Source organism: Chiloscyllium plagiosum, unplaced genomic scaffold, assembly GCF_037043375.1.
Source record: "Chiloscyllium plagiosum isolate Xiang-an unplaced genomic scaffold, Cpla_swu_hap1 HiC_scaffold_45, whole genome shotgun sequence".
In the NCBI taxonomy this organism is placed as follows: Eukaryota; Metazoa; Chordata; class Chondrichthyes; order Orectolobiformes; family Hemiscylliidae; genus Chiloscyllium; species Chiloscyllium plagiosum.
The window spans coordinates 100,287,983-100,360,071 of NW_028270183.1; the positions used below are offsets into that span (position 1 = coordinate 100,287,983).

Sequence of the window (72,089 nt, forward strand, 5' to 3'; positions counted from 1 at the left end):
TTCCCGGACTATGAGGTTGGAAGCTGTGGGTGGGAGATATGCCTTTGTTTAATTCTTATTAAATATGCTGTCTCTGTGAGCAAGGCAGAGATTCGTGAAGATGAATTTGTACAAGTAGACACTCGGCTACTTTAGAGATGCTTTGAAATTCTTGTCCGATAATAAAGCTACTGCTGTTGTACAGAAAACTTGTGCCATCTGGATTTGTGGAACAAAACAGACATTAACAAGGAAGGATATGAGTGATCTTCAGGGTGGGGAGTACAGACTTACTGGAGTGGTTCACTGATGAAGAAAATGCAGTCACTGCATTGATTTGAAGAGATTGCTATTTTCTTTGAAATAAACAAGTTAAATATATTTTTGATAAAGCTGTATAAGATTATAACAGACCTAGATATAGCAGACAAAAATATCTGTATTTGTTCGGTGATGGCTCAAGAATTAAGACCAGATGTGAGGTTTTGAGACAGTGGGAAATGAGTAAGTGTCTCTGCTGTATTGGCTGGAAATATTGCAGAACATGCTGCCTATTGCGGTGGTGCAAGCAGAGAAGATGAATGATTGATAAAAACAATTAGATCAGATCTGAGGGAAATAAAAACGCAGAGTTTGGAAGACGGATGGGGAATGAGAACGTTGGATTCTGCTACAGAGATCCAGCTTGGATTTGATGGGCCTCTTTCTGTGCATTTTATTTGGACCTACTTAACTTGCTCTGGTCACCAATTAAATTGTCATTTAGATAAATCTGCTCAGTGTTCCTACTCAGTCCAACACTGGCTGTCCCTCCACCGCAGGAGATAATGTTTACTGCTTTATACTGGGTTCTGGGGTGGGGGAGAGGGGGCGGGCTAACGGTGTGTGTAACAGTCTGCTAGCTTTTATCTGAAATGGCAAAACACCAGTGCAGCCAGACTAGGGACAGACTCTGGAAATGTGGGGAATGCCAGAAGGGAATTCTTTACCAATCCCACCTGGAAACTGGCCAAACCAGTCAGACTGGGGAGTAGCTGTTCACCTGCTCTGTGTGTGTGTGGATTAGAGGGGGGGGGGGGGCAAGAAGGGGGGAAGGGGAGAGGGATTCACTCAGGCATCTATCCTGCTGAGACACGAGTGAATTTACTCATAACCGCAAGTTGATTCTTTTTCTCTTGTTCGCACTAAGTAATGAACAATAGTTTTGGCAGTTCATAAAGTTTTGCACATAGGGAACTTAGCTTTGGAAATGTTCACAACATCGTTGAACATGTACAGATTCAAACTGAGTAGAGACTTTTATTTTCCTTTATTCATTCACAGGATGAGGGTATCGCTGGCCAGGCAGCATTTACTGCCCATCCCTAATTACCCAGGGGGCAGGTAAGAGTCGATCACATTGCTGTGGGTCTGAAGTCACAATGTAGGACAGATCAGGTAAGGATGGCAGCTTCCTTCCTGAAAGGGCATTACTGAACCAGATGGGTTTTTCTGACAATCGATTAATGGTATTCATTAGATTCTTAAATTCCAGAATTTTTTAAAATTGAAATCAAATTCCCCCAAGTGCTGCAGCAGGCCTTGAACCCAGGTCTTCAGAACTTTATCTGGGGCTTTGGAGTAACTGTCTAGCGACAATACCATTCGGCCAATACTTCCCCACATCGCAGTCCATCTGCACAGAGTGAACAGCGGTTTTCTGGTTCATCAGGACTGGGTAATCAGACATACGTTTGCTGAATAATTGCAGGAGTTTAATGTGGATGGACTATTGACATCCATGTCTGAACTATGGATTCTGGGGTTTGTTTCTATTGTCTTGTTATCTATTGGGGATAAAAACAGTTTCAATTAACTTTCTATTAAATGCATGGCAATCAAGTCGATCCCATAACTCTCAGGCAGATTAGTTTCTTTTGAAGGGCTCTCCTTCTCCCAACCTCCTCCATCCTCACCTCCAACAGTACAATAATCTCACAGAGTCTATGACTCTGAATGTGACTATGAATGAGACAATCTGATCAGCTGCTTCTTTCCCTACTCCTAGGTCACGTTGGATCTTAATCTCCCCTTGCTGCAGTTGTGATCCTACATCATTGTACAGTGATGCTCGCATTTCATTTCTTGGCCTATCAGTGTTCATGATACTGCATGTAGATTCTTGCATATACGGCTAACAGTGCAAGAGTTTAGCTCTTTCCTTCCACCAACAGCAGTAGAATTGTACTCCAACAAAACTAACGGAATCACGGCCCAGTATATTCCCCAACTTGCCTCTTACCATCAAACCAGAGAATCAATCCTCATTCAACTGAGAGAATTCAGGAGGACATGTCAGTAACAGCAGCATGAATACCTAAAAATGAGGTGTTAACCTGATGAAGTTACCAAAGAGGACTACTTGTGTGCCAAACAGCATAAGCAGCAAGTGATAGACAGAGTGAAGCAATCCGGGAAACAACAGAACAGATCTAAGATCTGCAGTCCAACCACATCCAGTTGTGAATGAAGTCAGAGCACAGCTGGAGTTCTGAGGACAGTTCTCTTCAAGATATTAACCAACAAGAATGTCAGACTGGATTAATTATCATAAAACTCAAGTCCGTTTGATATTCATATATTTACAATCAGTGTTCAATTCACCAAATGTAGCTGAAGGTAAAGATAACCTTCGAGTGATTGTAACAGTGGAGACATCTGAATACTTTATCAGCAAATTAAAGTCTGTTGTGTTTAGATAGTAATAATTTTAAAGAGATTTTAAAAAGTAAGGTGGCTTGAGTATAATGGAAGTTGATTGGTGGGTAGCTGATAATCTTGTTTTAATCTAAAGTTAATTTATTATTAGTTAACAAATAAACACATGGTAGGGAATTCCAGCCCCATGGAGTGCACATCCAGTTCCATGTGGGAAAGCCAGGACACTTCTTGTCTGAGCGACAACCACAAGAACACGGAGGTGACATGGAAAATGTCAGGAACACTCGTTTGACCACAGCTAAAGTACAGTACACATTTCTGATCTCCACATTCCAGGGTTGATGTGATCACACCAAAGAGGGTACAGAAGAGATTGATCAGAATGTTTCTACAATTGGAACATTTCTGCTCTGTGGAAAGGTTGGATAGGCTGGGGATGTTTTCTGAGGAAGATGAGCTGAGATATAATTGAAGTGATAAAATGCTGAGGAATCCAGATCGAGTGGATAGGAAGGAGCTATTTATAACAGAGAGGTCGGTAACTGGAGGCTTTAGATTGAAACTAATTCTCAGAAAGGTCGGGGGAAGAATTCATTTCACTCGGAGATGGTGGGAGAGAGGTGGCAGAGGCAATAACCAGCATCACATTAGAATAAAAGGACATGGATGTAACTGAAATGCTGGAACATGCAGGGCAATAGACTAAAGTCTGCAGAATGGGATCAATGTGATTTATTTGACATTTCCCTAGAATATTAACCTCCAGTCAAATTTCAGAATTTATGAGCATCATCAGATTTGAACTCTAAATGTCGGAATAAATTTATCAGAAATTTGCAGCACAGATCTAGGCCACTTGGCCCATCCGGTATGTGTTGGCTGTAATAGAATTACCCAGGCTTTACAGCGTTCTGTCCTCATCATTCAGAGCAATAACTTCAGACTGCGTATTCTGCCCTCTATGTTGTTATAGTCTGTTTTTTCAATGTATTTCTTTGACAGCTGCTCACCTTGTTTCCTGGTTTCTTTCCCAGCCCTAACTCCATTCCCCATGGCCTTGAGGGACTACCATTTCTGCAATTTAATCTCTCCTGCCTTCCCCCATGTGTCAGACTGTCTTTTTGTCCTTGTCTCATCCCCACCTTACTCACAACCTGTTACATTTCTGATGGTTCCCAGACCGCTGTAACTTTCACTGTGTCCCCTTGGGTCAATGGCACGAGTTTTGAATTCTCTTCCTCCATAGATAATTGGAAATAGTTCTGGTTGCAGTTTCCCCCAGATTTTATTTTTAAAAAGAGCATTTATGTCAGATTGATGTATTCGTGAGCCTTCATCCACAATTCCGACCATTTGGATGTAATCTGTGACCCTCCCACAGATGTGCAGGTTTGCTCTATTGGTCGTGCTAACATGGCCTGTAGTGTGCAGGTTCAGCGGGTTGGGTTAGCCATGGTAAATGTGGGGTTATGGAGGTAGGGTGGGAAAGCAGGTCATTGCAGGCTCGATAGATAGAATAGCCACTTTCTGCACCTACGGGATTCTGTGACTCTAACTAGTTGTCATTGTCATCATGTTTTCCTAACGGCAGGTTCATTCAGCTCAGGTAGACATGCTGCCTTTGTGTTTCTGTTGGTTCTCACTCAATCCTTTCCTTCGTTTTACTGCAATTTCACACTGTACGTGAGGGTGAGAATGATTTTGTAAATACAAATACACCAACCGAAACCCACATAGGTCAGGTACTGTTTCTGCTGCTGGCATCACTCACAAGGAACAGAAAAATAATAAAGGATTCATCACAAATTTTACAGGAACATAGAGGTTATAATCTCGAGGAAAGGCTTAACAGCTCAAAATGTTTTTCTCAAGAAACGAGGAGGCTGAGGGACAACCTGGCATAAGTAGGAAGCTTTGTTTTTGAGGGTTCAGAGATTTGAGTTTGGGTCTGAAGCATGGTTCATTGCCCCAAGTCAAAGTTGCTATCTAAATGTGTATCTTTCTTTTGTATTTCTGTCTGTGTTAACAATCAGATGGGTAGGTCACTGTCTGAGTGTTTTCCCAAATCCCTGATTGAATTGGCCTCCTCAACAATCTCAGGTGCCTCACCACTCACTGGGTCATGGAGAAACTCTGCCGTTACAATGAGAATGGTCTTTGCTGTCACCTCTGCTCGTGCTTCCGCCTAATCCCAACTTCCCTTCATTAAATCCCAGCTGCCTCTAGCCCACCCACATGGACATGTTGAAGAGCATGACAGGAGAATGGATTGAAACCGAGGGTTCAATAGCCAGAATGAAAGAGGAAGAAGGAAATAAACTGGGTTTCTGGATCCCAGGGGATACAGACTCCAGGCTGAGTCCTTTGTGGGCATTCCTGCAGTAATACGAGACAGCATTCCATGATGAGAGCTAAACCCGGGTGGCAAGACAGGGAGCCACTGAACATTAGCAAGTTTAGCTCAAACACAGGAAGTTTGTTTAGTCAGTAACAGTGTGTTAGACATGGAGTTGAAGTGAACAGTGAGGGGAAATGTTGCCAAAAGCTGCAGGTGGACAACTTTCATTGGAACAGGAGGAGGCCATTCAGCCCTTCAACCCTGTTCTGCCATTCAATGGATCATGGCTAATTTGTGGCCTAACTTGCAATTTTCAAAACCCTCCAAACTCATCAATAAAATCCTCTGTAACAGACAAGATGAATATGAAAATCTAACCATCTGCAAATGCTGGGAAATCAGAAACAAAAACAGACATTACTGGAAAAATTCAACAGATCTGGCAGTAGCTGTGGAGAGTGGAACAGGTTCTGGTGTGAGGGGAATGAGATTGTCAATAGCAACTGAGAAAACAGGAGGACATGCTCAATCAGAATAAAACCCATTTTGGTCTTGCACTTTTAATTCAACTGCAAAAAATATTCATTATTATTTCCGAAATAGGATAATAGACCGGAAATCAACTCTTCATGTTATTGGGCCTGGGAAACTATTAATTCTGACCCTGACCAGCCAACATGTGAATCCAGACCCTGAATAATGTGGTTGACTCTGAACCATTTCCTGGGCAGTCAGAATGGATGACAAATGCTGCCCCAGTAAGTGATGCTGTGATCCCATGAACAAACAAAACAAATCCAATCGCTATGGTTCCTTGTGAACTCGCTGGTATCAAGCTGGATATCTGAGTGAATTGCTTCCCACACTCAGAGCAGGTGAATGGCCTCTCCCCAGTGTGTATTTGCTGGAGTTCAGTGAGGCTGGATGGTGTACTGAACCCACTCCTACAGTGAGAGCACCTGAATGGTCTCACAATGGTCTCCTGTGACAGGAAGAGATGATATTCACCATCCCGAGGGATACTGGGTCAAGATACCTCCAAGAGGGATCCAGTGAGAGTTGATTGGGACAAACTTTTCGCATGCATGGTAGAATCAATAATGAGGAGGCACCGATGTAAAAGGGATTGACAAAGGAAGCACATGTGACATGAGACAAAACAATTTCATGCAGAGAAAGTTTATGGTCAGGAATGCACTGCCAAAGAGTGCGGTGGAGTCAGGTACAATGAAGAGAATCGAATTGAACAGTTATTGGAAGAGGGCGGATGGGAAGCTTTATGCGGTGAAGGTAGGTGATGAGCCAATCGGCCTCCTTTTGTCCTTCTGTGAACATTTCATTCTGAGCCCTCTAAGGAAATATCAGAGCAAGGATTGTGAAGGGGTCAGATTGAATGATGGTCTCGGTGAACAAAAGTAAGACACAGACACAGAGGGGTGTTGGGATGGATTGAATCAAATGTTATCAATTTTCATGGCCCCCAACACTACAGCAGTTACAAACGGGAGTGATCAAGAGAGTGGAATGAGAGCAGCAAATACATCTTAAACATTTATACAGCTAAAGAGGATGCTGGGTAAAGATATTACAGTTAGTGCTGACTTCATTCCAGATACACCAGCCAGGGAGCACATCCTTCCTGTATCTGTCCTATCGAGCTCATGAAGAATTTTGTTCATTTTAAGTGTTTCTTAGATACTCCAGAGAAGACAGTTTCATGCTCTTCAATCTCTCCAGCCAGGGCAATGATGTCGTCATAATTCAAGTCACTGGTGCATGTAACTGGCTGCTTCATGGACTGGAAATGGCAATTGAGACTGTAAGGTTACTGTATAAAATATCTTCAACTGTATTGCCAGATTGCCAGACACATGAGGGGCTTTAAGAAAAAAACACAACTCAAGGGCATTGAGTGTCAGAGCACTTCCTGTTGTGGGACATCCTGTTCAGGTACAATTTATTGATAACTGTTAGAATTGACCTGCACTGGCTCCGTAGAAGTGGTCAGAGCATTATAACTGTCATTGGAGCAGGTAATAAATTTCTCATGGGTTAAAACGTTTAAATAATAGAATAGGTGTGGGTTCTTCTGGTAAAGTGTGCAAAGTTATTCAAAATGGTCCTAATTTACTTTCAGAAACAAATGAGAGAAAGGCACATTACTGAGGTCATTGCATTAGTCCAAATTTAGAAGTTCAGGAGAACTGAAGGGAGAGCTGGTGTTGGGAGGTGTCATAATGAGAGGGAAAAATTGTTTTACAGAGAGAGAGAGTTCCCAGATGGGAAACTCAGCTTTAACATCACATCAACTGCAGAGCCATCCAATGCCGCAGGTCCTGATCCTTATTGTTAATAAGGAAGGGGAAAGCGGCATTCCCAGCCCAGAGAAATCATTCCCATGTTTCGCATGTGGTCGAATATTTAACTGGTCATGTGATCTGGGAAGACACCATTATGACGGGACCAGGGCGTGGGTATGCAAACATGAGGATTGGGGGAAGGAAATTACCTACCCCTCCCAGTAGACACTCACCGACACACTCACACTGTGGAGAGGCCACTCACCTGCCTCATGTACGGGAAAGGGTTTACTTTATCTTACAATCTGCTGAGGCACCAGAGATGGCACAGTGGATTTAGATCCTTCACCTGCTCAATGTGTGAGAAAGTATTCATTCAAATCTCCCATCTGCGGAGGCATCAGTGCATTCCCATCGGGGAGAGGTCATTCACCTGCTCAGTGTGTGGGAAAGGATTCACTCAGTGACCTGCTGAAACACCAGCGAGCTCATTCTGGAGAAAGGCCATTCACTTGCTCCCAGTGTGTGGGGAGAGATTCACTCAAATGTATCACCTGCTGAGTCCCCAGTGAGCCCACACAGGGGAGAGGCCATTCAGATGGTCAGTGTGTGAGAGAGGATTCAGTGATTCATCCTGCCCCACTGAGACCCCAGCAAGCCCATACAGGGGTAGAGGCCATTCAGATGCTCAGTGTATGAGAAGGGATTCAGTGATTTATCCCACCCCCGAGACCCCAGTGAGCCCACACAGGGGGAGAGGCCATTCAGATGGATGTGTGTGAGAGAGGATTCAGTGATTCATCCTGCCCCCTGAGACTCCAGTGAGCCCACACAGGTGGACAGGCCATTCAAATGCTCAGTGTGTGGCAAGGGATTCAGTGATTCATTCCACTCCCTGAGACCCCAGCGGGTTCACACTGGGTATAAAGTGTTCACCTCTTTGTGTGACAAGGGATTTGTTGAGTCTTCAAGACAACTGAAAGTCCAGTAAGTGGACATCCACCTGCTCCGTGTGGGGTAGAGTTCACACATCACTGCAGGACTCTGATTCTGACGTTACTGTTCATCAGAGTCAGGACTGGACCTTGTTCATGATGACACTGCTGGAGTATTGATGTTGTTAATCACATTAACTGGGCTGGGTTATATTGCCACTTTCTGAACCTCAGGGTATCTCTCTGGGCAGTACGTCTCCACAAACACCAATGTGACAATAAGCAATGATCATCTGTTTTGATTTAAATTATGATCGTAACACTGCTGCTTCACAGAACCACGTCCAAGGTTGGAGACCGGTCTTGGTCAATGTGGAGTTCCCACATTCTCCCCATGATAATGTGCTCCTCTCCAGGTGCTCTGGTTTCCTCCCACAGCCCAAAGACAGCACCCGAGCTACAAATCTTCTCACAAACTTTGAATTCTATTCTACGATTGAGGATAAAGGCTACACAGCAGGGTGTCCTTGGAAAAAGGAGCATGTGGTGTGTATCAATGCTCTCGATGCCTTCATATAGAGGTGGGCACCGGAGGGGATACAGTGCTTTATCTCCACCGCTGCCCCCTCACCCCCAACGCTACTTTGATTTAGTCCCTTCTCACTCTGTCACTTGTAATGGTTTGCTTTGCCAGTCATGGGCCTTGTTTATAAATATTCAATTGGTTACACGGGTGGTTTACTGCGGGTGATTAACCAAAAGCAAAAAGGGGTAATGATGATTTTGATGGTGGGAAGGTTGCTCAGCTGTGTGTGATAACATGTTTGGGTAGGAGAAAGGGGGGAAAAAGAACGCTTCACACCTCACAGAATGAGAACTGAAAAGCGGTTAAATCAAACCAAAGGTTCAGACAGGGAGAGAATATTTCCCCGGAGCCTGAGTAACTGGAAAGTGATGGTGTCCGGGAATAGACATGATTTTGTTCTCCAGGGCACTTGAAATTTTAAAAACTGTTATGTTCAGATAGTTTCAATTCTTTTACTTTTATTTATTGTGGAATAATCTTTAACACAAGGCTTGCAAATTTGTTTTTTTTTTAATGTAAAAGACAATAGTTAAATTAAAATCCATCAAACCATCCCTCACTGAAAACTGTTGTGGAAGTGCAATCTCCTGGAGAATCCCTGCCGACTTCTTCCTACCCGGGCTCCATGGCTATATACATACCTGGGAGATAGCAGCAGGAGGAGACCATTCAGCCTTTCAATCCTGCTCCACCATTCAGTGGGAAACAGCTGACCATCCAGATCAGGCTCCTGTTCCTGCTGTGTTCCAATCCCCTTTCATGACTTTACCTCGAAGAACTATATCGAAGTCCTCCTTTGGTTTCACTACCTTTTGTTCCAGTGACGTTGCTGTGTTACTGTGCAGGTGTAGGCAGGGGTAATGTGATGGTACTGCCTCCTGGAGGATGCACTCAGCGTCCCTCATCATCCTGCAGTAACATCAACTGGATTTCAGCAACTCGAGAAATAAACCGTTTCCAGGATATGGGCATCACTAGCTCAGCCAGCATTTATTCCCCATCTCTAGTTACCCTTGAGAAGATGGTCGTGAGCTGCTGTCTTGTACAATTCACAGTCCATTTGGTGCAGAGAGATCGAAAATGCTGTGAGGGAGAGTGTTGCAGGATTTTGGCCGAGTGACTCTCTATCTTTGCTTCTTCAAATTCTGGTTAACTTAATCCCAATCTGCAAATGATTTTGAGATTTCAGTCTTCAAATCTTCACCATCTAGCACCCTGTATAAAGGAATATGTACAGATTAGAAATTCAGAACAGACAATTCCTGTTTCTCTGGAATATCTTTTTCCCCTTTCTTCCCTCAAAGCTGTAACCCTCCAGCCCGCTTACTCTCTCCGACCATTCTGATTCTGCTGCCCCCTAATGTACACCCTCCCCATTCTCATGGAGTTGTTGATAAACAGATCCATGCCACCACTTCCCGTCCCTGGTTAGACTCTGCACCGTTTCTGGGTTCACTTCCTTTCCTTTCAGTTGCTGCAAGTCAATAATGTAACAGCAGAATGAAACAAAAGGAAACAGAAAGGGAGGTGGCAGATCCTGGACAGAAGAGAAACCTTCAGTCTGGGAGAATGGGTCAGATCCTTCTTTGTTTCCCATTAGTTGATTCCCACTATTACAATGAGTTGGGGATGGAGAGTGGTCCTACATGGGAGTAGTGACACTTTGACCCCCTCCTCCAACAGATCAATACTATGAGCAGATACATTCCTCCTCCAGCCAATCGCAGTGTGAAAAACTTTCCGCAAAGTATATTTACCCAAAGCACATGCTCCAAAACCCGCCCACATTCTGTACATGTACAGTGCTAGGTTTCCCCACACACGTGTGGGCCCTGCCTCAGGGATTGTGGAGTTGTAGTCCCCATGAAGCCACTGGAGCCCTGTCTCTGGAAAGTTAATGAATAGTGTGGACTGGAGGGTGTTGTGTATAGGATACCCATTCAGACACACAGAACATATGGACTGTCGCTGGGTTTTACTGAGACATCTGCTTCCACAACCTGATTTTCTGATGTAAGGAATGTAGGTTCAGCCAAGTGGGGTGTGGTGAGGTTAATAGGAGGAGCAGATTTTAAGCAGAGGTGGCTCAATGGTTAGCATTGCTGAATCACAGCGTCAGGGACCTGGATTTGATTCCAGCCTTAGGCGACTGTGTGGAGTTCACACGTTCTCCCCGTGTCTGTGCGGGTTTCCTCTGGGTGCTCCAGTTTCATCCCACAGTCCAAAGATGTGCAGGTTAAGTGGATTGGTTATGCGAAATTCCCAGTGTCCATGCCTGTGCAGGTTAAGCCATTAACCATGGGAAATACAGGGAATGGGTGAGTCTGAATGGGATGCTCATCATAGGGTTGGTGGACTCCATGGACGATTACCCTGCTTCTGCACTGAAGGGATTCTATTCCATTCTCATGAAGAAGAATGTACCTATCTCAATGTGCTGTGAATCTGTAGAAATCCCTATTCAAAATGCGGTGGATGCCAGGACAATAAGCAAATTTACTGAAGAGATACAGATGTTGAATTTGCAGTGAGATGAAGGGTGAGAGAGAGCAGGTGGGAAATTCCAGCTGAGACCGATGTGAGCTCAATCATCATGGTATTAAATGGTGGAGCTGGTTCGAAGGGCTGCATTGCCTCTCCTGTGCCCAGTGCTTATCTTCTTACGGTAATAACTGGAAAGCTGAATTCAAAAATCACCACCTTCACCAAAGGAGATTTTTGGAAAAAGCAGGATGGTCAGGTGGATTAGCGTTTCAAACGTAGATAGTGAGGAAGCATGTGGGAGATAATGATTTTTCAATTTTAAACTGAGGTGAGTTAAATAGGTTATAGTCCAACAGGTTTAATTGGATGATGATGAAGGAGCAACGCTCCGAAATCTAGTGTGCTTCCAATTAAACCTGAGGGACTGTAACCTCGTGTTGTGAGTTTTTAAACTTTGTACACCCCAGTCCAACACCGGCATCTCCAAATCATGTAAACTGAGGGGAGACAGTGATTTATGGTTTTGGATTGTGTAGTACACTCACACCGTCCAGAATACTCTGTTTTGAATATCTATCCTGTACTTTAATCCAAAGCCAAGGTCTCTGACGATGAAAACCAAAACACCCAGGTAACATCGCCTCACCTCGTAATCTGATAAAAGACTTGTGATAAGTCTGGTTGAATTTAGAATACAGTTGGAAAGCGGGAAGATTAAATCCAATTCCAAGATTCTGTGCTTAAACAAAGGAGACTACAATAGGATGAGGCAGGAGTTGGCTAATGTAGACTGGAAGCAAAGACTTTAGGGTGGGACAGTTGACAGACAGTGGAGGAATATCAAAGAATTTTTCAAACTGCTCAGCAAAAGTATATATCAGTGAAAAGGAAGGACTGTAGGAAAAGGAGTAATCTGCCATGGGAGGCAAAGGAAATAAGGGAGTCTATCAAATTGAAATTGAAAGCATACAAATTGGCAAAGACCAAGGAGAAACTAGATTAGAAAAAGTTTAAAGATCAACAGAAAGCTAGATGGGATTGGGGGAGAAAAGTGATGAGCAGCTATCCCCAGGGCCAGAATAGCAGTTTACACGGCTAGAGGGGAACCTATTGTGTGGGGAACATATGGCCTCTGTAATTGTTGACTGTTACCATAGAGATAATCCTGATCAAGTTACAAATCACAGCACACTCCAAAAGCTTGTACTTCCAAATAATCCTGTTGGACTATAACCTGGTGATGTGTGGTTTTTAACTTTGCCCACCCCGCTCCAACACCGGCTCCTCCACATCAGAATCCTGACAGACAACCGCACTGAAACTGAAGTGCCTGTCAGATACCTGACTGAGCCACAGGGCCGTGGGGGAGGGGTATGTGGTTTAACCACTAAGGGCTGAACTGAACTAGACTTTTTAATTGCCGTTGCATGGAGATAATATTGAGAGACAGCGTCCATTCAAAACTACAAACCACAAAGGTATAAGAATGGGAGCGGCACATCGGACAGGCGGGGAGTTACCTGATGCTGCCTGGAGGTGTTCTGCATGTACACTATCCAGGTAACTGCCATGTCTCATCAATAAAGACTCAAAGAAGACCTCTCAGAGTTCTGTGCCCAGTTATTCCTATCCAGCAGGGTTTAGGAATATGAGTACACAGCAGTCTTCACAGTGGAGGATACGAAGAACATGCCAGTAATTGACAAGGAGACTGAGGAAGGTGAGGACCAAGAAACAACCATTGTCACGAGAGAGTTAGAGCTGGGCAAGCTAATGGATCTAAACGTAGACAAGTCTATTTGCCCTAATGGAATACATCCCGGGGTACTACCAGAGATAGCGGGAGAAATAGTAAATATACTTGGAGTCAGAGTCCTACAGCAGAGACAGGCTCTTTGGCCCAAACTGGCCCATGCCGATTAGAATGTCCATCCACGTGAACCCCATTTTCCTGCACTTGGCCCATCTGCTTCTGACGGAGAAAGTGAGGTCTGCAGATGCTGGAGATCAGAGATTGGGATTAGATTACATTACAGTGTGGAAACAGGCCCTTCGTCCCAACAAGTCCACACCGACCCGCCGAAGCGAAACCCACCCATACCCCTGCATTTACCCCTTACCTAACACTACGGGCAATTTAGTATGGCCAATTCACCTGACCCTGCACATCTTTGTGATGTGGGAGGAAACCGGAGCACCCGGAGGAAACCCACGCAGACACGGGGAGAACGTGCAAACTCCACACAGTCAGTCGCCTGAGGCGGGAATTGAACCCGGGTCTCTGGCGCTGTGAGGCAGCAGTGCTAACCACTGTGCCACCGTGCCGCCCACTAAAGGAAATGTGTTGCTGGAAAAGCGCAGCAGGTCAGGCAGCATCTAGGGAACAGGAGAATCGACGTTTCGGGCATTAGCCCTTCTTCAGGAATGAGGAAAGTTGGTCCAGCAGGCTAAGATAAAAGATAGGGAGGAGGGACTTGGGGGAGGGGCGTCGGAAATGTGATAGGTGGAAAGAGGTCAAGGTGAGGGTGATAGGTCAGACTGGGGTGGGGGCGGAGAGGTCGGGAAGAAGATTGCAGGTTAGGAAGGCGGTGCTGAATTTGATGGATTTGACTGAGACAGGATGGGGGGAGGGGAAATGAGGAAACTGGTGAAATCCGAGTTCATCCCTTGTGGTTGGAGGGTTCCTAGCCGGAAGATGAGGCGTTCTTCCTCCAACCGTCGTTTCGCTGTGGTCTGACGATGGAGGAGTCCAAAGACCTGCATATCCTTTGTGGAGTGGGAGGGGGAGTTGAAATGTTGAGCTACAGGGTGGTTGTGTTGGTTGGTCCGGGTGTCCCAGAGGTGTTCTCTGAAACGCTCCGCAAGTAGGCGGCCTGTCTCCCCAATATAAAGGAGGCCACATCGGGTGCAAAGGATGCAATAGGTGATATGTGTGGAGGTACAAGTGAATCTGTGGCGGATATGGAAGTTTCCTTTGGAGCCTTGGAAGGAGGTGAGGGGGGAGGTGTGGGCGCAAGTCTTGCACCTCCTGCGATTGCAGGGGAAGGTGCCTGGAGTGGAGGTTGGGTTGGTGGGGGGGTGTGGATCTGACGAGGGAGTCACGGAGGGAGTGGTCTTTACGGAATGCTGATAGGGGAGGGAAGGGAAATATATCCTTGGTGGTGGGGTCCGTTTGGAGGTGGCAGAAATGACGGCAGATGATGCGCTGTACATGGAGATTGGTGGGGTGGTAGGTGAGGACCAGTGGGGTTCTGTCCTGGTGGCGGTTGGAGGGGCGGGGTTCAAGGGCGGAGGATCGGGAAGTGGAAGAGATGCAGTGGAGGGCATAGTCTACCACGTCGGGGGGGAAATTGCGCTCCTTGAAGAAGGAGGCCATCTGGGATGTGCGTTTTTGGAACTGGTCCTCCTGGGAGCAGATGCGGCGGAGTCGAAGGAATTGGGAGAATGGGATGGCGTTTTTACAGGGGGCAAGATGGGAGGAGGTGTAGTCCAGGTAGCTGTGGGAGTCGGTCGGTTTGTAGTAGATGTCCGTGTTGATTCGGTCGCCTGAGATAGAAATAGAAAGGTCGAGGAAGGGGAGGGAGGAAACTGAGACTGTCCAGGTGAATTTGAGGTCGGGGTGGAAGGTGTTGGTGAAGTGGATGAACTGTTCAACCTCCTCGTGGGAGCACGAGGCAGCGCCGATACAGTCATCGATGTAGCGGAGGAAAAGGTGGGGGGTGGGGCCAGTGTAGTTGCGGAAGATGGATTGTTCCACATATCCTACGAAGAGGCAGGCATAGCTGGGGCCCATGCGGGTGCCCATGGCTACTCCTTTTGTTTGGAGAAAGTGGGAGGATTGGAAAGAAAAGTTGTTCAGGGTGAGGATCAGTTCAGTCAGTCGAAGGAGGGTGTCAGTGGAAGGGTACTGGTCGGTACGGCGGGAAAGAAAGAAGCGGAGGGCTTTGAGTCCTTCGTGATGGGGGATGGAAGTGTACAGGGACTGGATGTCCATGGTGAAAATAAGGCGTTGGGGACCGGGGAAGCGAAAATCATGGAGCAGATGGAGGGAATGGGTGGTGTCCCGAACGTAGGTGGGGAGTTCTTGGACTAAGGGGAACAGGACGGTGTCAAGGTATGCGGAGATGAGTTCGGTGGGGCAGGAGTAGGCGGAGACAATGGGTCGGCCGGGGCAGTCAGGTTTGTGGATTTTGGGCAGGAGGTAGAAGCGGGAGGTGCGGGGTTGTGGGACTATGAGGTTGGAGGCGGTGGATGGGAGATCCCCCGAGGTGATGAGGTTATGGACGGTCTGGGAGATGATGGTTTGGTGGTGGGGGGTGGGGTCATGCTCAAGGGGGCAGTAGGAGGAGGTATCTGCGAGCTGGCGTTTGGCCTCAGCGGTGTAGAGGTCGGTGCGCCAAACTACTACCGCGCCTCCTTCTGACCCCTTGCTATCCATGTATTTGTCTAAATGTCTTTTACATGTTGTTAATGTACCCACCTCAACCACTTCCACTGGCACCTCATTCCATATACATACCATCCTCTGTGTAAAACAGTTGCCCCTCACGTTCCCTTTTATAATTTCTCCTCTAAACGTAAACTGATGCCCTCCACTCCTTGATTCCCTGGGAAAAAGACGGAGTGCATTCCCCTTACCCAGGCCTCTCATGGTTTTATACACTTCCAGAAAACATTCCCCCCTCTCTGTTTCCACTGCTCGAAACAAAAAAAAAATCCTCGCTTGTCCAACCTCTCCCTATAACTCAGACCCCGAGCCCTGGCATCATCCTTGTAAATGTCATCTGCACCTTTTTACAGTTTAATAACTGAAACCTACATTACATTCATCACATTTCCAGTGTTTCCCCACAGCATTGGAACTGACTTGACAACGCCAATGGATTACAAGCCATGATCGATAATTAACTCCTTTACAACAATCCCGTTTTCATCGTTTGTTCCATGGTGCAGGTATCCTGGTCTCTTTCTGGTTGCATGATTAATTAAAACCTTGTCCTCATACAAAACAAATCTGTAGCTTAATTGTTCCTGGGAAATGTGCCATGTGTTTTCAGACTTTTAACAACAAATGAACTCTCTCTCCACACTAACATGGACTTGGCTGTGTCTCAGTACTTTTTCCAGACACACTGACATTTGAAATATTCGCCCACGGACAGAATACACACCTTTCCTTCCACATGAAAAGGCCAATGATATTCAGATCGGCACGGATCAAGTAACCATCAAAACCGAACAGGAAGTTCAATTTGAATTACTCATCCACAAATCCGCCCTTTCAGAACCCTACAACAGAGAAAACAGGTCACCACCGTTAACACAGTATGGAAATTCATAAGACAGTGATAGTATTAAATTGTAGTTTCTTTGTTCCCCCAAAGCTTTAAATCTCAGTCTCACAATTGCTGTCTTCTGTGAACTGAAATCCAAACCAATCTCCTCACCATTTTTCCTCCACACCCAGTTCTCACAGACTCTCTCTTCTCTTTGAAATCAGCTTCCTCGCTCCTGCCTGCAGACTAAGAACCAAAAAAAGGTTTCCTCCCACAATCCAAATATGCGTAGGTCAGGTGAATTGGCCATGCTAAATTGCCCATAGGTGCATTAGTCAGAGGGAAATGGGTCTGGGTGGGTTAGACCTCCGACGGTCGGTATGGACTGGCTGGGCGGAAGGGCCTGTTTCCACACTGTAGGAAATCTAATCTATTCAAATCAATGAGTCTGACTCGGAGCCTCCTGGATGTTGGTGAATCCTTCCCCCACTTCCCAGGTTTCCTTCCTGGTCAGAACCAATCTGATTTTTTTCCCCAATCTGGAACATTTTATTTATTTCCCCCACACGGACCCTCTGATGAGAACCATCCTGCAAACCATATCTGATTGAACTAAGATGAACCAAATTAGAACGTTAATTGCACGCCCATCTGTGTTCCTTTCCATAACATTCCTGAATCTTCACACGAGTTCTGATAACTTTCTACGAAATGCTACCCCCACTGATCGTCGACCACTTGTCACGAAATCATGGCAGGGGCCATTTCCCTGGGTCCTGTTCCGAGAGGGAGGAAACTGCGAATGACAGATTAATCCCATACACGCACAGCCTCCCTGGTACTGACCCACCCTGCACATACACCAACAATTGGACAGCACTGCGCCCATGCACTGGTCTCCCCTCCTACAGCACATGCTCCAGATCACACACGAAGCTGGGTGATTGACAGCAGCTGCTGCCCAATAGGGTGGAGGGGGCAGGGCTGGAGATTGTAAACAATGAATGAATGTGGAGGACACTGGGGGATGGACAGGTCAGTGAGGGACAGGATCAGTGCAGCAGCAGGAGAGGATCCTGAACAAAGTGAGCAATGGGAGAGTCTGACAGAGAGAAACTACAGGAAGGTTCTGTTTGGAGGCTCAGGCAGGGACAGCTGGGAGACAGTGTGGCCTGGTGGCTTGGGCATGTTTTCCAATCAGCCTTTTCAAAGATGCTGTTACTCAACTCTGAGCTCGATCCTCCTGGTCCAGAGGTAAGGACACTACCACAATTTCCTGGTGGGCTAGTGGAAAGAAGGGAAGATTTTCTCAATCTCTCTCACATGGAAACTCCATGAGCTCCTCCCACTTACAGTCTATGGTGGGGATGGAGTCAGAGCAGATGGGAGCGGGGTTCGGGATATAGGGACTGCCTTTCAAATGGAACTTACCTGTGTGGGTGATATTAACAAGACTCAATACACAGTCACTAACACAAACCTGATGTACTTGAACTTTATCCAGAATATTAACACCCCATAACTGGGTGACGCAGACCCCAATGTACAGAGTTAAGTCCTGGATATTAATAATGGCTTTGTGTATGAGAAATCTCGTCTCATGAACTTGAGTCAATTTTTTTTGAAGTAACAAAGAGGATTCATGAGGGCAAAGCAGTGGAAATGATCTACGTGGACTTCAGTAAGGCATTCAACAAGGGTCCCCATGGGAGACTGGTTATCAAGGTTGATCTCATGGAATACTGAGAGAACTAGCCATTTGGATACAGAACTGGCTGAAAGGTAGAAGACAGAGGGTGGTGGTGGAAAGTTGCTTTTCGGATTGGAGACCTGTGACCAGTGGAGTGTCACAAAGGATCGGCGCTGTATCCACTAATTTTCAAAATTTATATCAATGATTTGGATGTGAATATAGGAAGTAATGTGTGGAAGATGACACCAAAATTGGAGGTGTATTGGACAGTGAAGAGGATTACCTCAGATTACAACAGGATCTTGATCAGATGGCTGAATGTGCTGAGGACTGGCAGATGAAGTTTAATTTAGATAAATGTGAGGTGCTGCATTTTGGGAAATCAAATATTAGCAGGATGCATACGCTTAATGGTAAGGTCTTCGGGAGTACTGCGGAACAAAGTGACCTTGGAGTGCAGATCATAGCTCCTTGAAAACAGAATCGCAGGTAGATAGGATAGTAAATAACGTGTTTAGTACGCTTTCCTTTATTGGTCAGAGCACTGAGTATAGGAGTTGGGAGGTCATATTGCTGCTCTACAGGACATTGGTTAGGTCACGCTTGGAATATTGCGTGCAATTCTGGTCTCCTTCCTATCAAAACAATATTGCGAAACTTGAAAGGGGTCAGAATAGTATTACAAGCATGTTGCCAGAGTTGGAGGATTTGAGCTATGGAGAGAGGATAAATACACTGTTTTCCCTGGAGCGTCAGAGGTTGATGGGTGACCTTATAGAGGTTTATAAAATCAGTAGGGGCATGCATAGGGTAAATACACAAGATCTTTTCCTTGTGGTGGGGAGGAGGCACGATGGGGAGTGAGAGACAGAGGGGAGAGACCGAGAGGGGAGGGTGACCGTTATTTTGTAGATCTACAACACAACCCTGTTCCTGTTCTCTCCCCATCCCCTTCAATCCCTCTGAAGGGCTTAGAACAAGTGCACAGTCTCTGGAAAGTAGAGCTTCAGGGTGACCAAGTGCTGAAGGTTGCATTTGGGACGCTGACATTTATTGGTCTGTGCACTTATCAATAAATGGACCTGGATTCAATTCCACTGTCTTGGATTCATGTCTGTGGCCACAGACGCGCCTGTCTCTATCCCTGACTACTGGATCCCCTGTCACTACAGCTCTGTCATTCTCCTTCCTCCAGGTCTGTGCAGCGGAGCTATCTGTGGTGTCATGAACCTGGCTGTTGCTGATTTCCCCTGAGAGTCCACCCCACCTGTTCCCCCCCCCCCCCCCCCCCCCCCCCCGTTATAGAATCCCAAGCGGTGGACAATATCTGTTTGAGAAGGGGAATGATCACTGGTGAGTCCTGCACTTCCTTCCTGATCCTTTTACTTAATCTGACGGTCACCCATTCCCTTTCTGCCTGTGTAACCCTCACCTGCAGTGTGACTAACTCACTAAAAGTGCTGTCTATAACATTCTCAGTATTGCTGCACAGTGAGTCCACTCTCAACTCCAGGTCTGAAAAGCAGTTTCCCAGTAGTTGCAGATGGACACAGTTCCTGCACACATAGCCGTCAGGGAGACTGGAAGCGTCCCCTATTTCCCACATTATACAAGAGGAGCACACCACAGGTCTGAGGGCGCCTGTCACAATGTCTCTCTAGTTTCAGCTCGTTACTCTCATTAAGAGAATTTAAATGAGCTAGAAACCTTTCTTCACTTCAAACATTTCCATTATAATCTAAAGCCCCGATCTTTACTTAAGCTGACATTTTATACTTTTAAAAACTGTTAAAAAAAAAACTCAGCAGGATTCACTTACAAACTGGCTGTTCCCATTGGGACCGTGTGAATTTCTGAATGGCCTGAACTAAAACTGAAGCTGAGGTTCACCTTCTCCCTGTCTCACCTCCGTCTGTTTACACCCAACTCCGAAACACTCTCATTGAGCCAAGCAGCCCTCACACTGCAGCCCTGTCATTTTTATTGTCTGTTCATACCGACAGTGCCCTCAGCCTCCTGTACTGTTCCAATGCATCTTAATGGGAGCTCAGGAACTGCATCTCATCTTTCAATTCAGCCCTTTGTAACACCAGAGTCAACATAGACTTCAGCAGTTTCTGAATGAACAGGCAGTTGTCAGAATCTGGAACATTCCACCTGAAATGGTGCTGGAATTTGAGTCCATAAGGAATTTTAATGAGAAGTTTCCAGTGAATTGAAAATAAGGAGTTTACAGGTTAACATCATGAAGTGGGTAACTAGGACCAAATCTGACAGTTCCTACAAAGAGACGAGGTGTAATTTGGATAAATCTGTGCTCCCTCTCAGGGCAATATCTCCTTCCTCAGCTGCAGGGCCCAGAATAGAGCACAAACCCCCAAGGGTGATCCAACCACTAATTTGAACATCTTTCTGCTTTTTGCTTGAAAAAAAAATAGATACTTTCCCACAGACAGTACAGACACACATTTCTCCTTCCACAGTTAAATGTCAATGGTATTCAGATCCTCATGACCCTGCTGACGACAGAAAATTGTTTTGAGATCCCGGTCTCAATTATTCTCAATTAATATCCTATAAAATGAATTCAAAAAACAAAGCTCACAGTCAATGCAAGATGAATAGTGAAGGCAAACACTTCTCTTGGTATGTGTTTGGTGTGTAAATGCTCCTCTTCAAATCACCCCTTCCCCACCCAGGAAGAGGATATGTCCATGTGCCTCGCTGTACCTTGCCCCAAATAAAGATGGCGGCGATAACCCAGGACCTATCACCGTCTGAGGGCCACAGCCATTTTCCCATTTGCTGTAAACGTCGGACCAAGAGTTTCTAATTCAGGCCTAACTACCTGTACAGGGTGTAATTAAACCCTCCCAGTATATGATTTGGAGATGCCGGTTAACAGACAATTAATTTTTCAATGTATAATTTCAGTTACATCACACTGTAAATTTTTGCTATAAATTCTGTGTTACAATTGAGCCCTCCACGCTCACCTGAAGGAGCGTTGCTCTGAAAGCTAGTGTGCTTCCAATTAAACCTGTTGGACTATAACCTGGTGTTGTGTGATTCTTAACTTTGTACCTCCCAATCTAAACTGGATCCAACTCCCCTTTCCCGTTTCCTCCTTCTGCACACACCCAGGGTCATTCTTGGTCCAGTGACCCTTCCTCAGAACCGAGGCAGCTGGGAAAATTAGAATCCCTACAGTGTGCTAACAGGCCATTCTGCCCAACAAGTCACACTCACCCTCTGAAGAGTTTCTCAACCAAACCCATTCCCCGACCCTATTATTCTACATTTCTCCTGACTAATGCACCTAACCTATACATCCCTGAGCACTACGGGAATTTTAGCTGGGCCAATTCACCTAACCTGCATATCTTTGGACTGCAGGAGATAGGGGTTAAAGAGTAAATAATAGGTGGGGACAGAGCTCAAAGAGAGACAGGAACCTTTGGAAAGACAAAGGATTGGATAACTATCTGGCTGGGAGGGTGCATAGCTGTTAATGGAGGGGACAGGAACCTGTGTCTGGCAGAATCTCAGTGGAGGTGTTGGAAATGGCAGCTGATGATCTACGTTCTGTTGCAAAACAGATCCTGAGCTTCCAGTTGCCTGTCACTGTAACACATGAGTCTATTCCCTGGCCAACATCTCTGTCTCATGCTTACTGCAGTGTTCCAGTGAAGCTTGATGCAAGCTGGCAGAACACTCCAGAACATGCCAAAACGCCCCGTATTTCAAGGACTGCAATTTCCCCTCCCATGTGGTCAACAATACTCTCCAGTGCATCTCCACCACTTCCCACACCTCCATTCCTTTCAGAATTCCAGAGACCATTCCCTGTGAATTCCTCGTCAGATCCATGCTCTCATCAAACCCACATTCCACTCCCAGCACCTTCACATGTCAATGCAAGAGGTATAAAATATGTGCCCACACCTCCCCCCTCGCCTCCAGAGGACCCTTCCACATCCAGCAGAGATTTTCCCGCACATCCAAACACCTCACCTATTATGGCCTTTGCTTTCGACGTGGTCTCCTCTCCACTGGGGAGTCAGGATATCAACTTGCAGAATGTTTCAGGGAACATTTCTGGGACACATGCACCAACCAACCCCACCAACCTGTGGCCGACCACTTCAACTTCCCCACCCACTCCGCCATGGACATGCAAGTCCTGGGCCACCTCCACCACCAAATCCCAGCCAGCCGACGCCTGGAGGAAGAAAACCTCATCTTCCACATTGGGACCCTTTAACCACAGAATCAAGGTTTCCTCAGCTCCCCTCCCTTACCTTATTCCAGATCCAACCCTCCAACTCGACACCACCCTCTTGAACTGTCCCACCTGTTCATTTTCCTTTCCAATAATCCACTCCACCCTCTCTCTCCATTACCCTCCACCTACATCTACCTATTGCCTTCCTAGCTCCCTTCCCACCATCCCTACACATCCCTCTTATTTAACTCTCAGCCCTCTTACTACCGCCCACCCCCCCCCCCCCCCAATCCCAGCATTCCTGATGAAAGGAATATGCCCAAAACGTCGATTCTCCTGCTTCTGGGATGCTACCTGACCTGCTGTGCTTTTGCAGTGCCACGTGTTAACGCAAGCTGGAAGAACAACACCTCATCTTCTACTTGGGGACCCTGCACCTCTCGAGCCCCAGTATCAAATTCAATAATTTTAGGTCCTGAACTCTCCAATGTCCTAGCGCCCTCTCCTCTTAACCCACACACGGGTTATCAAATAGCCTGCCATTACACACTACCTATATTTAGCCACTAACAGTGGCCATAAACAGCTATTCACCCTCCCCCAGTCAGATCGTTATCCACTCCTTTGTCCAACTGCTCCCATTTCTTTCTTTGGACTCTATCACGACCTATCATTTACTCCTTAACCCCTACCTTCTGCATATAAACCGACATTTCTTTTCAGTAACATCAGTTCTGAGGAAGGGTCAGCGGATCCAAAATATTAACTCTGATTTCTCTTCACAGATGCTGCCAGACCTGCTGAGCTTTACCAGTACCTTTTGGTTGTTGTGAGAGATTTACATCATCTGCAGTTCTTTTGGTTCTTATTTACCAGAAATTTCTAATTCAGGTCTAGCAGCCTAAAACCATGTGTTTATAAGCACTCCCAGTCCACACAAACTCCACTTCTCTCCCAGTCTCTGCTGTCTCTCCCACTCCCTTCACACTCACTGAGTGCACCCCCACCACAGTGACACTGCACCTGCACAGTTCATTGTCACGTGTTGGCCCACTGGACCCACCCCTCATTCACTCCCATTGTCTGGAGGATCACACCAACTCTCCTGTTGGTCTGAAGCTGCCGTCAATCACCTGGGTCCCATTATGACACGAGTAGTGCGCTCCTCCCAGGAGTATTGGAGGCTGAAGGGTGACCTTATAGAGGTTTATAAAATCATGAGGGGCATGGGTAGGATAAATAGGCAAGGTCTTTTCCCTGGGGTGGGGGAATCCAGAACTAGAGGGCATAGGTTTAAAGTGAGCGGGGAAAGATTTGAAAGGGATCAGAGGGTCAAGTTTTTTCACAGGTGGTGCATGTATGGAATCTTCTGTCAGGGGAAGTGGTGGAGGTTGGTACAATTTGACCATTTGGCATCTGGATGGGTATATGATTGGAAGGGTGTAGTGGGATGTGCGCCAAGTGTTGGCAAATGGGACGAGGTGAGGTTAGGATATCTGGTCAGCATGGACTAGTTTGACCAAAGGGGTTGTTTTCATGCTGTACGCCTCAGGCGACTGACTGTGTGGAGTTTGCACATTCTCCCCGTGTCTGCGTGGGTTTCCTCCGGGTGCTCCGGTTTCCTCCCACAGTCCAAAAATGTGCAGGTCAGGTGAATTGGCCATGCTAAATTGTCCGTAGTGTTAGGTAAGGGGTAAATTTAGGGGTATGGGTGGTTTGCGCTTCGGTGGGTCGGTGTGGACTTGTTGGGCCGAAGGGCCTGTTTCCACACTGTAAAGTAATCTAATCTAATCTAATCTAATCTAATCTAATCTAATCTAATCTATGGCTCTGCACTGGCATGACTTTCAACATTCAGTGAAAGGGGGCAGTATCACAGAGTAGAGGGACTGGGGGCTATTCAGCCCAGTGGGGCTATACACTCTCCCTCTGGAGATGGTGCCAGTCTGTCCCAACTCACCTCCCATTTGCCTGTAGTCCTCCAATTCCTTCCTTAAAAGAAGCTAAATTGCAAATTTGTTTTGACAATAATTACTGAATCTGCATCCAGCTGTCGGTCAAACTGATCCAGATGCTTAGAACCTACGGAATAAGGTAATGTTCACATTTTTAACCTGCATTATTTGCCAATTACTTGAAAGTAGTTACTAAAAATTGTGACGTTAATAATTTCTCCCTCTAAATTAAATATCCTGGAAAGAAATCTGCTCCTGGTTGAAATCACTGCTTAACCTTCTGAGCTCCAAGGAGAATTATCTGACCTTCTGCTAACTCTCCACATAGAGAAACTTATCTTAATTTTAATGTTTCAGTGTTATCGAGATGTACAGCACAGAAACCAACCATTTGGTCCAACTTGTCCATGCCGACCAGATATTCTAAATTAATCTCGTCCCATTTCACAGCACTTGGCCCATAACCTTCTAAACCTTTCCTAATCACTTACCCAAATCAGATGCATTTTAAATGTTGCAATTGTACCAGCCTCCACACTTTCTCTGGCAGCTCATTACATACACATACCACGTTCAGCTTGAAAACAGTGCCCCTCAGATCCCTTATAAATTGTTTTCCTCACTCCTTAAAAGCCTGTGCCCCATAGATTTGGACTCACCTAACCTGGGAATAAGACCCTGGTTGTTCACCCTATTCATGTCCATCTCAATTGTATCAACCACTGAGGTCACCTCTCAGCATCCGATTCTCCAGGGAAAACAGCCCCAGCCTATCCTATATAGCTGAAACCCTCAACCCTAGTAACATCTTCGCACATCTTTTCTGAACCATTTCAAGTTTCAAAATATCATTCCGATAGCGGGGAAACCAGGACTGAAAGCAGAATTCCAGAAGTGACTGAATCAATGTGCTGAACAGCTACAAAATGCCGTCACAACTCCTGTACTCAATCCACTAACCAGTAAAGGCAAGAATACTAAACACCTTCTTCACTACCCTGCCTATCTATGATTCCACTTTCAAGGAACTATGAACCTGCACTCCAAGATCTCTTTGTTCAGCAACGCTCCCCAGGAGCTTCCCATTAAGGTATAAGTCCTGCCCTGATTTGATTTTCCAAAATGGAGCACCTCACATTTTTCTGAATTAAACTCCATCTGCCACTCCTCAGCCCATTTGTTTGAAGTCCCATTGTAATCTGAGGTAACCTTCTTCCCTGTCCACTGCATCTCCAATTTTGGTATCTATGTAAAGTCACTGACCATACCTCCTATATTCACATGGAAAACATTTACATAAATGATGAAAAGCAGTGGACCCAGCAACGATCCTTACAGCATATTGCTCATAGAACATAGAACATTAAAGCACAGTACAGGCTCTTCGGCCCTCGATGTTGTCATACCAATCTGAAGCCCATTTAACCTACACTATTCCATGTACTTCCATATGCTTGTCCATTAACGACTTAAATGTACTTACAGTTGGTGAATCTACTACCGTTGCAGGCACAGCATTCCATACCCTTACGACTCGGAGTAAAGAAATTACCTCTGACATCTGTCCTATATCTCTCACCCCTCAATTTAAAGCAATGCCTCCTCGGGCTCGCCATCACCATTTTTGGAAAAGGCTCTCCCTGTCTACCCTACCTAACCCTCTGGTTATCTTGTATGTCTCTATTAAGTCACATATCAACCTTCTTCTCTCAAACGAAAACAGCCTCAAGTCCCTCAGCCTTTCCTCGTAAGACCTTCCCTCCATACCAGGCAACATCCTAGTAAATCTCCTCTGCACCCTTTCAAAGCTTCCACATTCTCCTTCTCATGTGGGGAACAGAACTGTACACAATACTCCAAATGCAGCCTCACTAGAGTTTTGTACAGCTGTAGCATAACCTCATGGTTCCGGAACTCGATCCCTCTATTAAGAAAAGCTAAAATACTGTATGCCTTCCAAACAACCCTGTCAACCTGGGTGGCAACTTTCAAGGATCTGTGTACCTGGACACTGAGATCTCTCTGCTCATCCAATACCAAGAATCTTACCATTAGCCCAGTACTTTGCATTCCAGTTACTACGACCAAAGTGAATCACCTCACACTTGTCCGCATTAAACTCCATTTGCCACCTCTCAGCCCAGTTCTGCAGTTTATCTAAGTCTCTCTGTAACGTATAACATTCTTCGTCACTATCCACAACTCCACCGACCATAGTGTTGTCTGCAAATTTACTAACCCACCCTTCTACGCCCTTATCCAGGTAGTTTATGAAAATGATGAACAGCAGTGGACTCAACACCGACCCTTGCGGTACACCACTGGTAACTAGACTCCAGGATGAACATTCCCCATCAATCACCACTGTCAGCTTTCAGCAAGCCAATTACTGATCCAAACTGATTTATCTCCCACAATCCCATCCTTCCGCATTTTATACAATAGTCTGCTGTGGGGAACCTTATCGAACGTCTTGCTGAAATCCACATACACCACATCAACTGGTTTACTCTCATCTATCTGTTTGGTCACCTTCTAAAAGAACTCAATAAGGTTTGTGAGGCACGATCGACCCTTCACAAAACGGTGCTGACTATCCCTAATCAAATTATTCTTTTCTGGATCTTATCTCTTATAACGTTTTCCAACACTTTACCAACAACTGAATAAGGCTCACTGGTCTAGAATTACCAGGGTTGTCTCTACTCCCCTTCTTGAGCAGGGGAACCACATTTGCTATCCTCCAGTCTTCTGGCACTATTCCTGTAGACAATGATGATTTAAAGATCAATGCCAAAGGCTCGGCAATCTCCTCCCTGGCTTCCCAGAGGATCTTAGGATAAGTCCACTGGGCCGGATGGGTTTTATCTATATTCAAACTCTGCAAGATTTCTAATACCTCTTCCTTATGAACCTCAATCCCACCTAGTCTAGTAGCCTGTATCTCAGTACTCTCAACAACATTGTCGTTTTCTAAAGTGAATAATGTTGAAAAATATTCATTTAGTGCTTCCCCTATCTCCTCTGACTCCACACACAATGTCCCACTACTATCCTTGGTTGGCCCTAATCTTATTCATCATTCTTTTATTCCTTAAATACCTATAGAAAGCCTTAGGGTTTACCCTGATCCTATCCGCCAACAATTTCTCATGTCTCCTCCTGGCACTTCTTAACTCTTTCTTTAGGACTTTCCTGGCTACCTTGTAACCCTCGAGTGCTCTAACTGAGCCTTCACATCTCATCCTCACATAAGCCGCCTTCTTCCTTTTGAAGAGAGGTTCCATTTCCTTTGTAAACCATAGCTCCCGCCTGACAGGTATATACTTATCTAGGACAAACAGGAGCTTTTCCTTGATCTTTGAGGGTCCCTGTTCTCTGCCTGGTTACTCGTTTATCCTTTGTGTATTTCTGGAATCTCTGGATTCTCCGGGAACCTATTTCCCAAAGCTCTCTCATGTCCCGTTTTTGCTCTCCTGTTTTCCCTCGAGTATACTCCTACTGCCCCTATACTCCTCCAGGAATTTACACAAACACAGATGTCTGAACCTGCCATATCCCTCCTTCATTTTCTTGACGAGACCCTCAATTTCTCTCGACAGGCAGCATTCCCTACACTACCTGTTAAGACCTTAACAGGATCATACTGTTTGTGTACTCTCGTTGTCGCAGGCCTATGGACGCAATGGCAGATGAGGACAGAGAAGCAATCATTCTCCGTAAAGAGGTAGTGTTGGGAAAGATAACAGCCTAAAGATAGATGGGTCGCCTGGCTGTGATGGAATGCATCCCAGGGGAAGTTAACAGATGGCAGAGGGTAAATAGCAAATGCACTCATGATAATTCATTAAACTTTGCTGGACTCTGGGACAGTTCTGACAGATTGGCAAGCTACAAATGTGTTGCGAATATTTTAAAATGGACCTGTTAGCATAACTTCTTTGGTGGGGAAAATGCCCGATCTCTTAAGGAAGAAACAGTGAGCTATGTGGATAGAAATGATCTCATTGAGCAGACACAGCATCGATTCATGAAAGGTAGACCTCACTAAGATGAGTGGTAGAGCAATGTCTGCAGAGGCCCCTGCAAGTCTGCACAGGGATACAGAGAAGTTAAGTGAGTGGGTAAGGATCTGGCAGATGGAGGACAATGTTGGGAAATGTGAAGTCATCCATTTTGGTCAGACTAACAGCAAACTGATGATAAAATGGTGAAATGGTGAAAACTTGTAGCATGCTGCTGTACAGAGGGAGCTGGGTGTCCTTGTGCATGAATTACAGGAAGATGGTTTGCAAGTACAACAGGTAAATAAGGCAGAGAAGGGAATATTGTCCTTCATTGCTAGAGGGATGGTTATGCTGCAGCTATACAGAGTGCTGGGGAGGCCACACCTGGAGTACTGTGTACAGGTTTGGTCCCCTTACATTAGCAAGGATGTACTGGCACTGGAGGGAGTACAGAGGAGAGTCACTAGTTTCAGTCAGGATTTCAGAGGGTTGGCGTATGCAGAGAGATTGAGGAAACTGGTAGTATGCTCTTTGGAATTTCGAAGTATGGGAGGTTGGATAGGAAAAAAAATAAAATTATGAACGGAGTAGATAAGATAGAAGCAGGGAGGTGATTTCCACTGGGGGTGGGTCAAACAAGGGAGCAGAGCATCAAAATAAGAGGGTATCAGATTTAGGACTGAGTTCAGGATGGACTTCTTCAGCTAAATCTGTGAACATGTGGAATTTGCTGCTGAGTGCAGCAGTTTAGATTATCGACTTGACTATCTTTAGGTCAAAAGGTAGATTCGTGAACAGGAAAGGAATTAACGATTATGGTGAGAGATCAGGAATGTGGACCTGAGGCCATGAAAAGATCAGCCATGGCCTTATTGAATGACAGAGCAGGCTTGAGGGGCCAGGTAGCCTACTCCTGCTCCTCTTCCTTATGTTCTTATGTTCCCACTTTCCAGCCGTCCCTTTCCCTGGGAATAGCAAAGGAATATTGAAAGTTCTCGCCTTATACTGTCAAAATTCGCCTTTGTCCAATTTCGAACACCGTTTAGATCTGGTCTATTATTTTCTGTAACTATTTTAAAACTAGTAGAATTATCAGAGAATACTGACAGCGTGGAAGTAGACCATTCAGCCCATCACAACCACATTGACCCTCAGAGACTCCTACCTTACCACTGTAATGCTGCATTTCTCATGGCTAATCCACCTAGCGTGCACATCCCTGAAAATTATGGGCAATTCAGCCTGGAATATCCACACAACCTGCATATCTTTAGATAGTGGGAGGAAACCAGAGCAAACAGACGAAACCCACGCAGATAATAACAACAAGGTGATCATCCCTTTCTTATTTCCCAGTTCCACCAAAATAACTTCACTGGACGTACTCCCAGGAATATCGTCCCTAAGCACAACTGTAATGCAATTCCTAAACAAAAAGGCCACTCCGCCTCCTCTCATGTCCCCCTTTCTATACTTCCTCTTGCATCGATACCCTGGAACATTAAGCTGCTAGTCCTACTCATCCCTGAGCAACGATTCTGTCATACTTATGATATCATAGTCCCATGGTCAAAGCCATTCCCTGAGCCCATCTGCCTTCCCTGTCAGGCCTCTTGCATTGAAATAAATGCAATGTAACTTGTCAGTTCTACCTGGTTCTGTGCCTTGCCCTTGCCTGCCTTAACTGTTTGACTTCTGAACTGTACCCGCCTCAGACATACCTCTTTTCTCACTATCTCTTTGGATTTACCCCCACACCCTCACTGGATTAATGCCTCCTGAGTAACACTAGCAAATCTCCCTGCCTGGATATTAGACACTTTCCAATTCAGGTACAATCCATCCTTCTTATGCAGGTCAACTCTACTCCAGAGGAGATCACAACGATCAAAAGATGTGAATCCTTCTGCCCTCCACCAGCTCCTTAGCCAATCATTCATCTCCTCCATCCTGCTCTTCCTACTCTCATTAGCATGTAGCATCGGGTGTAATATAGATATTATGACCGAGGACTTACTTTTTTTTTAATATTCCAGGCTAATTTGCTATATTCTCTCATCAGGACTTCATCTTTTCCCCTTCCTATGTCATTGGTACCAATGTACAATGACCTCCCACTGGTCATTCTTCCCTTTGAGAATATTCCGTTACCTGTCCGAAACATCCTTGACACTGGCACCAGGGAGGTACCACCCCATTCTGATGTCTACTGTCAGCTGCAGAATCAGCAGTCTGTGCCCTTATCATCATTGAGCGTTTGGTATCTGATATACCTCTCATTATAGTAGAGCCAGTCTCAGTAGCAGTAACTTGGCTGTCAGTGCAACATTCCCCTGAGAGTCTATGAACACCTACATTTTCCAAAATAGTATATTTGTTTCAGATGGGGATAGCCACAGGAGACTCCTGCTCTACTTATCTCTCTCTCCTACCTTTCCAAGAGGTAACCCATCTACCTGACCGTATCTGCAGTTTTCAGGCCTGAAACTGCCACCTATCACACACCCTGACTCTTGTAAATTCTTCATTACCATTAAGCACCGCTCCATCAGATGCATGTGATCCAAGAGGTATTGCTTCACTTCCTGCAGGCTATCATCAGGATCATTCACACTCTCCCTACTCTCCTCCAGGAAGTGCACATCACTGTACGAATGGCCATCTCTGCACCTTAATCTGTAGACCCAGAAAAAGGCAGAGTCTTACAGCTTTACAAAAGACTACTGTTGAATACATTAGTACCTGTATTTTATGTTTAAAACAATCAACAAAAAGATCATAACAGAGGCATTTAAACTAGTAAACACTCACCCTACTGAATGTTGCGGATTTTAAAAAGAAAAACAGAGTAAGATTTACCTTTTAAGAGACTGAAACCCACTGAGCTGATTCCCGGCTGTGGGTCACAGACATACAGCACGGAAACAGACCCTTCAGTCAAACTCGTCGATGCCGACCAGATATCAGAAACTAATCTCATCCCATTTGCCAGTACTTGGTCGATATCCCTGTAAACCCTTGCTATTCATATACCCATCCAGATGCCCAATAAATGTTGCAATTGTAGCAGCCTTCACAACTCCCTTTGGCAGCTCATTCCATAAACGCACCACCGTTGCATGAAAAAGTTGCCACTTAGGTCCCTTTTATATCTTTCCCCTCGCGTGCTAAATCGATGCCCTCTAGTTCTAGACTCCCCCATTCCAGTGAAAATACCTTGTCTATCTATCCAATCCATGCTCATGATTTTATAAATCTCTGAGATCACGCCTCAGCCTCTGACACTCCAGGGAAAACAGCCCCAGCCTATACAGCCTCTCCCTATATCTCAAACCCTCCAACCCTGGCAATATCCCTATAAATCTTTTGTGAACCTTTCAAGTTACACATCATCCTTCTGATAGGTGGAGAACAGAATTGCGCACAATATTGTAAGAGTGGCCAAACCAATGTCCTGAACAGCTGCAATTCTCTTACTCAATACCCTGACCAATGAAGGAAATCATACCAAACGCCTTCACTATCTTATCTACCTGCGCCTCTACTTTCAAGGAGCTATGAACCTGCACAGCAAGGTCTCTTTGTTCAGCAACACTCCCCAGGACCTGACCATGATGTGTATCAGTCCTGCTAAGCTTTGCTTTTCCAAAATGCAGCACCTCGCACTTATCTGAATTGAACTCCATCTGCCACTCCTAAGCCTATTTGCCCATCTGATCAAAATCCCATTGAAATCTGAGGTAACATTCTTCACTGTCCACTACACCTCCAATTTTGGTGCCATCTACAAACTTACTAATTATACCTCCGTGTTCACATCCAATTCATTTATATAAATGATGAGTGGACCCAGCACCGATCCTTGTGGCACTCCACTAGTCACAGGCCTCCAGTCTGAAAAATAATCATCCATTACTACCACCCTCTGTCTTCTGCCTTTGAGACAGTTCTATATCCAAATGGCTACTTCCGTGAGATCTAACCTTGCTAACCAGTCTCCCATGGGAAATCTTGTCGAACGCCTTACTGAAGTCCATATAGATCACATCTACTGCTCTGCTCTCATCAATCCTGTTTGTTACTTCTTAAAAACCAGATCAAGTACGTGACACATGATTTCCCATGCAGAACGTTATGCTGACTATCCCTAATCAGTCCGTGCTTTTCCAAATACACGCAAATCCTGTCGCTCAGGGCTCCCTCCAACACCTAGTCTAGCACAGCGTCTGTAGTTCCCAGGCTTGTCCAAACCGCCTCCGTTAAATAGTAGCGCCACATTAACCAACCCGCAGTCTTCTAGCACCTCAGCTGTAACTATCAATGATACAAAAATCTCAGCAAGAAGCCCAGAAATCACTTCCCACGCTTCCTACAGAATTTTAGGGTACACCTGATCAAAGCCTGGGGATAGGTCCACCTTTATGCGTTTCAAGACATCCAGTACTCTGTAGTATGGACATTTTTCAAGATGTCACCATTTATTTCCCCACATTCTACATTTCCGGTGTCCTTCTCCACAGTAAATACTGATGCAAAATATTACATCTTGATAAAACAAATGAGGGCAGGACTTACATTAATTAAAAGTAAGGCTTTGAGTCGTGATATGGAACAAAGAGACCGAGGGGTTCAGGTCTTCTTAGTCTGTGTCACATGTAGACAGGGTGGTAAAGAAGGTGGTTAGCACCTTTACCTTCATTGCTCTGACTTCTGAGTACAGGGGTTGGGAATTTAGGTTGAGGCTGTACAGGATGTTGGGGAGGCCTCTGATGGAATACTGTGCTCAGTTCTGGTTGTGCTGTTATAGGAAGTATATTATTAAATTGGAGCAGATTCGGAAGAGACTAACCGGGATGTTGCCATGAATGGAGGGATTGTGTCACAAGGAGAAGCTGGATAGGCTTGGAGGTTGACGAATGACATTAGAGGTTTATAAAACTATGAAGCGTGTAGATAAGGTGAATGGCCGGGGGTAGGGGGATTCAAGACCTGGGTGCATACAATTTGAAAATAGATGAGACAGGTTTAAAAAATAAATTGGGGATTTGTTTCTTCTTTTACATGTGTGAAGTGAACTCCCAGAAAAAGAGGCAGTTGTGAATACAATTAGAATGTTTAAAATACATTTAGACAAGTACATAAATAGGAAACATTTGGATAAATGTGGACCAAGCAGAGACAGGTGTGATTAGATTAGTTGGGAATTATGGTCGGCACGGACTGGTTTAACCACAGAGTCTGTTACTTTGCTGTATAACATTATGACTAACTCTCGCTATCACTGTGAATTCCTCGGTCCTCACAACTCCCAGATCACTTTCACCTCATCCAGACTAAACCCTTCCTTATCTCTAGAAATCCTCCCTAGACTCAGGACCATCACTATCTCTGGTATCACAAACATCTCAATCTCTGTAATATCCTCCAATCTCCTCCCATCTCATCACCCTCATGATCTCTAATCATGACAACCCCCACAAATCTGTCCTTCTCCACAGTAAACACTGATGCCTCTTGTTTAGTATCCCCCCCAACAACACCATCTCCTACGTCTCCACACATAGGCTGCCTTGTTGATCTTTGAGGTGGCCTATTCTCTCTCTAGTGACCCATTTGCTCTTAATGTATTTCTAAAAACCCTTTCCCTATTCCTTATCCTATTCGCCAAAGCGGAGTCCTGTCCCCTTTTTTGCCTTACTGATTTTACTCTTAAGTATACTATTCTTGCCTTTATACTCGAAGGATGTTTGTGATTTTTTTGGATTGGAATGAATGCAAAATATTACATCTTGGTAAAACAAACGAGGGCAGGACTTACACTGATTAAAAGTTGGGCCTCGGATAGTGATATGGAACAAAGAGACCGAGGGGTTCAGGTCTTTGTAGTATGTATCACATGCAGACAGGGTGGTTGAGAAGGGGTTTAGCACATTTTCCTTAATTGCTCAGATCTTTGAACCTCGGAGCTGGGACGTTATGTTGAGGTTGTACAGGGTGTTGTGAGGCCTCTTTTGGAATACTGTGCCCAGTTCTGGTTGTGCTGTTATAGGAAGGATATTATTAAATCGGAGCAGGTTCAGAAGAGATTTACCAGGATGGTGATGGGAACGGAGGGATTGAATTATAAGCAGAGTCTGGATAGGCTGGGTCCTTTTTCACTGGAGCACAAGAGGCTGAGGGGTGACCTTATTAGAGGTTTATAAAATCCTAAAGAGTTTCAGTAATGTGAACAGCAGGGTGCCCTTTCCAGGAGGGGGCGCGATTCAAGATTGGGGACATACTTTTTAACGTAAGAAAAGGAAGGCTTTAAAAAGAAGTTCCGGATTTTATTTTTTGCTTTTGCACAGAGAGTGGTTCACATGTGGAATAAACTTGCAGAGGACATGGCAGCTGTGAATACACTTACAATTTCAGGGTGGCACAGTGGCTCAACGGTTAGCACTGCTACCTCTCAGCGCCAGGGACACAGGCTTAATTCCTGTATTGGGTCACTGTCCATATGGAGTTTGCATATTCCTCCCCATGTCAGCGTGGGTTCCTCCAGGTGCTCCCGTTTCCTTCCACAATCCACAGATGTACAGGGTAGGTGAACTGGCTGCGCTCAATTGCCCATAGTGTTCAGGAATGATTGAGTTGAGTGAATTAGTCAGGAGTAAATGTAGAGCAAAAGGGTAGGGGAATGGGATTCTAATAGGAAAAAAACATTTGGACCCATATATCAATAGGGAATGCTAGGATGGACTTGAACCAAGTGGAGGCAGATGCGATTAGTTCAGTTCGAATTTATGGTCGACACGGACCGGTTGGACCACAGGGTCTGTGTCGATGCTGTATAACTTTATGACTCATTACCTCTGTAAATTCCTCTATGCTTGGAACTCTCCCTAACAGTGCCACCTCATCCAGCCTTACAAATCCTTCTCATCTCTATAATTCCTCTCCAGCCTCAAAATCCAAAAATCTCTATCACAAATGTCTCTATCTCTGTAATATCCTCCATCCTCACAATCCTTTCCAATTTGCATCTCCTCCAGTTTCATTATCCTCCCCATGTCTAATCCCCTCCAGTCTCTCAAAGCTCTGCTATATGCGCCTTTCTTTATTTCCAGCTTTCAGGATGCCCAATGTTTATTTCTCACTTGATGATGGCCCTTTCCAATTCCTGTGCTGAGCTTCTGAATTTCCTCTTAAACCTCTGCGTCTCACTTTCCTCCCAAAAACATTTACCAATCACGTGTCATCTATTCTCGTATCACCTTTTCTGACCTGATGTCCAATGGAGCCTGTCATATTCCTATAATAAACATCTCAGCGGTCTACAGAACAGAAAAAGGTCTCGTGGTTCATCGGGTCTGTGAGAAAAAAAACTACCACCGAACTATCCTCATCTATTTTCCATTACTTGTGGAAAAGTGTCATGTATCATGGCATCGCAAGTGCACACTAAATACATCTCAAATGTTTTCGGGATTTCTGTGTCTCCCACCCTCACAGACAGTGAGGTTTAGTGCAACTGTTGCTCGATGACGACATCACCCGCAGAAACACAGAGCAGCTGGGTCTGTGTAAACCAGAGGTCGCCCACACATTGGGAAGGATAGCAGGGTCCCTGAGAGGGGGCACAGGAGAGTTACCAGGATGGTTCAAGGAGTGGGGGATTTTAGTTGCAGGGACATGGGTGTTGTTAATACATATCAAGAATATCCATCTATAATAGATGGACTCTTGTTCTCAACCTCTCCCCTTGCCTGGGCTGTGGTAACCTTCAGGTTAAACCACCACCAGACATCTCTCCCTAACGAGAGAGCAGCCCGATGGTCTGGTAGGACAATACTGACTATACCTTTTGCGCAGTGATGCCACTGTACCTCGGGGGTAGAGAGAGGGAATGCTGAATGTGGTGGATGGGACTTCACTCAGGCAGAGTGCTTTTTCTTGGAGGATGTTCACTTTCTTTAACATTGCTGGGAGCTGCACTGGTGCAGGCAAGTGGGGAATGTTCCAACACAATCCTGATGTGTGCCTTATAGACAACAATCAGACATTGGGGAATCTGGGATTTGGGGAAACTGAGATTGTTCTCCTTGTAGCAAAGGAAATTGAAGGGAGCTGAGAGACAAGTGCTTACAAAACATATACATTAGGATGTTAAACCTTATACTCATTAACTCATCATAAAAGGATTACTGGACACATATTGAAGATTTCGGGGAGATCTATTGACAGGGTGGTTTGATTTAAAGGAGAATTTTTATGCAGAAAATGGAATTGAGCAGGAACAAAATACTCACACACAGTGCAAATATCCAGGTCCTGATGAATGGAGTAATTCAATCAGAGTTTGGCGTTACAATTACTGAGATTCCCATCTGAATATCCACCTGTAGTATCCTGTATTACAAGTTTATAAAATCTGTCACTGTCAGGTCAGGTTAGTAACTCACACCATCCCCTCCTCCTGGCCCAGGATGACTGTACACATTACTCCTTGTGGAGGTCAGCAGTCAGTTCAGGTGGAAATCTATGTGGGTTTCTATGAGTTTCCACCTTGGGACTTCATGTGACTGAACAGGGCAGATCTTTGACACATGGGACAGAATGTTCCAAGAGTCAGTGAGATGCGGAGAGTAGGATTTGCTTCCTTTTCTTTCCTTCCGTGTTGCCGCTGTGCCTCATCAATAAGACATGGGGAGTGAAAGGTTCATGCAGCTTGATGGGCAAGTAGTCTCCATTCTAACCAATGGGCAGCAAGATCCTCCCAGTCACTCCAAAGAGTCTCTCAGAAAAGACAGCAACTCAGCATGCTTCCCACTGCCCAGTGCTCCCTGGAAAGATTTAGAAGAATGAGGGGGGATTCTCCTAGAAAATGCAGAACAGTAAACTTCCAAAAGGATTATAGATTAGATTAGATTAGATTACTTACAGTGTGGAAACAGGCCCTACGGCCCAACAAGTCCACACCGCCCCGCCGAAGCGCAACCGCCCATACCCCTACATTTACCCCTTTAACCTAACGCAACGGGCAATTTAGCATGGCCAATTCACCTGACCCGCACATCTTTGGACTGTGGGAGGAAACCGGAGCACCCGGAGGAAACCCACGCAGACACGGGGAGAATGTGCAAACTCCACACAGTCAGTCACCTGAGTCGGGAATTGAACCCGGGTCTCTGGTGCTGTGTGGCAGCAGTGCTAACCACTGTGCCACCGTGCCGCCCAGAGAGGGATTCGTTGGAGAAGTGGATAAGTTGGTAAATGGAGCATAACTTGGGATAATGTGAAGTTGTTCATTTTGGAGGAGGTAATAAAAGAACAGAGGAGTATTTAAATGGTGGAAACTGTAGAAACCTGCAACACAAAAGGGACCAGTGGGTAACTGTGCAGGAAACAAAGAAGGCTAGCACACAGTTACAACAGGTCATCAGGAAGGGGAATGGAATATTGTTCCTGATTTCAGGGGATTTGCAGTATAAGAGTTTGGAGTATATATCTGAGAGCCACTTTATATAGTGCAAGTGAACCACATCTGGAGTAATGAGAGAAGGTTTCGTCCCTTTATTTAAGGAAATACATCACTTCATCTGAAGCATTCACAGAAGATTGAGTGGGATGATCCCTGGTTTGCAGGGACGATCTTTTAAGAAAAGGCTGAAGAAGTTTGGACTCGACTCATTGGATTTGGGGAGAATGAGAGGGGATCTTATTGAAACATTTAGGCTTATTAAGGAGTATGACAGGGTATATACTGAGAGGATGTGTCCCATCATGAGGGAACCTAGAACCAGACTCTGGGTCAGTTGCAGAATCAAGGGTTCTGTTTTAGATTTGCAAACTTTAATGCAACACAGTAAGGGGTTTCAGTAGCAATGGAACTGGGGTGAGGTGGAGAAAAGCAACATTTTAGTGATTGGAATTCCTGGTGTTTGCGATTGTGTAGACGTCTGATGAGAAGATCACCTTGGGGTCAGAATATGAGAGCAATATTGTGAAGAGTGCAGTTCTGCCTTAGGCATTTCCCAGTGAGAGGGAGGGGCCCAGCAGTAAGGGAAAGAAATTTGTAATAGCAACTGAAGGCAATGGATTTAATCATTGCAGTGTTTCATTGGAGGAAATTGCAGCCAATCAAGTTGTAGGCGTTTGGTGAGCAGTTTGATGAATGCGTAACAGTGGAGCAATGGAGAGGGATGATAGGGAGAGAGAGCTGGGCATTGTCAGTTTAAATGTGAAACCAATACGATGTCACATCCTGGCAGTATGTAGGTAAGATACAGGAGGGGACAAAGATAGATCCTGGATGGACACCACATATGAAGAATTCAGAAAGGAAAGGGAGAGTGGAGATGGAGCAGGATTTTCCAACAACCTTGATGTCAAATATTAGTTCTTAGCAGAATTGGAGAGAAGGACATAACCAGAACAGACAGACAGAACAAGGAACATAATTTGTGAATTGGTGAGGGGGAGTGATGAGGAGGAGCCAGACTCCAAAACTGCTATTTCTACATCAGTGACATCACCCAACTCCACCCTAGTCTCAGCTCATTTACTGAAATACTCATCCATCCTTGTGTTATCTCTAGACTTCGTTATCCAAACACAGTCCTGGCCAGCCTCCCACATTCAACTTACATATAATCTCAAGAATATCTATAAATCTACTGCCCAAGTGTTCACTTGGACCAAAACTTGCTGATTCATCAAAAGGCTCCTATTTACAAGCAACAATTTAAAATTCTCTCCCTTGATGTAATTCCTGGCTGTGAACATCCCTGTCTCCCTGCACCACACAACCTGTGAGACCTCGACAACTCATTTTCTTTCAGACTCCCAAAGATGCATTTATTCGTTGCTTCACCGGTCTGGCTGTTTCGACATGGTCAAGGCAACACAATCTGGAATTCGCACACTGACCCTCTCAGACCTGCTTTCCTCTTTTAAAGTATTCCTGAAAACCTGCTTATTTGGCAATACTTTTGATCACCTGACCTAATATCCCCATCTGTGGCCTTATGTCAGAAATTCTCAACTTCGGTGAAATTATAAAAATGATAAAAATACAAACTGTTGTTGATTTGCAGACACATTGTCAACTCTTCACTGTCGCAGTGAACAATCTGTAACAGCTCTTCCCCAACTACATTGTGGGAGCACCTTCACCACACGAACTGCAGCTGTACAAGGAAGTCAAACATCACCCTCTCCACAGGCAATGGGGCTTTTGCATTAATCACTGGTGTCTGTGGAGAGAGAAACACAGGGATGCATTACAGGAAGTGAGAATGTTGCAAAATTTAATGGTCAGAAATGGAAGAAATATGCACTCTTGTTGAAAAAAAATATTCACTGGCAAAGATACTGTGGAAAATTTAGTCCATTTAGAGAGCAGCACATTGCCAGTGGTTGGGCAGCAGAGGAAAATTAACTTACGAAAGGTCTGTTAACGAACAGTAAAACACTAAACAAGCCAAACACCCTGTATCCCAAAACTTTAACTCCCCTTCCCGCTCCACCAAGGACATGCAGGTCCTGGGCCACCTCCACCGCCAAATCCCAGGCATCTGATGCCTGGAGGAAGAACGCCTCATCTTCTGTGTTCGGATCCTCCAACCACATGGGATCAATGTGGATTTCACTAGTTTCCTCATTTCCACTCCCCCCACCTTATCCCAGATCCAGCCTTCCAACTCAGCACCGTCCTCTTGACCTGTCCTACATGCCCATCTTCCTTCCCACTGATCGGCTGCTGCCTGAACGGCTGTGATTTTCTAGCATCACACCCTTTGACATTGAAAACATCCTGACTCTGACACTGTGTAAATCCTGCCCTATCACAGCCTGCCAGGGAAGGCTGCGCATGCGTCCCCCTGCAGCTTGCCCCTCACAAAGTCGACAGCCACACACGTGTCCTGTGGATCACTGCCCCCAATAAGGATGGTGGTGATCACTCACGCCTTTCACCATTTTCTGGTTTGCCACAAACACGGGCCTGGGATTTTCAAATTTGTGTTTTCCGATGTGCACTAAGTTCTGTAAAACGTCTCAGCCCATTCCATTAAAATTTCCTTCCCTTCCTGGTCAATAGATCTTTCCTTAACCGTGCCCTGCACCTTCACACATTTCCAATGGCTTGGTCGCAACAACACTGTGCTGCCAGTGAAGCTTATCACGTGGTTGAGTATAGTCACGCCCCTCATTCACTCATATTGGTTGGAGGATCAACCTGCACTGGCTCGTCTTCCAGAACCATCCCCATCATCTTATTGGTCCTGCACTGAGATCAATCACCAGAGGCCCATTGTGGGCTGGAGCATGCTCAGTGTTTCCTGCTTTTGCTGCTATTCATCAGGTATAACAGAAAGGGTTAATTCCTGTTTCTCCTAATGTCAGACATTAACAACAACTTCCTGCATTGTATGGAGCCTTTCACACGACAATTCACCTAAAGTGCTTCATGAATGCTGGAAACGTTGACTAAAGAGAACAACTTTAAGATACATCTTTGAGGAGTACATAGGGGGTTAGGAATGATATTTAAGAGGATTTTTTTAGATTAGATTACTTAGACAAACCATCCAAAGAGCAACCCACCCAGACTATTCCCCTACGTCTAACACTACGGCAATTTAGTGGCCAATTCACCTAACCCGCACATTTGTGAACTGTGGGAGGAAACCGGAGCACCCACGCAGACATGGGAGAATGTGCAAACTCCACACAGACAGTTGCCTAATGCGGGAATAGAACCTGGGATTCGGCAGCTGTGAGGCAGCAGTGCTAACCGCTGTGCCACCGTGCCGCCCATCTGCAGCTGTGTCCTCTGGAGTTCTGCCACACCTAGTTGTGAATGGTGATGGACAATTAAACAACTCACTGGTGGAAGCATCACAGATATCCCCACCCTTACTGATGAAGGGACCTCACACACCCATGCACCAGATAAGACAACAGCATTTGCAGGAATCTGCAGCCAGAAGTGCAAAGCGGGATGATCCATCTCAGCCTTCTCCAGTGGTTTCAAACATCACAGATGTGAGTTTTAAGCCAGTTTGAATAACATCAGGAAATGGTTAAGTAGTGTAAAGGCTACTGGCCCTGCCAATATTCTGGCAATAATACTGATGGTTTGTGCTCCAGAACTCGCCACCCACCAAGCCGAGTACCACTCCAGCACTGGCAGCTACCGACAATGTGGAACATGGCCCAGGCATGTTCAACACAAAAACACAGGGCAATCCAACCCAGCCAATTTCCATCTATCAGTCCACACTCGATCAGCAGTAAAGTGATGGAAGATGTCATCAACAGAGCTACCAAGCAGCAGCTGCTCAGCAACAGCCAGCTGAGTGACACTCATTTTAGGCTCCACCAGGGCACTCAGCTCCCTATTGTGGTACCGCCCTGATTCACAACCTGACAGCCAGTTGAATCCCGGAGGTGAGTTGAGGGTGACAGCCCAGTACCACTCCAAAACCTCTATTTCTAGCTGTGTCTACCCTTGTCTCAGCTCATATACTCTCATCCACCTTGTGTTTTCTCCAGACTTCATTATCCAAACACACTCCTGGCCAGCTTACCACATTCAACCTCCCTGTAATCTCAAGAAATTCTAAATCTCTGCTACCCAAGAACTCCCTCGTACCAAAACTTGTTGATCCATCAAAAGGCACCTATTCATAATCAACAACATAAAGCCACAGAGATGTACAGCATGGAAACAGACCCTTCAATCCAACCCATCCATGCCGACCAGATATCCTAACCCAATCTAGTCTCACCTGCCAGCATCAGTCCCACATCCCTCAATTTAAAATTCTCACCCTGGATTCAATTCCTGGTTGTGATCATCCCGAGCTCGCTGCAAAACACACCCTTTGAGACCTCTACAAAATTCTCTTCGAGACTCCCAATGATCTGTTAATTCATTACTTCACCTTTGTGGCTGATTTTACAGTTGCCAAAGCAACAAGGTCTGAAATTCGCAGGCAAAACCTCTCAGGTCTGCTTTCCCCCTTTAAGACATTCCTCAAAACCTGCTTATTTGGCAATGCTTTTGGTCACCTGACCTAATATCATCCTTCTCTGGCCTGAGGTCTGAAATTCCCACTAATATTTTTGTGAAATTATAAGCAGGATAATAAAACTACAAACTGTTTTTGATTTGGACATTATCTTCAAATCATCACTGTTGCTGTAATGAATACTCTGTAATGTCTCTTACCCAACCACATTGTGGGAACACCTTCACCAAACAAACTGCAGCTGTACAAGAAAGTCAAACATCACCCTCTCCCCAGGCAACAGGGCTTTGGCATTAATCACAGGTATCTGTGGAAGGAGAAACACAGTTGATGTTTCAGGGAGTGCAACACGGATTACAGGTAATGAAAATGGTGTAGAATTTGAAAGTCAGAAATGGAAGGAAAATACACTTGCTTATTGGAAAAAATAATTCTTGACTGTCAAAGATTTTCCAGAAAAAAATGAAAAAGCAGCACATGGTCAGGGGCTGAACGGCAGAGATAATAATAACTTACAAAAATGTCTGTAAAAGTAATCGTAAAATACTAAACAGACCAAATATACACCCATTGTTCAAGACTGAGGAAGCTAGATATTGACAAAGTGGTCATGAGGGAGCCCAGAGATGAAACAGAGCAGTATAAGTTGTTATGATCCCACAGTCATAGAGATGTATAGCACCGACACAGACCCGACAGTCTAACTCATCAAAGCCAACCAGGTATCCAAACCTAATCTATTCCCATTTGCCAGCACTTGACCCATTTCCCTGTAAAAGATTCCTAATCACATCATGTGTCTATTTAGATGCCTTTAACAAAATTTAATTGTACTAGCCTCCACCATTTCCTCTGGCAGCTCATTCCATCCACTGCACGAAAGAGTTGCCCTTTTGGTCACTTTGAAATTTTCCCCCGTTCACCCTAAAGCAATGCCCTCTACTTCTGAACACTCCTACTCCAGGGAAAACACCTTTGTTCATTTACTCTATTCATGCCCCTCATGATTGTATAAATCTCCATAACATCACTGCTCAGCCTCTGGCACCCCAGGGAAAACAGCCCCAGCCTTTTTTGCCTCACACTACAGCTCAAATCCTCCAGCCCTAACAACATCCTTGAAAGTATTTTTTGAAACCTTTCAAGCTTCACAGCACCCTTCCGATAGGAGGCAGGCCAGAACTGCACACACTATTCCAAAAGTGGCCTAACGAATGTCCTGTACAGCGATATGACCTCCCACATTCTATACTCAATGCTCTAACCAATGAAGGAAAACTTACCAAACACCTTCTTCATCATCCTATGTACCTGCAACTTGACGTGCAAGGACTATGAACCTGCAATCCAAGGTATCTTTGATCGACAAGCATCTCCAGGGCCTTGCCATTCAGTGTACAAGTCCTGCCCTGATTTGCTTTTCCAAAATGCAACACCTCACATTTATCTAAATTAAACCCCATCTGATCAATATCTCATTGTAATCTGAGGTAACCTTCTTCACTATCCACAATATCTCCAATTTTGTATGATATGCAAACTCATTTACGATACCAAATCATTTAAATGAATGACGAAACAAATCCAGAAATAAACATCTATTTCTCTGAGTTTGAACGTGCTCTGAGAAAATCCTGCCCAATGACTCAGTACCAGAGAAAGGCTGCACATGCGCTTGGCTGCATCTTCCCCGCTACAAAGATGGCGGCCACGCACGTGTCCAGTGAGGCGTTGCCCCGAATAAAGATGGCGGCGTGCACTCAGGCCTGCAGCCGCGCCGAGGCCATTCCTCATTTACTGCAACCACGGGACTGGGACGTTCAAATTTGTGTTTTCCGACGTGCACAACATGTTTGTAAAACCTCTCCGCTCTTAGCAACACAGTTTTTCTCCCGTTTTCCTCTGTTTATTTCTTTTTACCGCATCCTTTCGCTCCATAACTTCCTGAGCATTCATTACAGTGACTCTGCGCCGCACGCGAAGGTGATCACGTGGTCTAGTTCCGCCCTACATTCACTTTGATTGGTTGGACCAACCTCCCGCCAGGTCCTCCAGTTCCGCCCACCGTCCTTTCATTGGTCTGGTGCTGACATCACCCGGGGTCCCTTTGTTGGCTAGAGCATGCGCACTGCGTCCTGCGTTTGCTGATATGTTGGGTAATGTGATGGGAGAGTTTATTGAGGGGAAGGATTCCCTTTGTGTGAGCTCTGCAGTAGATTTCCTTTATTCATGGAGGGAATTGTCTTCCTACTCATGACTGCATAGTTGTGATTGTTGAATCAATGCCATCTGAATCGATACATAAGCACCCCATTTTTACTCCTTCACAACATCTGAGATCTTTACACAATATATCAAGCTCTTCTTTGGAGACAAAAAAGTATGAAATGAAGCCTCAAGGAAGCGGAGCAGGAGTAGTGGATTCATCGCCTTCAGTTGTTCCCCCATTCTATAAGATAATGGCTGGGCCAACCCAGGCCTCAACACCTCTTTTATGCTTGATCCGCATAGCCCTCAACTGCTCAATATTTAAAAAATCTATCTGCCCTCTTTTAAAATAATTTGAGATAGAATCATAGATTCCCTACTGCGTGGAAACAGGCCCTTCAGACCAACAAGCCACACTGACCCTCCAAAGTGTAACTCAACCATTCCCCTCCCACATTTAACTTTCACAATTGTTTGGGCTAGAAAATTATAGCCATTCACAGAGAAAAAAAAAACTTTACATTTTTAAAAAAAAATAAATATTCCATAATGTAATGTCCCCTGGTTTGAGATTTCACTGGTGTGAGAAGATCTAGTCAACATCTACCCTGTCAAGCTCCTCAATCTTTTTTTACATAAGATAACCCCTTATTTATCAAGATTCTATTGAATAATGTCCTAACCTGCTTATCTATTCTTGGTAGCTAAGTGAATCCTTTTTTATCGAAGCAGCTAAGTGAATCGAAGCAGCTAAGTGAATCCTTTTTTAAATGGTCACAAATGTTGATTTATCCTTTATTAAATATGGGAGCTAACATCGTATACAGTACTCCAAGTGAGGTCTCAGCAACAGCCAGTGTGGTTAACCAATTCTCAGTCCATGCTAATACATTACCCCGATACCGTGAGCTCCGATATTGTGCAATTAACTTTTACGTAGCATCTTATCATTTGCATTTTTAAAATCCAAATACAGAACATCATTGGTTGCCCTTTATCAGCCCTGCTTGTTATCTCCTCAATGAATTGTCGCAAATTTGTCAAATATAGTTTCTCTTTCACAAAACTCAGTCTACCATGTTTAATGATAAGTGTTTCTAAATGGTCTGCAATTTCTTACTTTAATATTCGACTCTGTAGATTCTTTTAGTAGATTTGCTAAGTATGATTCTCCTCTCTTAAATCCATGCGAACTCTGTCCAATCCTGTCATTGTTCAGTAAGAAACTTGACTGTACTCCAATATAGTTAGTAAATGTATCTGTATATATTTTTAAAAAACGATTACTTGTAAATGCTGGACCCATGCAATATCAATGAATTCGGGACTCTGATTTTGGGTTATAATGTTTTTTTTTCCATTAATTCCTTTTCATACTATGTTATACAGACAGCACTAAGTGATCACTCTGAATTGTGAATAACTTTGAAAATAATATATTTTAAAAATGACATCCCAAAATGCTCCCTCATTATTGTGTAAAGAGGATTTTGCATTCAGTAATTTGCAGTTAAAATTGAACAGATGTTTGCTACAATTTGGCCAGACTGAAGATTACACCAAAGTTGCAACTCTGCTCTCAAATTTTTATTTTGCCACTGCCCAAGGCGATACTGTTGGGACTTCACTTTGCCATTCTTGTTCACCAACTTTATATCCAGGTTTAATGCTATAATCATTCTCGAACTTGTAATTTTTGACAACTTCTCTTTTAGGTACATATGTAATTACCATACTGAAATGTTGCACTGAATGGTACCAAATCTGAGATTAGTCTCTAATCTGATAGTAACATGCTCTGACCCTTTTAGGTATATATTGGCATAAGTCTATGCAAGTTATTTTTCTGAAGCCTATGTTTCCTGATGAAGGGCTTATGCCCAAAACATCGACTCTCCTGCTTCTCAGATGCTGCCTTGACTTGCTGTGCTTTTCCAGTATGACACTTTTCGACACTGAAATCCAGCTTCTGCGCCGTCACTTTCTCCTTTGTGTAGATTAAACCAAGAAAAATTTTTATTGAAAAAAGTGCAATAGGAATCAATTCATGAAATTCAGATATCGCACATTTACCCTAATTATGTGAAGGCTAAGACATTGCCAAATTATTATCAATAATCGAAACCATACTGACAAACTCGTGCAGTATCAGTGATTCAGTAACCCTGTATTATGCAGATCGCTGAAATAGTCATTTTTGCACCCACCTTCCCCATCTCCTCCTGTTGATTTGTTGTTCTTTTCAAACTGCATGTAATGCCATTCAACTATTGTTAGGTTACATAAAGCTGTGCCATGGGGCAGTGCCAATTGGGTCATTATACACCCTTCCAAATTCTACTTTCCTTCTGCTTTGCCTGTATGTTGTACTTAGCGAGTACAAGGTCATTGACCAGAAACATTAATACTCCGTGACCTTTAGAGTGTTTCCAGATATCGCACAGCTGCAGTATTTTATTTTGCACTCAGCTATTTGTTGTTCTCACTTGTTTCTTTGTGAAAGATTACAAAATTAACATGGATGAATGAACTTACGATTTCTTTAACCAATGTTGGGAGAAAAACGTCAGTGTTTCAAGTGCTAATAAAGTAAAATAAACTGATAATCAGTAGAAAGGGGTTAAGATGGATATGGAACAAATGCTGGCAAATGGGACTAGATTAATTTAGGATATCTGGTCAGCATGGGCAAGTTGGACTGAAGGGTCTGATTGTGTGTTGTACAATTGTGACTTCATTCTCTCAATTATTCAAGAAGTTGAATACTTCGAGGAGGAAAAGGATTTATGTATAAAATGCACCTGAAATGATGATTGAGGTATATCAAACTCACATTGTTTCATTACTTTTTCGTCTGGATTCTTCAATGACCAAACTTGTTTTGTTATCTGAATAACTATGTATCATGTGATTTATTTCGTACAAAATATTTCGTTACGATCTAGTGAACTATTAAGAAGTGTTCATGTTTAAAATTTAAGCAGTTTGATTATTAAGCAAGAACAGGTTAGTGATTTACTCCCACTGAATCATTGCTCTATAAAAGGTGACAAGCTTTTTATTTTTTCTGAGCACTGAATATATGGAAGTCAATTCTAAAGGAAAAAATTCTCGTCAGTAATGTTCCCACATATGTGGAGTAATTGCTTCTGGTCACTCTTCAGGCTATAGAGGCTAGGAAAGAAATGAGTTGGCCAAAGTTAGCAACATCATTTGGATGGACTATGCTCATTGGGGAAACTTGCAGGATCTGTAGAAGAAACACGTGTTTCAGAGTGTATGCAATAAACCTGAACATTGTTATTTTTTTCATAGAGCTTGGGACCTGACGAGAGCATCACCGAAGTTAGTATTCTTTGTTAAATTTCCAAACTTGCCAAATTATTGTTGCTAAATGCAGGTGACATTATCAAAATACATTTCACACTCCCCAGCTAGGAATTTGGTTCCTGTTTTTTCGGTCCATCCATTCCTATGGATAAGAGATATTTTAAATGTGAGCACTCCATTTAACTATTTGAATTAATCACTGAAGTACTTAAGTCCTCGTGCATTCTTAATTTCGAATTACTCAATGTGATTTTTGTCCCCCCTGAATTTTCCAAGCACTGGGCAGTTCTGGAATATTCCAAATATTGACAATAGATGCATTCACACTATTGAGGCAACCTGGCAGATTTGAATACCATTCCGGTCGTCAAAAACAATGCATAAATATTTTTTTGAATTGCTTACTGTACACCAACAACGTAAGCCAAGTACTATTGAAACCACAGATAGTCTCCCAAGGATTCCAAAATCTAAACAGTGCATTCCAGATATGCTCACTATCACCATCTGGGAGCAGTCTCCCAAAATGCTCCCAGAATTTAGGAAGCGCACACACTGCCCTCCAAAGCTAAATCTGCTGTCACAGGCTTCACTCTTATTGTATACAATGACATTTAATGTCCAGTTCTTTAACGTGACAATGATTTTACAAACAATTTATAAAATACTTTCAATCCTGAAGAAATGTGATGTCAGCCCTTTGTAGGGGTGAATGGAAAGTGTGATGTTTGCTTGACCTTTGGCTCTATGTATCAGACAGAACTGAACCTTTAGCAAGATGTGGGATGTTTCCAACACATTTTGTTTAAAAAAGCAAAGATTATGCTCTGAGGTTTAAATGTTCAATCAGGTTTAATAAAAATCCTTCAAAAACTGAGAGTTTGATTTCAGCTCCTTTAAAGAGACATGCTCTTGGCCTTCAATTTTGTGACATGTGATCATTCTTTGATAAAGTTGGCTGTGTGCAACACTGCAGGATGTTGTGCTGAAGTGCCTCATTGGGTGGAGGAGCTTTATAACTGGTGTAACTTGGCTAATTTTGAGATGGAATGTCACTTTGAGTTGAATCTTGTTTTTAAACTGAGGCGTGCTTGTGTAACTCAAGTGTGGAAACTATGCTCGTGTTTGCATTGAACCTTTCACTTTTGGAGATCAGTATTTTTCCGATGTGTTTTGTAAATAAAGCTCAATATAAAAAGCACAGTGCTGGAGAACCGCAGGTCCAGCAGCATCTCTGTGGGGAATAACACATTGTAAGTTCCAAGTCCAGTGACCTTTTGTCCGTTCAGACGAAGAGTCAGTAAACTTGAAATGTAACATGTTTTTCTCTTCACCGATGCCCTCAGAACTGCTGAGTTTCTCCAGCACTTTGTTTCTGGGGTTCAGATCTCCAGCACCTGCAGTTTATTGTTTTGTTATCGATCCTATGATTTGACTTGGGGAGCGAGAGGCAGCAACTGTGATCAACGAGGATAAAACTCCCCAACCACGGAAAACACACCGGTTCTTTATACTTTGCAAAACACGACTGTAAATAAGAAATGCAATTAAGCTAAGTGCAAGGCGGCATACCACCTGCCTTGTCTCAAACTTGCTACTCATCTTTGAGAACTAATCTGTCAGAATTCTGTTTGCTGACTTCCTTTGAGATCACAGTCCACAAATGTCCCAGTTCCAATTCCTGGGCCGGGCCCAGTTACCACATTGCAGTTGGGTGGGGAGCTTTGTGTCAGCCTGAAGTTTTTGTTAAGAACTATATTGCAGGTTGAAGGTGAGGGTTTTGACTAATATTGCGTCATCAAACTTGGAGGAAATCCTTCTGAATGTATTGATTAACTGCACTGAGCCTGTTTCCATGCAGCCCTGGTATTAGTGCTGTAATATTCTAAGTTAAGAATCACACAACACCAGGCTATAGTCCAACAGGATTAATTGGAAGCACACTAGCTTTCAGAGCGCCGTTCCTTCATCAGGTGATTGTGGAGGGCACAATTCTGAGGCACAGAATTTATAGCAAAAATTTACAGTGTGATGTAACTGAAATTATCCATTGAAATATCCATTGATTGTCTGTTGAGTCTTTCACCTTTCATGTTCGTATACCATGATAGTTTCATTTCTTTCATGTGTAAATCACAAAATCCTTTTTAAGAAGTTGCATTCCTGACAGTGGCACACCCAATCACTCATTGTATTAATCATTGCACAGTCTCAACAAAGGAATGAAACTGGATGAACCACATTACATCTACCAATGCACCAGAAAATACAACACAATCAGCCCTCTTGACCCTGCAACTTCTGCCTCCCTGTGGGCCAACAACAGCAGCAGAACTACTGTTTATGGAGTTCAACCTGGATAAATGCGAGGTGATGCATTTTGGAAGGTTGAATTTGAAAGCTGAGTACAGGATTAAGGATAGGATTCTTGGCAGTGTGGAGGAACAAAGGGATCTTGGTGTGCAGGTACATAGATCCCTTAAGATGGCCACCCAAGTGGCCAGGGTTGTTAAGAAAGCTTATGGTGTTTTGGCTTTCATTTACAGGGGTATTGAGTTTAAGAGACGTGAGACCTTGTTGCAGCTCTATAAAACTTTGGTTAGACCGCACTTGGAATATTGCGTCCAGTTCTGGTCGCCCTATTATAAGAAAGATGTGGATGCTTTGGAGAGGGTTCAGAGGAGGTTTACCAGGATGCTGCCTGGACTGGAGGGCTTATCTTATGAGGAGAGGTTGACTGAGCTCGGACCTTTTTCATTGGAGAAAAGGAGGAGAAGAGGGGACCTAATTGAGGTATACAAGATAATGAGAGGCAGAGATAGAGTCGACAGGCAGAGCCTATTTCCCAGGGCAGTAATGACTAACATGAGGGGTCATAGTTTTAAGCTGGTTGGAGGAAAGTATAGAGGGAATGTCAGGGGTGGGTTCTTTACACAGAGAGTTGTGAGAGCATGGAATGCGTTGCCAGCAGCAGTTGTGGAGCCAGGGTGATTGGGGACATTTAAGACACTCCTGGACATGCATATGGTCACAGAAATTTAAGGGTGCATACATGAGGAACAGTGGTTGGCACAACATCGTGGGCTGAATGGCCTGTTCTGTGCTGTACTGTTCTATGTTCTAACTGTACTGCAGCCCAATCTGAAATCTCATGGCCTGGTATATCCCCCATTCAGCCATTAACATCAAGCCAGGGGATCAACCCTAGTTCAATGGAGAGTTCCACAGCTCATGCCAGGAGCAATACCAGGCATACCTAAAAATGTGGTGCCAACCTGGTGAAGCTACCCACCTGCACGCTAAACAGCGCAAGCAACACCAAATAGAACTATGTGATCCAACAACCAATGGATCAGATCTGAGCTCTGCAGTTCTGCCACACCGAGTCAGGAATGGTGATGGGCAATTAAACAACTCACTGGAGGAAGCATCACGGATATCCCCACCCTTACTGATGGAGGGGCCTCACACATCCATGCAACAGACAAGACAACAGCATTTGCAGCAATCTTCTGCTAGCAGTGCCAAGTGGATGAGCCTTCTCCATTGGTCCCTCACATCACAGATGTGAATCGAATTGGTTGAAACTTATTTCAAATCAGATCAAGAAATGGAGATGTAGTGTAAAGGCTGTCGGCCCTACCGACATTGTGGCAATAATACTGATGGCTGTGCTCCAGAAATTGCTGCCCACCAGACAAGTCCAGCACTGGCACCTACTGACATTGTGGAACATTTCCCAGGGATGGTCAACACAAAAACGCAGGACAGAGCCAACCCAGCCAATTTCCCTCCATCAGTCGACACTCGCTCAGCAGTGAAGTGATGGAAGGTGTCATCAACAGTGCTGTCACGCAGCTGCTCAGCAATAACCTTCGGTGACACCCAGTTTGAGTTCTGCCAGGGCCACTCAGCTCCTGAGCTTGTTACAGATTTGATTCCTGAAGAAGGGTTTATGCCCGATACGTCGATTCTCCTGTTCCCTGGATGCTGCCTGACCTGCTGCGCTTTTCCAGCAACACATTTCCAGCACAGATTTGATTCACAAACTGACAAACAGCTGAATTACAGAGGTGAGGTGAGGGTGATAGCCCAGTCCCACTCCAAGACCACTACTTCGACTTCAGTGATATCACCTGACTTCACCACAGTCTCAGCTCATTTACTGAAACTCTCATTCATTCATTTTGTTAACTCTAGATTTCATTATCTAAACCCACTCCTGGCCAGCATCCCACAATCACCCTCCCTCTAATCTCTAGAATATTGAAAACTCTACCGCCCAAGTGCTCACTTGTACCAGAACTTGCTGATCCGTCAAAAGGCTCCCATATATAAGCAACAACAATTTACTTTCACACACTTGACTTAATTCCTGGCTGCAATCATTCCTATCTCCATGCACCAGATAACCCTTTCACATCTCAATAACTCATTTTAGTTTAGACTCCCAATGATATGTTTATTTTTGAGTTCAGCTGTGTGACTGTTTCTATAGATTCCAAGGCAACACGGTCTGGAATTCCCACCCTCTAAGATCTGCTTTCTTCCTTTAAGTCATTCCCGAAAAATTGCTTATTTCACAAAGGTTTTGGTCACCGGACATAATATTCTCCACCTGTGGCCTTATGTTAAAAATTCTCAATATATTTGTGAAATTAAAACGTGTCGATTTGTACAGATATCTTCTACTCTTCACTATCACAGTGAATAATCTGTAATGTCTCCTACCCAACCACGTTGTGGGAGCACCTTCACCATACAAACTGCAGCAGTACAAGGAAGTCAAACATCACCCTCTCCACAGGCACCAGGGCTTTGGCATTGATCACTGGTATCTGTGGAAGGAGAAATACACATGTTTCAGAGAGTGCAGTATGAATTATAGGGAATGAAAATGGTGCAGAATTTGACTGTCAGGAATGGATGGAAAATTCACTCAATTACTGGAAAAAAGAATTCTTGGCTGTCAAAGATATTGTGGAAAAAATAACTTGATAATGGAGCATATGGTCAGGACCTGGGCAGCAGTGAAGACTTCATTTACAAAAAGATCTGTGAATATAATAGTAAAATACTATACAGAACAAAAATACACACGAGAGACTGAGGAAGCTGGATAACAAACAAGTGGACATCAAGGAGCCCAGAGATGAATCAGAGCAATGTTCACTTTTATGATCCCACAGTCAGAGATGTCTAGCACAGAAACAGATCTTCGGTCCAACCCATCTATGCCAACCAGATATTCTAACCTTATCTATTCCCATTTGCCAGCACATGGCCAACATCACTCTGAGCCCTTCCTGTTCAAATGCTTTTAAATGTTACAATTTTAGTTGCCTTTAGGCTCTTTTTGAATTTCCCACCCGCCCCCCGCCCCCCCCACCCTAAACCTATATCCTCTAGTTCTGGGCTCCACCAACCCTTGTGTTTTTTATGCTATCCATGTCCCTCACGATTTTATAAACCTCTATAACATCACACCTTAGCCTATGACACTCCAGGGAAAATGACCTCAGCCTATTATGCCTCTCCCTGCAACTCAAGTCCTGCAATCCCTTGAAAATCAATTCTCAAACCTTTCAAGTTTCTGTGCCTCCCTCTGATAGGAGGGAGACCAGAACTGCACACAATATTCCAAAAGTGACCTCACCAATGTCCTGTCCAGCTCCTTTACCCAATGCTCTGAACAATAAAGGGAAGCGTACCAAATGCCTTCTTCACTGTCCTATCTACCAGCGACTGATTTTGCTGGAGTGTTGTGGGTTTGAAGCAGTGGACGTTCCCTTCTCGGCCTTTTGGCTCGCAGTATGGGTAGTTCCTGAGGACTGGAGGAAGAGATTCTGCTCGAGGGCTGTCGGTTCAACACAGCGGACGTGTGCTGGCGGGGGAGAAACCACGGGGATCGTGTTGCGAGTCGTCGGAGCTGCTGGAGACCATCGCTGGATCGTGATTGGACGTTGGAGGATCGTTTGGTTGTGCTGACATGCTCTTGGTGGATCTTTATGCTGGCCTCGGCCTAATGCCAATTCAGGTACCAGCCAACCTCAGAGCTATGGCCTCAGCAGCCGCTCGCAGCCCTGGCCAGGGCATTCGCAACACAGTCAGGGTGACTGTGAAGAAGGTGGAGGAGCACACACCGGTCGATCGGACGGTGTTTGTGAAGAAGATTTTGCTGGAGTGCTGCGGGTTCGAAGCAGCGGACGTGTACTGCCTGCAGGATTTCCCTGCGGCAGGCTATTTCGATGTGACCTTCAGGAGCGTGAAGAATTGCGAGCAGCTCCTGAAGGTCTTCAAGGTGAAGGAAGGGGAGCCTCTGTTCTCCATCTTGTCGGCGGTCCCATTGTGTGTGCTTCCTGTGCAGAGGAGTCGGGTTGTAACAATCCAGATGTACAACCCTCACGTCCCAGCAGCAGATGTCCTGACCTTCTTGAGGAGATACGTTCAGGTCGAGGGAGAGAGTACCGATGTGATCGATCCTTTCGGGATCTGGACCAGCAAACGACAGGTCAGGGTAACCCTGAGGGTCGATGCCAGTGGGAACATCCTTCACCCACCCTCCAGCTTTGCCATCGGAGGAAGCAGAGGTTACCTGACATATGCAGGGGAGCCAAAAGTGTGCCGAACCTGCGGGAGGTAAGGCCACATGGCGGCGGATTGCAAGGTGACCGTCTGCTGAAACTGCAAGCAGGAAGGCCACCCGACCAAGGAATGTAAGGAGGCCAAGAACTGTAATCTGTGCGGAGAGGCTGGCCACATGTACAAGGCCTGCCCAAGACGAGGGGCCGCCAACTACGCACAGATGGCCGGAGGTGGCAACACGAGCCGTGGACCGCCCAAGACCAGCAAGGTACCACAAAACAGCACGGGATCGGTGTCTGGAGGCACCCAGAAGAAAGGGCAGGCTGTAGCGAGCAGACGGCAGACAGCGGGGAGGTGCAGCAGCCGATCCAAGCTCCTTCAGGACAGACGGAGGAAATGGAAGGGAAGAGATCAAAGGAGGCAGAGGATTGGATTACCGTGAAAAGCAGGAAGAGGAAACCTCCCAAAGCCACCCAGCGAGGGGGGAAGTGACACCTACACGGCGAGAATACAGGCAGCTCTTCCGACGGTGAGGACGGGCGCAAGAAGGGTCATCACCAGAGGAAGAGACAGAGCGCCGCAGGGAAAAAGGAGGGCAGCACCACCCAAGCAGGAAAAGACTATCCCTCTGAGGGGACGGGTAAAGCCCTCCCCCCACCCGGTGAGAACCAAGAGGTACCCACCGGCCCACAGCTCCAGGTAACTGGGAGCAGCGTCCTGTGACAGCCCTGCTGTCAGATGTCGAACTGAACTATACGGACCCTGGGCCCGACCCGAAGACACCAGAGCGGGGAAATGGCTCCAGCGTGGAGCCGGACAGCTACCTCAGCCCTGGGAGGGTCCAGCAGTTTGCCGTCACCATGGGGATGCACACAGCTACCCCAGAGGTGCAAGACCAGCAGCAAATGGACAGTGCCAACCTTGTAAACTGTTAAAATGTGGTTAAAAATTAACAGCATCAATGTGCGTAGCATCAAATCGGCTACGCGATGTGTTTCTATGAAAGCCTTCCTGGCCAACGTTAAAGCCGACGTCCTGTTCCTGCAGGAGTGTGGGCTACCGCACCTCAGCAGCTACAGGAGATGGTCGAGCTTGTGGGCCCATGGGCCGTCAGTTGGTCGGGGGGCAACGATAGCCGCGCCTCTGGCCTGGGTATCCTGTTGAGAGGAGGCAACTTCACCATCTCCGAGGTTAAGGAGGTGGTGGGCGGGCGCCTCCTCATCGCCGACGTCATGTAGAGGAATGCTCCCCGAGACTGATTAATGTGTACGCCCCAGTGGGTAAGAGTGTACGGTTGGCCGTCCTGCAGCACGCTTCCACTGTTGCTGGCTACGTCCAGGCCGGTCATTCTGCCGGAGACTTCAACTGTATCATTGATGCAGATGGACGATCCGGCGGGGGGGAACAGTAAACTGGACACCACGTCCAGAGCCCTGATGGACACGGTAAAAGTTGCCAAGCTGCATGACGTCTTCAGCGCCCCTGCAGACGGAGCGCAGCGTAGATACACCTGGTCACGGGCAGACGGGTCTATCCGCTCAAGGATAGATTACCTGTTTGTGTCCCGAACGCTCTCGGTCAGATCCACCGACGTCAAGCCGGTGTTCTTCTCTGACCACGGCCTCCTGCTGGTCGACTATCACCTACAGGACGACCAGCGGGCTGGTAAGGCAGTGTGGAAACTGAACACAAAGCTGTTGACCCCGGGAAACATTGAGGAGCTCAAGAGGGACTACGCAGGTTGTAGAACCGTGAAGCCCCTCTTTAAGTCCCCAGCGGACTGGTGGGAAACAGTAAAAGGGAACATCAAGAGGTTCTTCATCCTCAAAGGTGTTCAGGAGGCGAGAGAGAGGCGGGGAAAACTGTCCCAGCTACAGGAAAGTATGCAGAACCTGCTCCTGCTGCAGACGTTGGGGGTCGATGTCACGGAGGACCTCAAGGAGGTGAAGGCCCAGCAAGCCTCGCTCTTTGCTTCGGAGGCCTCCAAGATAATCTTCCGGTCCAGGGTCCGCTCGGTGGAGCAGGACGAGACGTGCTCACGTTTCTTCTTCCAGAAGGTGCACAAAGAGAGCTCCGTGCTCAGCAGCCTGAAGGAAGAAGAGGGCTCGGTAACGTCATCTCAGGCTGACATCATGAGGATCAGTAAATTCTTCTATGCCTGTCTGTATGACGCGAAGCCGACCGACAGCACGGTCTCCCAGTCGTTCCTGTCCTCCATCACGGAGGTCTTAGACGATAGAACACGGGAGAGGCTGGACCAGCCGCTATATCTGGACGAGCTGACAAAGGCCCTCGAGTCCTTCGAAAAGAATAAAACTCCCAGAAGCGACGGCTTACCGGTCGAGCTCTATTCCGCTCTGTGGGACTTGATTGGCCGGGACCTGCTGGAGGTGTATGTCAGTATGCTTCAGGCAGGTACCATGAGTGAATCCGTGAGGAAAGGCATCATCACCCTCGTCTACAAGCGGAAGGGGGAGAAGAAGGAACTCAAAAATTGGAGACCAAACTCACTGTTGAATGCGGATTACAAAATTCTGTCAAAGGTAATCGTCAACCGGGTCAGGTCTGCTCTGGGGTTGGTGATTCACCCTGACCAAACCTGTGCTGTGCCGGGCAGTAAGACCGCTGAGAGTCTCTCACTCCTCAGGGATACGATCGCCTACGTGCAGGACAGAGGGTTGGACACCTGCCTTATCAGCCTGGACCAGGAGAAAGCCTTTGACAGGATATCACACAGGTATATGAGAGATGTTCTCTCCAAAATGGGCTTTGGGGAGGGAATCTGCAATTGGATCAGACTGCTCTACACCAACATTGTCAGTGCAGTCTCAATCAATGAGTGGGAATCAGATAGCTTCCCAGTCATATCTGGAGTCAGGCAAGGCTGTCCTCTCTGTCCTGCCTTGTTTGTGTGCTGCATAGAGCCATTTGCCGAGTCCATCAGGAAGGATGCGAGCCTGAGAGGGGTCATTATTCCTGGCAGCGGGAGCCTGCAGGTTAAGGCCTCCCTGTACATGGATGACGTCGTCGTTTTCTGCTCGGATCCGCTGTCCGTGCGCAGACTCATGCGCACATGTGACCAGTTCGAACGGGCCTCGGGGGCCAAGGTAAACCGAGGCAAGAGCGAGGCCATGCTCTTCGGGAACTGGGCCGACCAATCCTCGATCCCCTTCACCGTCAGGAACAACCACCTGAAGGTGCTGGGTATTTGGTTCGGGGGGGCTGGGGCGTGCGCCAAGTCTTGGGAGGAGCGTATCAGCAAAGTGAGGCAGAAACTGGGCAGATGGACGCTACGGTCGCTCTCCATCGCGGGAAAAAGCCTGGTCATCAGGTGTGAGGCACTGTCATTGCTGTTATATGTGGCACAGGTCTGGCCTATTCCCAGAACCTGTGCCGCTGCAGTCACCCGGGCCATCTTCCAGTTTATATGGAGGTCAAAGATGGACCGGGTCCAAAGGGACTCACTGTATAAAGATCTGGGTAACGGGAGAAAAAATACACCCAATGCCACTCTCACCCTGATGGCCACCTTTGTGTGTGGCTGCATCAAACAGCGCGTGGATCCCCAGTACGCAAACACCAAGTGTCACTACGTACTGAGGTTCTACCTGTCCCCGGTGTTGCGAAGGATGGGCCTGGCCTCGCTGCCGCGGAACGCTCCGAGTAGTTGGACCGTTCCATATCACCTGTCCTTCCTGGAGCCGTTTATGAAGAAAAACACCTTTGACCACAAGTCCATCAGGAAGTGGTCAGCACGTACTGTCCTTGAGACCCTTCGGGAAAAGGAGAGGGCGGATCCTATCGAGCGGTTCCCTGAGCAGACTGTCAAAGCCATTTGGCAGAATGCCTCATCGCCATAACTTTCCAACAAGCACCAAGACATGGCTTGGCTGGTGGTGAGAAGGGCTCTGCCTGTGAGATCCTTTATGCACGCCTGGACTCTCAGCCGCACTGCACGCTGCCCTCGAAGCGGCTGCGGGGGGGACAAGACTGTCACACACCTCCTTCTGGAATGTGCCTATGTAGAGGAAGTCTGGAGAGGAATGCAGTGGTGTTTGTCGAGGTTCGTCCTGAGCAGCGCCGCAACGCGGGCCTCCATGCTCTATGGTCTGTTCCCCGGGACGCACACCGAGATGAACATCAACTGTGCTTGGAGGATCATCAACTCGGTGAAGGATGCTCTCTGGGTGGTCCGAAACCTATTGATCTTCCAGCTGAAGGAGTTGACCCCGACTGAGTGTTGCAGATTGGCACATTCCAAGGTCCAGGATGATGTGTTGAGGGATGCGCTGAAGCTTGGGGCAGCTGCTGCCAATGCGCGGTGGGGAAAGACCACCGTGTAACAATTGCCTGCCTAAGAAGAACAGGGAGCCCACGCAGTCATTTGGGCTCTGCTGGCGCCTCAGCTCAATGTAATCGCACCAACCTGTAAATAAGAATGATTAATCTGTTTCGATACGCAAAGAAATGGAATGTGTACATAAGTATGACATGTCCAGTTGTATAGATCAAAGTATTTATGAATAAAGTATATTTTTGAAATAAAAAAAAACAGTTTGGCATGGATGTGTTGGACTGAATGATTTGTTTCTGAGCTTATATTGCTCTGAGTGGGTTGAGTTCCAGATTGTATATTTTTGAAGCAGATCATAATGTCTGGTACAGAGTTAGACCGAGAAATCCTGCTTATTTCATCAGCTTTATCCTGTTTTCCTGATCCTCCTCCTTCAATCAATGCATTTTTCAGATCCTCATTCAGAATTCCTGAAGCAATGGAACAATGTGTGGAAAGTCCTATTGCAGTGCAAACGAGGTACCTTTCCCACTGCCCCGCTCCCACGGCCTGCAATGCTGCAGACTGAGCAGACAACCCGAAGCACAATGATGAGCTCCTTCAGGACCACGGCCCTCCTTCTCACTGAATGAAGACAGAAGCAGAATCCAGCTCTTGTTGGAGCCTTGAATACCTGACTCTGTCTCACTGAGTGAAGATTGGACTCAGAAACAGAAATGAAATCAACTTCCTATCTGCATTGTGTCACTCTTTAAGATCTCTGTGTGTCTGAGTTCAGGTCATTTGATTGGAGACTGTGGATGGCGGGTCCCCAGTGAAATGGAAAGAATGGTGGAGGAGCTCACTGAGGGACATCTCTCAAAGTGAGAATCAGAAAGATGCTATTCCACATTGGAAGGGTTTAAGGGGAATTGATGGCTCAGAAAAATGTTATACGGATGTTTGTAAAACTTAGGAACTCTGACTGTTTTGAAGCTGGAGTTTATTTTATCCTTGTATAGATTTGACACATTAATCCTCCCTCCCCACCACTACAGAAGCTGTTGGAACTATTCAGTGTTTCCAGCGGCTTCTGTAATTATTTCAGGTTCCTGACGGGAGCAGTCTCTCACTTTTCAAACAAACTAAACCCATCCTTGTGCTGCAACCAATATTTCAATAAGAAATGGGAAGCAGCAGAGGGGAAAGCTTCCGAGATGTCGAGCAATGCTGCCCGGTTCCACACTGCAATTCACAGAAACCATCGCTAGGAAAAGCAAGGAGCAATCTGACAGATCCGGTTTACCACAAAACAAACCCACAACACTGCGTTGGCCGGGAATCGAACCTGGGTTAACTGCTGAGAAGGCAGCTATGCTCCCCACTATCCCACCGTCACCCTGCTAGCAACTCTCTCCCAATTCCCAAACCCACTTAACAAGGCCGTGATCATCACCAACTGGATTGGGGCTGAAATCCAAACAAGAAATTGCTGGGGAAGCTCAGCAGGTCTGACAGCACCAGAATCAGAAGCCTTCAGTTCCGAAGAACAATCCCTGGATCTGAAAGGTTCCCTCCCCACAGATGCTGCCAGACCTGCTGCGTTTCCCCAGCAATTTATGTGCTGTCTCTCAGATCTGTAGCATCTGCAGTTCTTTTGTTGGAAACAAAGCAAACGTTGAGCCACCGAAGGGGATATTGGGTCAGGTGATAGTCTCCCTCATCCATAGAGACAGAGGGGAAGGAGCATGGAATCATAGACTCCCTATAGTGTGGAAACTGACCATTCGGCCCATCATGCATCCCACCAGGACTCACCCCAGCTACCCTATCGCTATAACCCATGGCTAATCCACCTCACCTACACATCCCTGGACACTATGGATAATTTAGCATGGCCAACCCACCCAAACCTGCACATCTCAGGACTGTGGGAGGAAACCGGAGCACCCGAAGGAAACCCACACAGACCCGGGGAGAATGTGCAAACTCCAGACAGAGAACTTTCAATCAGACAGGGATCTGGGTAATTGGAGAGGTTTAGAGACGGAGTCCAGACGGTTAGACTGGTGTGTGAATGATGGGCCGAACAGCCTGACCTCAGTGCTGTAAAAATTCTACAGTAACATGCCTCCCTTCATGCAGCATTCATCACAGTTTGTATTTTGTTTGAATCCGTCCTGTTATTGACCTTATTGTGAATGAAATGGATGGAGAGGGGTTGTTTGTTCACTCAGGGAGCCATGTTACTGTAGAGTTTTTACAGCACTGAAATCAGGCTGTTCGTGGTGGGGAGGGAGGATTAATGTGTCAAATCTATACAAGGATAAACTTCAGCCTGAAAACAGTCAGAGTTCCTAAGTATTACAAACATCCATATAACTCTTTTCCTTGGGAAATTTCTCCAGTGCATCTTGTCTATGGTGCACACTGCTGCTACTGAGTGTCTGTGGGATATAGGTAAATTAATGTTACTTCTGCAATTCTGCAATTATAATTTCTGATACAAGGTAAATGAACTCACACTAGTGTGTAATTGTTTTAGCCAAGAGCTGAGTCAACAAGAAAGGAAACGATGTGGAGGAAATATATAATTGTTTTTGTATTTGCTAAAAGTGTATGCCAGAATGAAACGTGACAGCAAAACAATGGTAGATATTACGGGCAAATAGATAAGATGTTGTAAGGGGATGAAGTTAAGCTCGATACGCCTGTACAAACAGTAGGTATAAACATATGTTTCCCACTTTTACAGAGACACAGGAACAAACCCCAATTAAAAGGGTCATAAGGATCAGGGGAAGTTACAAATGGAGGGAGTAGATAATGATGAAGAAAGAATATGCCTAACAATGACCTAGAGCGGGATGGGGTCAAACGGCCTTGTGAGGCCAGAAAAAGCATTTTGTCACAGACAAGGCCGGATAAGGCAAGAGATAAACAGGAGTAATGGGGCCAGTCTTAGGGAAGTGGAGGATGTAAATAGGGGAGGAGCAATGTAAAACAAAAGAAACCAAATTATATATTATTTTGTATGAATTGAATTTGGGTTGTGTATGTCCTCTGCCTTATAGGCACTGGACATCACACCCACTTGCAAGTGTGAAATAAATGACACGACTGATTCAGATTTTGTCTCGGACTGAAATTATTGAAGTGGGTGAGCTTTGTTTCTCACAATTGGGGCTGTCCGGGATTTTCTTCCATTGCCGGTGGGAGTGGCTGGCCTTGGACACTGGGAAGACGCATCCCGTTCCCCATTGAGGAGCGGTCTCGTGCCCTGGTTTGGTCCGCTCCCTTGGGCGACTGGTACGAATCTCTCTTTCTCTCTCTCGCCCTGTATCGCCCTTTCGCCCTCTCTCCCTCTCTCGCCCTCTCTCGCACTCTCGCCCACTCTCGCTCTCTCGCCCTCTCTCCCTCTCGCCCTCTCACTAACTCTCTCGCCGTCTAAATCACCTTTGCCCTCTTGCTTTCTCTCCCCCTCACGCCCTCTCTCACCTTCTCTCGATCTCTTTCGCCCTCTCTCCCTCTCTCGCCCTCTCTCACCCTCTCTTCCTCTCTCGCCCTCTCTCCATCTCTCGCCCTCTCGCTCTCTGTTCCTCTCTCGTCCGCTCTCACACTCTCTCTCTTTCGCCCTCTCACCCACTTTCGCCCTCTCTCCCTCTCTCGCCTTGTCTCGCCCTCTCTCCCTCTCTCGCCCTCTCTCGCACTCTCGCCCATTCTCGCTTGCTCGCCCTCTCTCCCTCTCGCCCTCTCACTGACTCTCTCGCCGTCTCAACCACCCTCAACCTCTCGCTATCTCTCACCCTCACGCCCTCTCTCACCTTCTCTCTATCTCTCTCGCCCTCTTTAAATCTCTCTCATCCTCTCTCCTTCTTGCCCTCTCTTCCTCACTCGCACTCTCTACCTCTCTCGCCCTCTTGCCCTCTCTCGCCCCTTCTGCCTCTCTTGCCCTCTCTCTTTCCCCCACTTTCTCTCTCTCTCTCTTGCCCTGTCTCGCCTTTTCGCGCTCTCTCCCTCTCTCGCCTTCTCTCGTACGCTCGCCCACTCTCGCTCTCATGCCCTCTCGCCCTCTCACTGCCTCTCTCGCCGTCTCAACCACCCTCGCCATCTTGCTATCTCTAACACTCTCTCCCTCTCTCGCCTTTTCTCTCTCTCTCTCTCACCCTCATTAACTCTCTCTCTCTTCCTCTCTCCTTCTCGCCCTCTCTCCCTCTCTCGCCCTCTCTCTCCCTCTCTCGCCCCCTCTGCCTCTCTTGCCCTCTTTCTCTCCCCCACTTTTTCTCTCTCTCTTGCCCTGTCTCGCCATTTCGCTCTCTCTCCCTCTCTCGCACTCTCTCCCACTCTCACTCTCTCGCCCTCTCTCCCTCTCGACCTCTCACTGACTTTCTTGCCCTCTCAACCACCTTCGCCATCTTGCTATCTCTCACCCTCATGCCCTCTCTCACCTTCTCTCTATCTCTCTCGGCCTTTTTAACTCTCTCTCGTTCTCTCTCCTTCTCGCCCTCTCCTCCTCTCTCGCCCTCTTGCCCTCTCTCGCCTTATCACACTCACCCTCACTCTCTCCCTCTCTCCCTCTCTCGCCCTCTCATCCTCTCTCGCCGTCTCTCGCCCTCTCTCTCCCTGTCTCCCTCTCTGCCTCTCTCGCCCTCTCTCACCCTCACGCCCTCTCTCGCCCTCTCTCCCACTCTTTCGCCCTCTCTCTCTCTCGGCCTCCGCCCTCTCTCACCCTCTCTCCCTCTCTTGCCCTCTGTCACTCTCTCTCACCCTCTCTCCCACTTTCGTCCTCTCTCCCTCTCTCCCGCTCTCCCGCTCCTGCCATTTCTCCCTCTTTCGCCCTCTCGCCCACTTTCGCCCTCTCTCCCTCTCTTGCCCTGTCTCGCCCTCTCTCCCTCTCGCACTGTCACTGACTCTCTAGCCATCTAAACCACCTTCGCCCTCTCGCTATCTCTCACCCTCACGCCCTCTCTCACCTTCTCTCTATCTCTCTCGCCCTCTCTGCATCTCTCGCCCTCTCTCACCCTCACTCCCTCTCTCGCAGTCTCTCCCTCTCTTTCGCCCTCTCTCCCTCTCACGCCCTCTCTCACCCTCTCTTCCTCTCTCGCCCTCTCTCCCTCTCTCGCCCTCTCGCCCTCTCTCGCCCTATCGCACTCACTCGCCCTCTCTCGCGGTCTCTTGCCCTCTCTCTCCCTCACTCCCTCTCTCACCCTCCCTTCCTCTCTCGCCCCCACTCTCTCTCTCTCGACCTCTCTCTCTCTCGCCCTCACTCCCTCTTTCGCCCTTTCGCCCTCTCTGCCTCTGTCATCCTCTCTCACCCACTCTCGCCCCTCTTTCCCTTTCTCTCCCTCTCTTCTATCGCCCTCTCTCTCTCTCTCTCCCTCTCTACCTCTCTCTACCTCTCTCCCTCTCTCTTCCTCTCTCCTTCTCTCTCCCTCTCTCCCTGTCTTGCCCTCTCGCCCGGCCGCCCACTCTCTCACACTCTCTCCCTCTTTCGCCCTCTCTCACTCTCTCGCCCTCTCTCTTTCTGTCGCCCTCTTTCACTCCTTCGCCCTCTCGGCCTCTCGCCCTCTCTCAGCCTCTCTCCCTCTCTCGCCTTCTCTCGCCCTCTCTCATTCTCTTGCACTCTCTCCCTCTTTCCCTCTAGCACACTTGCTCGACCTCTCACCCTCTCTCCCCCTCTCTCCCTCTCTCACCCTCTCTCCCTCTCTCGGCCTATCTCCCTCTCTCGCCCTCTCTCACTCTTTTGCCCTCACTCCCTCTATCACCCTCACTCCCTCTCTGGCCCACTTCCACTCTCTCGGTCTCACTCTCTCCCTCTCTCGCCCAACACCTTTCTCTCGCCCTCTCTCCCTCTCTCCCCCTCTTTCCCTCTCTTCCGCTCTCACCCTCTCTCACCCTCTTGCCTTCTCTCCCTCTCTGACCCACGCCCCCTCTCTCGCCCTCTCTTCCTCTCTCACCCACTCTCGTCTTCTCACCTGCTCTCCCTCTCTCCCTCTCTCTCTATCTTGCCCTCTCTCCCTCTCTCACCCCCTCTCTCACTCTCACTCTCTCTCTCTCCCCCACTTTCTCTCTCTCACCCTCTCTCGCCTTCGCTCGCCCTCTCTCTCTTACACCCTCTCTCCCTTTCTTTCGTCCTCTCTCCCTCTCTCGCCCTCTCTCCCTCTCCCTTTCTCTCGCACTTGCTCGCCCCCTCTCCCTCTCTGCCCTCTCTCCCACTCTCGGCCTCTCTGTCTCTCTCGCCCTCTCTCCCTCTCTCTTGCCACCTCTCCTTCTTTTGCCCTCTCTCCCTCTCTCGTCATCTCTCCCTCTCTCGCCCTCTCTCCCTCTCTCGCCCTCTCTCAACCTCTCTCCCTCTCTCTCCCTCACTCCCTGTCTTGCCCTCTCGCTCTGTCTCGCCCTCTCTGGCACTCTCTCCCACTCTCGCCCTCTCTCTCCCTCTTTGGCCCTCTCTCACTCTCGCGCCCTCTCTCTTTCTTTCGCCCTCTCTCACTCCTTCGGCCTCTCGGCCTCTCGCCCTCTCTCAGCCTCTCTCCCTCTCTCACATTCTCTCGGCCTCTCTCCTTCTCTCACCCCCCTCCCTCTCTTTCGCCCTCTCTCCCTCTCTCGCCTTCGCTCGCCCTCTCTCTCTCACACCCTGTCTCCCTTTCTTTCACCCTCTCTCGCCCTCTTTCCCTCTCCCTTTCTTTCGCACTTGTTTGCCCCCTCTCCCTCTCTGCCCTCTCTCCCTCTCTCGCCCTCTCTCCCTCTCTCTTGCCACCTCGCCTTCTTTTGCCCTCTCCCCCTCTCTCACCCTCTCTCCCTCTTTTGCCGTCTCGACCTCTCTCGACCTCTCTCCCTCTCTTGCCCTCTCTCCCTCTCTCGCCCTCTCTCCCTCTCTCTTGCCACCTCTCCTTCTTTTGCCCTCTCGCCCTCTCTCACCCTCTCTCCCTCTTTTGCCGTCTCGACCTCTCTCGACATCTCTCGCTCTCTCGTCATGTCTCCCTCTCTCGCCCTCTCTCCCTCTCTCGCCCTCTCTCAACCTCTCTCCCTCTCTCTCCCTGTCTCCCTGTCTTGCCCTCTCGCTCTGTCTCGCCCTCTCTGGCCCTCTCTCCCACTCTCGCCCTCTCTCTCCCTCTTTGGCCCTCTCTCACTCTCGCGCCCTCTCTCTTTCTTTCGCCCTCTCTCACTCCTTCGGCCTCTCGGCCTCTCGCCCTCTCTCAGCCTCTCTCCCTCTCTCACATTCTCTCGGCCTCTCTCCTTCTCTCACCCCCCTCCCTCTCTTTCGCCCTCTCTCCCTCTCTCGCCTTCGCTCGCCCTCTCTCTCTCACACCCTGTCTCCCTTTCTTTCACCCTCTCTCGCCCTCTCTCCCTCTCCCTTTCTTTCGCACTTGTTTGCCCCCTCTCCCTCTCTGCCCTCTCTCCCTCTCTCGCCCTCTCTCCCTCTCTCTTGCCACCTCGCCTTCTTTTGCCCTCTCCCCCTCTCTCACCCTCTCTCCCTCTTTTGCCGTCTCGACCTCTCTCGACCTCTCTCCCTCTCTTGCCCTCTCTCTCTCTCGCCCTCTCTCCCTCTCTCTTGCCACCTCTCCTTCTTTTGCCCTCTCGCCCTCTCTCACCCTCTCTCCCTCTTTTGCCGTCTCGACCTCTCTCGACATCTCTCGCTCTCTCGTCATGTCTCCCTCTCTCGCCCTCTCTCCCTCTCTCGCCCTCTCTCAACCTCGCTCCCTCTCTCGCCCTCTCTCCCAATTTCGTACTCTCTCCCTCTTTCGCCCTCTCGCCCTCTCCACCTCTCTCGCCCTCTCTCACCGTCTCTCGCCCTCTCCCTCCCACTCTCCCTCCCTCTTCCTCTCTCCCTCTCTCTCCCTCTCTCCCTGTCTTGCCCTCTCGCTCTCTCGCCCTCTCTGGCCCTCTCTCCCACTCTGGCCCTCTCTCTCCCTCTTTGGCCCTCTCTCACTCTTTCGCCCTCTCTCTTTCTGTCGCCCGCTCTCACTCCTTCGCCCTCTCGGCCGCTCGCCCTCTCTCAGCCTCTCTCCCTCTCTCACCTTCTCTCGGCCTCTCTCATTCTCTCACCCTCTCTCTCTCTTTCGCTCTCTCGCCCTCTCTGCCTCTCTCACCCTCTCTCACCCTCTCTCACCCACACTCTCCCTCTCTCTCCCTCTCTTCTATCGCCCTCTCTCCCTCTCTCTCGCACTCTCCCTCTCTTTCCCTCTCCCTCTCTCACCCTCTCTCCCCCTCTCGGCCTCTCTCCCTCTCTCGCCCTCTCTCCCTCTTTTGCCCTCACTCCCTCTCTGGCCCACCTCCACTCTCTCGGTCTCACTCTCTCCCTCTCTCGTCCTACCCCTTTCTCTCGCCCCCTCTCCCACTCTCTCCCTCTCCCTCTCTCCCTCTCTTGCCCTCTTGCCTACTTTCCCTCTGTCGCCCACACCCCCTCTCTCGCCCTCTCTTCCTCTCTCACCCTCTCGCCTGCTCTCCCTCTGTCCCTCTCTCTCCCTCTATCGCCCCCTCTCCCTCTCTTACCCTCTCTCTCTCTACCCCCCAATTTCTCTCTCTCTCTCTCACCCTGTCTCACCCATTCGCCCTCTTTCCTTCTCTCGTTCTCTCTCGCACACTAACTCTCTCGCGCCCTCTCGCCCTCTCTCCCTCTCGCCCTCTCTCTGCCTCTCGCACCGTCTCATCCAACCTCACCCTCTCACTCTCTCTCGTCCTCACGCACTCTCTCGCCTTCTCTCTCTCTCTCGCCCTCACTCCCTCTCTCACCCTCTCTCCCGCTCTCACTCTCTAACTCTCACTCTCACCCACTCTCCCTCTCTCGCCCTCTCTCCCTCTTTTGCCCTCACTCCCTCTCTGGCCCACCTCCACTCTCTCGGTCTCACTCTCTCCCTCTCTCGTCCTACCCCTTTCTCTCGCCCCCTCTCCCACTCTCTCCCTCTCCCTCTCTCCCTCTCTTGCCCTCTTGCCTACTTTCCCTCTGTCGCCCACACCCCCTCTCTCGCCCTCTCTTCCTCTCTCACCCTCTCGCCTGCTCTCCCTCTGTCCCTCTCTCTCCCTCTCTCGCCCCCTCTCCCTCTCTTACCCTCTCTCTCTCTACCCCCCACTTTCTCTCTCTCTCTCTCACCCTGTCTCACCCATTCGCCCTCTTTCCTTCTCTCGTTCTCTCTCGCACACTAACTCTCTCGCGCCCTCTCGCCCTCTCTCCCTCTCGCCCTCTCTCTGCCTCTCGCACCGTCTCATCCAACCTCACCCTCTCACTCTCTCTCGTCCTCACGCACTCTCTCGCCTTCTCTCTCTCTCTCGCCCTCACTCCCTCTCTCACCCTCTCTCCCGCTCTCACTCTCTAACTCTCACTCTCACCCACTCTCCCTCTTCCGCCCTCTCTCCCTCTCTCGTCCTCCTGCCCTCTCTCCTTCTCTCGCCCTCTCTCCCTCTCTTTTGCCCTCTCTCCCTCTCTCGCCCTCACTCTCTATTTCACCCTCTTGCACTCTCTCACCCTATTGCACTCACTCTTCCTCTCTCACGCTCACTCCCTCTCTCTCTCGCACTCTTGCACTCTCTCCCATCCCGCCCTCTCTCCTTCTTGCCCTCTCTCCCTCTCTTGCCCTCTCTCCCTCTCTCGCCTTCTGATCCTCTCTCGCCATCTCTCGCCCTCTCCCTCTCTCCCTCTCTCGTCCTCTCTCAGTCTCTCCCTCTCTTGCCTTCTCTCGCTCTCTCTCCTTCTCACGCCGTCTCTCCCTCTCTTTCGCCCTCTCTCCCTCTGTCGCCATCTCTCCCTCGCTCCCTCTCTCACACTTGTTCGCCCTCTCTCCCTCTCTCGCCCTCTCTCCCTCTCTCGATCTCTCTCTCTATCGCTCGCCCTCTGCCCTCTCTTACCCTCTCTCCCTCTCTTGCCCTCTGTCACTCTTTCCCGCCCTCTATACCACTTTCGCCCTCTCTCCCTCTCTCCCACTCACGCCATCTCTCCCTCTTTCGCCCTCTGACCCACTTTCGCTGTCTCTCCCCCTCTCGGCCTCTCTCACTCTCTCACCCTCACTCCCTCACTCGCCCCCACTCCCTCTTTTGCCCTTACCCCCCTCTCACCCTCTCTCACTCTCTCGCCCTCACTCCCTCTTTCGTACTCTCTCCCTCTCAGGCATCCTCTCCCTCTCTCCCTCTCTCACCCACTCCCCCCACTCGCCCTCTCTCCCTCCTTCGCCTTCTCTCCATCTCTCGCCCTCTCTCTCTCTTTTGCCCTCTCTCCCTCTCTCGCCCTCACTCCCTTCTTCGCGCTCTCTCCCTCTCTCGCCCTCTCTCCCTCTCTCGCACTCTCTCTCCCGCTCTCGCACTCTCTTCTCCTCTCGCCCTCTCTCCCTCTCTCGCCCTCTATCCCTCTCTCCCCTCTTGCCCTTTTGTCGTCCACTCTCCCTCAATTGCCCTCTCTCCCTCATTCGCCCTCTCGCCCTCTGTCCCCCTCGACCCCTCTCTCACTCTCTCTTCCCATCTCGGCCTCTCTCCCTCTCTCGCTCTCTCTCCAGATTTTGCCCTCTCTCCCTCTCCCACCTCCACTCTCTCGGTCTCACTCTCTCCCTCTCTCGCCCAACACCTTTCTCTCGCCCTCTCTCCCTCTCTCCCCCTCTTTCCTCTCTTCCTCTCTCACCCTCTCTCGCCCTTTTGCCTTCTCTCCCTCTCTCACCCTCTCTTCCTCTCTCACTCTCTCTCTCCGCTCGCCTGCTCTCTCTCTCCCTCTCTCTCCATCTTGCCCTCTCTCCCTCTCTCACCCCCTCTCCCTCGCTCACTCCCTCTCTCTCCCCCACTTTCTCTCTCTCTCTCTCACCCTGTCTCGCCCTTTCGCCCTCTCTCCTTCTCTCGCCCTCTCTCGTACCCTAGCTCTCTATCGCTCTCTCGCCCTCTCTCCCTCTTGCCCTCTCTCTTCCTCTCTCACCGTCTCATCCTCCCTCGCCCTCTCGCTCTCTCTTGCCCTCACGCACTCTCTCGCCTTCTCTCTCTCTCACCCTCTCTCCCTCTCTCGACATCGCTCGCCCTTTCTCTCTCACAATCTCTCTCCCTCTCTGCACTCTCTCCCTCTCTCGTCCTCTCTCAGTCTCTCCCTCTCTTGCCTTCTCTCGCTCTCTCTCCTTCTCACGCCGTCTCTCCCTCTCTTTCGCCCTCTCTCCCTCTGTCGCCATCTCTCCCTCGCTCCCTCTCTCACACTTGTTCGCCCTCTCTCCCTCTCTCGCCCTCTCTCCCTCTCTCGCTCTCTCTCTCTATCGCTCGCCCTCTGCCCTCTCTTACCCTCTCTCCCTCTCTTGCCCTCTGTCACTCTTTCCCGCCCTCTATACCACTTTCGCCCTCTCTCCCTCTCTCCCACTCTCGCCATCTCTCCCTCTTTCGCCCTCTGACCCACTTTCGCTGTCTCTCCCCCTCTCGGCCTCTCTCACTCTCTCACCCTCACTCCCTCACTCGCCCCCACTCCCTCTTTTGCCCTTACCCCCCTCTCACCCTCTCTCACTCTCTCGCCCTCACTCCCTCTTTCGTACTCTCTCCCTCTCAGGCATCCTCTCCCTCTCTCCCTCTCTCACCCACTCCCCCCACTCGCCCTCTCTCCCTCCTTCGCCTTCTCTCCATCTCTCGCCCTCTCTCTCTCTTTTGCCCTCTCTCCCTCTCTCGCCCTCACTCCCTCCTTCGCGCTCTCTCCCTCTCTCGCCCTCTCTCCCTCTCTCGCACTCTCTCTCCCGCTCTCGCACTCTCTTCTCCTCTCGCCCTCTCTCCCTCTCTCGCCCTCTATCCCTCTCTCCCCTCTTGCCCTTTTGTCGTCCACTCTCCCTCAATTGCCCTCTCTCCCTCATTCGCCCTCTCGCCCTCTGTCCCCCTCGACCCCTCTCTCACTCTCTCTTCCCATCTCGGCCTCTCTCCCTCTCTCGCTCTCTCTCCAGATTTTGCCCTCTCTCCCTCTCCCACCTCCACTCTCTCGGTCTCACTCTCTCCCTCTCTCGCCCAACACCTTTCTCTCGCCCTCTCTCCCTCTCTCCCCCTCTTTCCTCTCTTCCTCTCTCACCCTCTCTCGCCCTTTTGCCTTCTCTCCCTCTCTCACCCTCTCTTCCTCTCTCACTCTCTCTCTCCGCTCGCCTGCTCTCTCTCTCCCTCTCTCTCCATCTTGCCCTCTCTCCCTCTCTCACCCCCTCTCCCTCGCTCACTCCCTCTCTCTCCCCCACTTTCTCTCTCTCTCTCTCACCCTGTCTCGCCCTTTCGCCCTCTCTCCTTCTCTCGCCCTCTCTCGTACACTAGCTCTCTCTCGCTCTCTCGCCCTCTCTCCCTCTTGCCCTCTCTCTTCCTCTCTCACCGTCTCATCCTCCCTCGCCCTCTCGCTCTCTCTTGCCCTCACGCACTCTCTCGCCTTCTCTCTCTCTCACCCTCTCTCCCTCTCTCGACATCGCTCGCCCTTTCTCTCTCACACAATCTCTCTCCCTCTCTGCACTCTCTCCCTCTCTCGCCCTCTGTCTTTCTCGCCCTTTGTTCTCTCTCGCCCTCTCTTGCCCTCTCTCCCCCTCTCTTGCCACCTCTCCTTCTTTTGCCCTCTCTACTTCTCTCGACCTCTCTCCTCTCTCGTCATCTCTCCCTCTCTCACCCTCTCTCCCTCTCTCGCCCTCTCTCAACCTCTCTCCCTCTCTCGCCCTCTCTCCCTCTTTCGTACTCTCTCTCTCTATCGCCCTCTCACCCTCTCCACCTCTCTCCCCCTCTCTCACCGTCTCTCGCCCACTCTCTCCCTCTCTTCTATCACCCTCTCTCTCTCCCCCTCTCGCCCACTCTCTCCCTCTCTCTCCCTCTCTTCTATCGCCCTCTCTCTCTCTCTCTCCCCCTCTCGCCCGCTCTCTCCCACTCTCCCTCTCTCTTCCTCTCTCCCTCTCTTTCCCTTTCTCCCTGTCTTACCTTCTTGCCCTCTCACCCTCTCTGGCCCTCTCTCCCACTCTCGCCCTCTCTCTCCCTCTTTGGCCCTCTCTCACACTCTCGCCCTCTCTCTTTCTGTCGCCCTCTCTCACTCTTTCGCCCTCTCGGCCTCTCGCCCTCTCTCAGCCTCTCTCCCTCTCTCGCCTTCTCTCGCCCCTCTCCCTCTCTTCTATCGCCCTCGCTCCCTCTCTCTCCCACTCTCCCTCTCTCCCCCTCTCTCCCACTCTCGCCCTCTCTCTCCCTCTTTGGCCCTCTCTCACTCTCGCGCCCTCTCTCTTTCTTTCGCCCTCTCTCACTCCTTCG

At 47.5% G+C, this 72,089-nt stretch overlaps 1 long non-coding RNA gene across 2 annotated transcripts; it reads right to left on the reverse strand.

Annotated features, from left to right (window-relative positions):
* Positions 1–9,307: 9,307 nt before the first annotated feature.
* On the reverse strand, positions 9,308–44,477 carry LOC148136830 (uncharacterized). Of its 2 annotated transcripts, none has more exons than XR_015754444.1 (4): positions 44,417–44,477; positions 36,770–36,869; positions 16,494–16,611; positions 9,308–10,053 (listed from the first exon to the last, which is right to left on the reverse strand). It is a non-coding gene; the product is annotated as an uncharacterized LOC148136830 (long non-coding RNA). The 2 variants fall into 2 exon arrangements; XR_015754445.1 differs by lacking the exon at positions 44,417–44,477 and adding an exon at positions 39,541–39,710.
* Between the last annotated feature and the right edge of the window lie 27,612 nt (positions 44,478–72,089).